Below are 72089 nucleotides of genomic sequence, written 5' to 3'. Positions count from 1 at the left end.
ATTTTAAATTTGAGTATAAAATTTGATTTAATATGAACTACTCCAATCTTTTTACAATATTTTCATCAAAATCTTTTTAAAAATTCTTCTATTATCCCAAATTTTATCTCTTCATCAAATTTGATAAAGGGGAAAAAAAATCACTAATACATCATCTTTTTAAATTTTTATCAAATTCTAATTGGATTAATTATACTAAAACCCCCTCAACTATTAACGAATACTACTTTATCTTCCTCATCGATGAACACGTATATATTGACCATCTTAATTATGAAAATCGTACAAATACACCCATTTTGAAGATGGTTTAGAGGGGATCTAAAGGGGGTGAAAGTTTTTATAGTTGGGGAGGTCAAAACATACATATTTATAGATAAAGGGGTAAATTGATAATTTTTAATAGTAGTTGAGAGGATCTTAGTGTAAATAACTCATTCTAATTTGATAAATTCTGAATTTGATAGAAAAAAAAGTCTCTCCCTTGATTAAATGAATGGATTGGAGATGATTTTTGAATACTTTTTAATCAAATTTAAATTTAATAAAAAATAGGTTAAAGATTGGAGACGCTTTAAGAGCATGTTCATCAAACTAGTTAAATTTATTATTTTTATTTTGACTATACATTTTTTAATAGTGTCTCCAATAAATTTTATATTTTTTTCACTATACTATTTAAATTTTACTTTTTTGGATAAATTATAGTCAACCTTCTAAAACTATGACTTATTTGCAGTTTACTCCCATGAACTTCAAAACGCAACTACAAGAAACTATTATTTTGTTATGCTTAACACTTTCTGTTGAGATTTTTTCTCAAGATTTAAATGGAATCAAGTCATGTGTGAAGCACATGGCATACTTTTTTCGGGTGGGTAAAGTACATGGCATACTAATAAACAATAACATCTGTTATTAATTTTTGTGAATAATAATATCCTTATCTAGTAGTCTCATTTGCACTTTGTCTCTATTATTTTAATAGCAAAGTGCAAATGAGATCACCAGATAAGGGTATTGTTACCCTACAAATTCAATAAATATGTCATATGAATTACATATGATCTGGTTTTGTATAAATCCCTAATAGAATCTTAATAGAATCGGTTAATTGTAACAAGATGTGGGTAATTGTTGAGTTTTAAAATTTAGAGGCAAAATACAAATAAGTCATAATTTCAAGGAATTTTTTGTAATTACCCTATATATATATATATATATATATATTTTTAAAAATTATCTTTTATAAACTTGACACAAGTAATTTCAAAATATTAAAAATAATATATTTTTAATGTTTGACTAGCTAAAATTATTAGTTACATTTGTTGAGCTAAAACTAGTAAAATTAAAATAGCTAACTTAATAATTAGTTTGATATGAAATTAAAATTTGATAATTTACTTACTATTTTAACTAAAAAATAAAAATAACTAATTTAATGGAAATGTTATAATTCAGGTTCTAAATCTATTGATGAAATCCAGAAAAGCTGTCTGTTTTCAGCTGTGATTCTGGATATACGAGATCTTAACTGATAGGCATGAAAGAAGATCATGCTTCTTGGCCTGCCATGTCCATGATTGAGCTTGAATGTCATGCCAATGTTTATCAAATGGGCAATTTGCACCTAAGCATGAAAATAAATAAATAAATAGAGTAAATTATCAATTGACTTTACTTTTGGGAGTTATTAAGCAGGAAAATAACAGGATACGGATAGTTTGAAGATGCGATAATTTTTTTTTTTAATTTTATTTTAAATAAAGTAAATTATCAATAGGTTTTACTTTTGGAAGTTATTATTTATTAAGTTTTATTGACAAATTTATCAGTCTCTCTTATTTTTATGAATAAATTTATAGTGATAAATTTATCAGTTAGGACCTATAGGTAAATAAGTCTAGTTAATAGGATTGATCGGTCAGTGTCCCAAAAAAATAAAAGTGGTACCACTAACACATACCTAATTTCTTTGAACCCCCCATTCTCACTTTTTTTTTTTTTTTTCTTCTAAAAAAAAAATATTTTTGCTACAATTATACTCTAAAGTAAAATTACATTAAAGAGCAACTTTTAATGGAACACTTATTCACCAAATGAAAACAATTACCTCTATCCTCATCTATATATGTTCCTTACCAACCCAAACCTTAATGGTATTGTTCTTCATCACCATCCTAAACTCACGTATTCATCTTCAATGATAAACATTTGAATCCACCTAATTGGTTGACGTTTTGTTTGGTGGTTTCAAATGTGTTCGGCGTTCCAAATCAGTTAACGTTGCAAACAATCCTATCACAAACTCTGAGTTTCTACATTTGTAATCGTTTTTACCATTCGTTAATAATGGAGGACGATGATGATAACTTTGATGATCAAGTTGGCGTGGCATTGGTAAATTTATCTATCTTGCATTTACAATTATGGGTCATTTTCGGTTCGGTACTAGTTTGCCGATTGTTATGGTTCTGATCAATAATACAGTATTGAACAGAAACATTTAGTTCAGTAATACAATGTTGAACATAAATATTTTGTTCTCACTGGAATGCTGAACGGTTCCATTTTGTAAGACTTTTTCCCATTTTGTTTTTCCCTTGAGGGTTTTTCCTCTATAAACCCCTGCATCGAGGGGTCTTACCTGGAAATAAACAAAAATAATAATAGTATGTGATAGGGAGGTAGATGTTACCTAAGAAAAGAAGAAAGAGCCGCCCAAGAGATTTTCGATTGAGATAATGACGTTCACGGTGACAAGGAGAAAGAGACCATCGTTTATGAGTGAAGGAGAAGAAAGAGGCAGTCGATTCGTCTCTCAATTGTTCGTTGTACTCAATTATCTCTCAATCGTTTATCATTTACTAAGAGAAGAAGAACAGAGGGTTTGCAAAATTAGGTGGGTGTGCACTTGGGTGTGATGATATTATGAATATGGGTAAAATTGGTATTAAGTAGAGTGTTCAAAAAAATCTTACTAAAATTTAAGATTTAGGGTGAGGGTTCAAAGAAATGGAGGGTCTAAAAAAGTTAAGTAGATGTTTATAGCATCCCTCAAAAATAAATTTCAAATATTTTTGTTTGGTATGTATATGAATATAAATTTAGATTATGTACGGGAAAGAAATATGCCTTCTCGTATAATCCTGTTGATCAAGACTGCGTTCCTCCGTACGACGTCGCTTTATCACCTGAAAACACAAACGTGAGCTAGCCGGCGGGTGTGTGCCGGAAACCTCTCCGATGCCTAAGTCAGTAAGCTTGACAAATAGACAAAAGCTCTGTATATTCAAAAAGCAAAGTTGTGTGTTACCTCTCCCAAAGTGATATTTGTGAGCTTTTATAGGTTTCGTGTGGCACAATCCTATAGGACTTCTACTCCTCGATGCAGAGTCCTTCTAGGATTCATACTCCTGAAGGATAATGCTTATCCCTTAACACCCCCCTCACTGCTTAAACCAAGTGAGATGGTTTTTCCATGGCCGAACTACCACACGACCGAAGTAAACACGACTCGGCTTAGCCGCAGAATGGGCCGAACTATTCTCAGTTCGGCTCCTCCCTATACTATTCTTACTTTGGCTTCTCATGTACAACTCATGGTATAGTTAGACCGTACTATCATGTCAAGACCGGTTCAACTCTAGGACCGGTCTAACTCCAAAGCATCTCCAGGCCAGCAAATTCAATCTTCTTTTGGACCGGACTAGCTCCAAAACATTCACAAGACCGGAGTAACTTTATACGGCCATTCTACTCGGCCCTTCATACTGCGGCCTATAACAGCCCATTTACCTAGCTCGGCCCAATTTTCATATAAATTACCCTCTCAATTGCCCCTTAATTCCATTTGCGTAGCTTGATAGGGATTACCTGTCTATAAACCGGGCTAAAGTTTTAGCCTTTCCAGCCGAGCTAATACTCTAAGCCTGTAGAGCCGAGCTAGCACTAAGCCGAACTATCCTTATCTGGTCAAAACGTCGCTTCAATCACAAAAACTGAATCGCTTCCTTTTCCAGTGACACGTGGCAGGCTCCAATTGGTTGGGGGCAGCTGTCACGCCGCCCTCGTACTCTGAAAAAATTTGAACAGTTCCCGCCCTTCCTCTCTCTTTGCACACAACAAATCCTCTGTCCTTGATTCATTCATCTATACTATTCTTCATCTTCTCTTTCTGTGCCTCTACTTCTTCAACTACCAAGCTCGTGCTCTTCATTGCTGCTACTGTTTCCATCTCCAGTTCCCTTTTCTTACCTTGGTAAGTTACTTAGTTCTCTTTTGTGTTTGTTTTCGCATTTTGCTTTCTATGTTTTTGCGAAACATATTTGTCCATTTTTGTTTTGCTTCTGTACTTTTATGGAAAAAACTTTAACAGTAGAACGCATGAGTATATGATATATCCTGTAGAAAACTAGCTTTTGATCCAGAATCTTATCCCAACCGGACTAGGAGACTGTTTGTGCTATATATGTAGATCAATTCAGACAATAATCGAACTAAAACTCATATAAATAACAGTAGTTTCAGCAAGTTACCAACTCCTGATTCACTTTAGCCGAGATAAGTTCACCGAACGAAGTTTGAACTCAGTAAACTAGGAACCTCGGCCTTCAACCGAGCTAAGCCTTTGGGGCTAAGCCAGCTTTCTTAGTTTCTAAACCAAACTCAGAAAGCTACCCCTAGAGGCTCAACCGAAATAACAAAACCCACAGTTCAAACCGAGATAACCAACCTCATACAAAAACCGATCTCGCGAACCCTATGCTCAATCCGAGCTACCAAGCATTTTGCTGAACCGAGATACAGCATCCCCGATAGACCGAAGTAGGACTTCTTATTTTTGCTTTGATTTTGTAGCACGGTCTGCGGTCTGTGCTTAACACCTTTGTTTTCCACTTTGCAGACTTAGGTCGCCCAAACACGCCTCTGCGTGCGTAACCGAGCTACTGAGCACAATTTTTGCACCGATCTAATTTATACATAATTTATACAATAAATGGGGAAGTATAGATATCTAGTAAATACTCCAGGCGGCCTAGCTGAATTCAGAAAAGACTACAATATACCCGATGGCGTCCACCTGATTTTAGCCGAAAAAGATGTCATTCCTTGGGACAATGAAGGCTTTGTCCCCTTCACGCTCTTATCCATTATTGAAACCAGACTACGATTTCCAGTCCAACCCTTGATGTGTGAGTTTCTTAGGCAAACCAGACTATGCCCAACCCAACTGTCCACCAATTCTTACCTCATCATAATGGGAATAGCCGAACTGAACCGCCAAGCCGGACTAAACCTTGGCCTAGCCGAAATCTTCCACCAATACTCCATTGGTTCAAAAGAAGATGGATGGGTCTATTATTTAAGAATACGACGTCACCGAGAGAAGATAATAAAACACACACCGGATAAAGACTTAAACGATGACGATTTTTTCTGGGTGTTTGGGAACTTTGAGGATCATCAAGCCCAGATTCCTGGCCGACGTATAAATTGGAAAAAAGGAGAACCCAGTATATTTACTTCGGTTTTCTTGCTTGCTTTATGATATTTCAGTTTTTCAATCTTTCAGCCGAACTAACAGTTGTCTTCTTTCGCAGATTCTGCCCACCTTCACTCTTTATACAGCTACACAAACCTAGCTACTTTGCGCGCCGCACTACGGTATCCAGAATGTAGTTGGGCCAAATTGCTAAAGTTCGAGCCGACCTATAGATACAGTGGTCGCCGAAAAGCCAGAGTGACTGATTTTCTTCTTGAAGACGCACCAGAGCCGGACCCAACCTTACCACAAATCAGACTAATTCCACTAACTGCCAAAGAAGAAATGACTAAAAGAAACAGAGTCAGGGCCCTCTTGACCGAGACCAACAGGGCCGAAGTACCACCATCAAGTCAAACCCAAGAAGCGATGGTAGCCCTTCCTACGCAACAACCGTCCACATCCCGCCGAACCAAGCGTGCCCGGACTACCGAAACTGAACAACGCTTGGTTGATGAAGACGAAACTGCTCTTCCACCGAGCCCGCCACCGAGCCCCCAACCGGAGCCTTCTGACCGAACTACCACTAGCTGGGCACCAAAACTTACCTTCAACAACCGAGATATCCAAGACTTTGACTCGGTTGTTGCTGATAAGGATCACCAGTTGGCCTTCAACCTGGCCAAGAGTGTGTGCCTCCCCAAAGATATGGAGCACCACCAAAAGCAACTAAACACCGAACTGAAGGCCATCCGATCTTCAACAAAATCCATGATCCTGGTAAGTAGCTCTGTCCGTTTTTCTGTCTAATTTTTCCAACTTTCACTTCAGCTCAAGGGAAGTCTTTGTTTTGTCAGGCCATTCAGAAAAACAACATCACTCACAGGAAAGTGTTAGAGCTCAGGAAAACAACAAGGCAAGCCGTGGCAGAAGCCGAAGCGAAGACGGCCGAGCTAGAGGAGGCCAGAAAGTAAATGGCCGAGCTACGAGCTGAGAACGGCCGACTGGCCGGACTGGTTAGTTCGGCCGAAGCAGAAAAGCAGAAAGCTGCCATTGCTCTAAAGGATAAGTATCTGCACAAGTTGGTGAAGCTCGAAAAGAAGAAAGATACCGAGATAATCTAGCTGAAGGAGAGCGCAAAAGGAGCCGAAAAATAAGGCTTCAAGAAGGCAGATGATGCTTATACCCAGCAGTGCGAAGCCGCCAAGGAACTCTTCTTTAAGTGCGGCTGGAGGGCAGCTATTGAGAAGCTCGGTCACGATCCACAGACCGAGGTTTTCAACCCTCTAGCCTACTTCATACCGAACTCCCTAGTGGAGTATGCTGATGCCATTCAGCAGCAATTTCTTGAAGGCTCAGACTCTGACGAAGACTCTGCCTCTGAGGATACTCCGGTTGTCAATGCGGACCAGTCAGTTAGGCTGGAGCCCACGGTGGAAGACCTGACTATTGAACTACCAGGTGAAACCGTGGTTCCAACCGAAACCACCCTTGTGACCGAGAGCGAGCTCCCGCCTAAAACCGGTCTTCGTGTTGATGTCGATGCTGCGTTTGATGCCGAAATTGATGATCTTTTCAACTGATTCTTTTTGCTTTTTCTTTTGTTTGCTTTGACTTGTAACCGGGCTACGGCCCCTCCTTTGTATTTGCTTTCTGATAAATAAAAATTTTCTTGAACTCTTACTTCGGTTCATGTGTATGTTTGTACGTGTAATGATTTTTCCATAATCTTTTCACTTCCAACTTTTATCTCGGTTTTTGCTGGTCAAACTAACTATGCTTACCAGCCAACCACTCCTCAGCCGACATAATTACTTCGGATGAGGAGTACACAGAGTTTGTTTAATCCAGCTAACCACTCTTCAGCCATACCCTTACTTCGGCTGAAGAGTACAAAGAGTTGGTTTAATCCAGCCAACCACTTTTCAGCCATACCCTTACTTCGGCTGAAGAGTACAAAGAGTTGGTTTAATCCAGCCAACCACTCTTCAGCCATGCCCTTACTTCGGCTGAAGAGTATAAAGAGTTGGTTATTCCGACCAAATGTCCTGCAGTCTGGATCCTTATCCTGGGCTTAGGAGGGGTGTTGGTTTATTCCAGCCAACTTCTAAGTTAGTTTTTCCAGCTAACTTAGAATAAAATGTTTGGTTATTCCGACCAAACGTCCTGCAGCCTAGATCCTTATCCTGGGTTTTAGAGGGATGTTGGTTTATTCCAGCCAACCTCTAAGTTAGTTTTTCCAGCTAACTTAGAATAAAATGTTTGGTTATTCCGACCAAACGTCCTGCAGCCTGGATCCTTATCCTCGGCTTAGGAGGGGTGTTGGTTTATTCCAGCCAACCCCTAAGTTAGTTTTTCCAGCCAACTTAGAATAATGTTTGGTTATTTCGACCAAACGTCCTGCAGCCTGGATCCTTATCCTGGGCTTAGGAGAGGTGTTGGTTTATTCCAGCCAACCTCTAAGTTAGTTTTTCCAGCCAACTTAGAATAATGTTTGGTTATTCCGACCAAACGTCCTGCAGCCTGGATCCTTATCCTGGGCTTAGGAGGGGTGTTGGTTTATTCCAGCCAACCTCTAAGTTAGTTTTTCTAGCTAATTTAGAATAAAATGTTTGGTTATTCCGACCAAACGTCCTGCAGCCTGGATCCTTATCCTGGGCTTAGGAGGGGTGTTGGTTTATTTCAGCCAACCTCTAAGTTAGTTTTTCCAGCCAACTTAGAATAATGTTTGTAATGTGCCTAAAACTTCACTAAAGCTAACTTTTACAGAGAACAACTCATGCTGAAAAGAATTGATTATTTTATTGAGGAAAAAAGAAATTACATATGTTTGAAAAGCTAAAAATAAAATAACTTGAGATTGGTCGTGTTCCATGGCCTAGGGATTGCTTTGCCGTCCTTGTCTTCTAGGTGGTATGCCCCTTTGCCTGCTAACCCAACCACTTTGTAAGGACCTTCCCAGTTTGGCCCTAACTTGCCATCTCCTGGGATCAAGGTGTTTCCCATCACTTTGCGCAGTATCCAATCTCCAATCTTGAATTGTTTTGGATGCACCGTTTTATTGTATTTTCTGGATAACTCTTGTTGGTATGAGGCAATGTGAACCAGTGCTCTTTCTCTTCTTTCTTCCGCAAGGTCGAGTTCCAATGCTATGGCTTCTCCATTCAAGTCTGGATCAAAATTCTCGCTTCGAATTGTGGGGAGGCCAGCTTCCAGTGGTATTACTGCTTCCATTCCGTAGGCTAAGGAGAATGGTGTCTCTCCTGTTGATCGCCGAGGTGTGGTGCGGTAAGCCCATAAAACATGAGGAAGTTCGTCCGCCCACTTGCCTTTTTCCTTCTCTAACCTTTTCTTCAGTCCATCCAAGACGACTTTATTTGATGCTTCTGCTTGGCCATTTGCTTGAGGATATGCCGGTGTAGAATTGTAGAACTCTATCTTGTACTTTTCACAAAAGCCTCTGAAGATTCTGCCATCGAACTGAGTGCCATTGTCTGAGATTAGGGCTTTTGGTATGCCAAACCAAGTGATGATATTCTGCCAAACGAACTTCTTCACATCTTTTTCTTTGATTGATGCCAATGCTTCTGCTTCCACCCACTTTGTGAAGTAGTCTGTTGCTGCGATAAAGAACTTCCTGTTGCCGGGTGCTGTTGGAAGTGGTCCTACTATGTCCAAGCCCCACATTGCGAAAGGCCATGGGCTAGTTAATGGTAGGAGTTCTCTAGTTGGTTGGTGTATTTGGTGTGCGAATTTCTGGCATTTCTTGCACTTCTTCACATATTTCTCCGAGTCTGCCTGCATATATGGCCACCAATATCCTTGTGAAATGGCCCTGTAAGCTAGCGATCTTCCACCTTGATGGCTTCCGCACACCCCTTCGTGTATTTCGAACAAGAATGCTTCCACTTTGCTAGGGTGAACACACTTTAGGTAAGGCCCTGAGAATGACTTCTTGTATAATGCCAAAGATGGGGAGAGCCAAAATCGCTGCGACTTCGCTCTTATTCTGTTGGCTTCTTTTTTTTCTTCTGGTAAGATGCCGTCTTTTAAGAACAGGATGATGGGATCCATCCAAGAGGGGCCTAGTTCTGCGCAACATACCTCTTCTGCTTCGGGGTCTTCTATGCTTGGTCTTGGTAAGTAGTCGATGAGCAATGGATAAGGGATGGATGCATCTGCCATTGAGGCAAAGCCTGCTAGTTCGTCTGCTCTGCTATTTTCCTCCCTGCCGATTTGTTCTATCCTTACTACATCAAACTTCTTGATCTCTGTTCTGACCAATTCTTGGTACTTGGCCATCCTATCATCCTTTGCTTCATAGTCACCAAAAATTTGGTTTACTACCAACTGTGAGTCGCTGTAGACCATTAGTTCGGTGGCCATCATGTAGTATGCTGATTTGAGTCCTGCGAGAAGCGCTTCATACTCCGATTCGTTGTTTGATGTTGGGAAGCCAAGTTTGATTACTTGCTCTACAACCAACCCGTCTGGTGAGATGAGGACTATGCCAAGTCCTGCACCATGCCGGTTGGATGCTCCATCCACAAAGAGCTTCCACATCTCTCCAACGAACAACTTCCAGCAAGTGGAGAGGTCAGCTGATGTTGTGGGGTCAAGAATGGTGTTTTCTTCAAGGTCCATGCTTGCTGTCTGCCCCTCGCCTTTTGATTGTACTTTTGGTGAGTCTTGGTCTGTTTCTTCCTTGCAGTCTTTAGTCTGGTCTGCCTTGGAGTCTGACCGAGTGCTTTCTGCTAGGGGTTGTGCTATTCCGGCGTCAACTTCTATCCCTAGTTCGGTTGTGTCAGTTAGGTTGACTGGGCAGATATGATGGCTTCCAGGAGTAAACTCTGCAACGAAGTCTGCCAAAGATTGGGCCTTTACTGCGGTTCTGGGTTGGAACTTAATGTCGAATTGTCCCAACTCTACTGCCCACTTCAAGATTCGCCCAGAAAAGTTCGCCCTCTCAAACAAAGCTTTTAGTGGAAAAGCTGTGAGGACGACTATAGTGTGGGCATGAAAGTAGGGTGCCAATTTCCTGGAGGCCATCATTAAGGCTAATGCTAATTTTTCCAAGGGCAAGTACCTTGTTTCGGCCCCTAGCAATGTCTTGCTGACATAAAAGATGGGCAGGTGTTGGATTCCTTCTGCACGAACCAACACTGTGCTAACTGCGTGCTGAGAGACTACCAGGTACAAGAAGAGTTCTTCACCAGGTACTGGGGTAACAAGCAGTGGTGGGGAAGACATATATTCCTTCAAGCTTTCCAGAGTTTGGTCGCATTCTTCATCCCACTCAAACTTGGCCTTTAAAGCTTGAACGAATGGTCGTAGTCTGTCTGATGACCGGCTTATGAACCGATTGAGTGCAGCCGCCATGCCGGTGAGATGCTGCACTTCTTTGACTGAGTTTGGTCTTTCCAAATCCTGGATTGCTTTGATCTGAGAGGGATCTGTTTCTATACCTCGGTTGGTCACAAGGAAGCCCAGGAATTTGCCAGATCCTACTCCGAATGCACACTTGGATGCATTAAGGCGCAACTTGTGCTTCTTCAGGATTTCAAACATCTCTCCTAAGTCCTTGAGATGGTCATTCTCATCCTTGCTCTTGACCACCATGTCGTCGATGTAAGCCTCCATTATTCTGCCTAACAATGGTTCAAACATCTTGGTGACCATCCATTGGAATGTTGCCCCTGCGTTCTTGAGGCCAAAGGGCATGACCTTGTAACAGTATAGTCCTCTTGGAGTTGTAAAGGATGTGACCTCCTGGTCTAGTTCATGCATGTCGATCTAGTGGTAGCCTCTGTATGCATCCAGAAAGCTAAGTCGATTGTGTCCCGCCGTTAGGTCTACCAGTTGATCTATTCTTGGTAGAGGAAAGCTGTCTTTTAGGCATGCCTTGTTGACTATTTTGTAGTCGACGCAGACACGCCATTTGCCATTCTTCTTTGGTACTACGACCGTGTTGGAGATCTATTTTGGGTAGTGCACTTCTCTAATTGCTCCTACTTCTAGCAGGTTACCTACTTCTTCTGCCACTATTTCGGCATGGTGAAGTGCCGATCTGCGAGTGCGCTGAATGACTGGTCTGGCTGATGGGTGGACATTGAGTTGGTGACAGATGAAGTTTGGATCAATGCCTGGCATGTCGTAGGGTGTCCAGATGAACACGTCGATGTTAGAGGTTAAGAATTCTAAGACCTCTAATCTCTCAGTGCTAGACAACGACGAACCGAGCAAAAAGAACTTATCCGGGTTCTTTTCATCTATTTTTACCTCTACCAAGTCCTCCACTGCTTTCTGATCCGCCGCTTTGCCGACATCTGTGAATAGCTCATTATTTTCAGGTTCTTCCACCGAATGAATGCATCCTTTGGCAGCGCGGCTGCCATTCACCGTGACGAAGCATTGCTTCGACATGATCTGATCTCCATAGACTTCTTCAATTATACCGGTGTCGTTGGGGAACCGCATTACTTGGCGGTAGGATGACGCCACCGATCGCATGGCATGCAGCCATGTTCTGCCCAAGATGATGTTGTAAGTGGAGGGGATCTTCAATACCCAGAACTCCACTTGTTTTGTCACGCTTCCTGCTCTAACTGGAAGAATTATTTTGCCGACGGGCCATTCTGGCATGGAGTTGAATCCAATTAGGGGAGATACAGCTGGCGCCAAGTCTTTGTCTTGTAGCTTCAGTTGTTTAAATGTTCCGTAGTACATGATTTCACATGAACTTCCCTGGTCAATCAGAATCCGCTTGACGTCAAAATCCTTGACTCGGAGGGTGACAAGCAGGGCATCATCGTGAGGGCAATATATCTGTTCTAAGTCTTTATCAGAAAAAGACATGACGTTTGTTGCCTCTGTCTTTCCCTTCTTGGTGGCAGGTTGGGCACTTAGCACCTCTCTTAAATGTTCAGCCTTTTTGATTGATCCTCTGAGCTCGCATACACGCTCAGGTTCAAAAACTCCATGTATCACATTGATAATGCCTTGAGGCGGGGCGTCAATTGGCATCTCGTTGGGGTTATTATGGTCCTGGGGGGCTGGCTGCGTCCCTCCTTCAATGTATTTATCCAAGTGTCCTGCCGCCACCAATTCTTCTAGGTGTTGTCTCAATGGTGTGCAATTCTCAATGCGGTGCCCCTTTTCTTTATGGAAGGTGCACCGCGATCTTTCGTTGTAGTCTTTCTGGGCTTCTCCTAGCTTGGCTGGCCACTTGATGAAAGGCTTGTCTCTTATTTTGCTTAGAATCCGATATATCGGTTTCTTGAACACCGTGGTTATGGAAGTGCGGATTCTTAACCATCTTTTATCTGGGTCTTCTCCATTATCTCGTCTGCCACGTCCGTTTCTATTCTGACGATCTACTGCATTGACTTTTGCCGTGGTTTTCTTTTTTGGTACTCCGGTCGCACTAGATTTTGCTTTGTCACGTGTGCCATCCACTTCTACCCTGATGTGTTGATGCACTCTTTCCATCAGGGCTTCCATGGTGAGGGGTGGAGTCATGGTGATCGAGTCCCTTAGTCTGTTCCCGACTAGAAGGCCTCTTTTATACTGTGCAATGGCGAGATTGGTGGGGCAGTCCCCAATCTGATTGAATGTCTCCCAATAGCGACTATTGTAGGATCTTAGGGTCTCTTTATCGCCCATGTCGATGGAGAGTAGCTGGTCGATCTCCACCGGGGTTTTAGTGTTTGTTCGGAACCTTGTTACGAACGCTTCTGCCAATTGTGCCCAGGAGGCTATGCTGCCCTCTGGAAGTTTCTCGAACCAAGTCAAGCCTAGGTCACCAAGGCTTGATGGGAAGAGTATACACATTAAGGCCTCGTTTCGCCTGTATATAGCCATGACCTGGCGAAAGTGGCTCAAGTGTGAGTAGGGATCCGTCTTGCCTTCATACGTAGTGAATTTGGGCTGAAGGAAGCCTGTTGGTAGGGGCGCATTTTCAATCGCCGGAACAAACGGTGAAGTCTGCAGTCTTGCTAATGCTTTGTCCGTTGGTTTGTAGGCAGGGCGCAGTATTGGCATTCCAACCTCGACGCTTCCATGCGTTCGAGGAGCCAACCGCTGTAAGGCAGAAACTCTGTGCGGATCTTGTGCCCTGGCATCCTCCTTGCATCGTGCTTTTTCTTCGAGCACGGTTCGTAAGTCAGATGATCTGGGCAACTCTGTCTGTCTAGATCTGGTTTGGTGTGAATGTGAAGGCCAATATGTGCTTCCTTCAGTGTATGACCTTCCAGATCTCGTCCTCTCAGACCTGGAGTGACGAGTTCTGGAAGACCAGGATTGAGTATCACCTGTCCTGAGGCTTCTGCTCTCTCCTTGCGAGGGTGTGGCATTCCTACCACGATTTTCTGAGTGGCGAGGGAGCGTCTTGTTTTTGCGCCCCTCTCCTGTCGCCACTTCTTTTCCCTTCATCTGGCGCTTCAAAGCTTCCATGTCCGCCGCCATCTTTTTTATTAATTCATCTTGTTCTTTCACGTGGTCTTCCAGAGCTTGAGGATCAATCCTCCGTCTTTGCCTGTCGGAACTTTGCGAACAAGAGCGATGGGGGCTGTTATTCCGCCTCCCCCTAGTATCCCTCCTGGTGTTGTGTCGTTGGGGCTCCAAGTCCGCCATGGGAGGGATAGAAGGTAGTCCTTCGCGCCTTGTGCCCCCATCTGGAGTTTGTCCGTCGATGGCGGACTGTGGCAATTCTTCAATGTGCGCCATTGTCTTTGAAGAGGAGGAGCTTAATCAAGAGGTTTTGTCCTGTCTATTTTTCCCACAAACGGCGCCAATTGTACGGGAAAGAAATAAACCTTCTCGTATAATCCTATTGATCAAGACTGCGTTCCTCCGTACGACGTCGCTTTATCACCTGAAAACACAAACGTGAGCTAGTCGGCGGGTGTGTGCCGGAAACCTCTCCGATGCCTAAGTCAGTAAGCTTGACAAATAGACAAAAACTCTGTGTATTCAAAAAGCAAAGTTGTGTGTTACCTCTCCCAAGGTGATATTTGTGAGCTTTTATAGGTTTCGTGTGGCACAATCCTAGTAGGACTTCTACTCCTCCATGCAGAGTCCTTCTAGGATTCATACTCCTGAAGGATAATGCTCATCCCTTAACACCCCCCTCATTGCTTAAACCAAGTAAGATGGTTTTTCCATGGCTGAACTGCCACACGACCGAACTAAACACGACTCGGCTTAGCCGCAGAACGGGCATAACTATTCTCAGTTCGGCTCCTCCCTATACTATTCTTACTTCGGCTTCTCATGTACAACTCATGGTATAGTTAGACCGTACTATCATGTCAAGACCGGTTCAACTCTAGGACCGGTCTAACTCCAAAGTATCTCCAGGCCAGTAACTTCAATCTTCTTTCGGACCGGACTAGCTCCAAAACATTCACAAGACCGGAGTAACTTTATACGGCCATTCTACTCGGCCCTTTATACTGCGGCCCATAACAGCCCATTTACCTAGCTCGGCCCAATTTTCATATAAATTACCCTCTCAGATTACATAAATATAAGGTGCATCAATGTGTATATAGATAAATTTTTATTTATTTTCACTTTTTCTCTCTCTCTCTCTTTTCATATATTTTACTTTAACTCAAATTAATTTTCTAAAATTATAAAAAAGAAGCTTTAAAGTATTTAGAGATGTGTCTATGCACAGTACACCTATATTTGTGAAGTGTCCTAATATGTCTTACATTTGTAATAAAAAAAAAATTGCAGGCCACGTGGTATGTCCAACATCTGGACAGGCATTTTCTTGGCATATCAGTGTCTCACACGTACCTAACATTGACATAATATCCATTTTGAAGTATCAGTCTTTCATATTTGTGCACAAAAAACTTGCTTAACCTTCAACAAGAGATAAATTGAAATCTTAATTGGAGATTATTTTATGTTTAAGTAATATATATTAATTTAGGGCGCTACGGCCATCAATTCAATTTTGAAAATTTTAAATTCATTAATTTAGGCGCTAATCTATAATCAGTTCAAGCTTATAAGAGCACACCTTTGCACTTTGACAAAGTAGCATCAGTCCCCAAGTGTACCTCTCACGATCGTCCTAATCATCTCGTCGTAACAATAAACTTTCTAAAAAATTTCTATTTATATTATTATATTAAGTGACTCCTTATTTTGGTTTCTTAAAATTTTTGTCATGTGACATTTATATTATTAAAAAAAAAAAAAATACTCTATAATAACTACTTTACAATAACTTCCTACTCAATTACATTCTACAATAACTTCTTGTGTTCTCTAATAACTTACTTTTATCTTTATTTTTATTTATTTTTAACTTTTTGCTTTCTTTCTATATTTTTACAATGTTTTTCTCTTTTAAAGAAAGTACAAAGATATTTGATTCAATTATGACAAAGGAAGTACAAACCAATAGAAGACTATTTTTTGTTTTTCTTTGGCAGTAAGTGATTTAAGAGTTTTCAATTTTTATTTTCTCAATGACTAAAACTTTTGTTTATTTATTTTGGTTTTTTTTTCTTCTTCCCCTTTTACAATAATTCTATTACATAAATATATATATATATATATATATTTCAACTTTTTGATTTTTTAGAGAATGCGATTGAATCTATTGCAGATGCCCAAATAAATCAAAGAAAAACGAGAAATTGAGGAAGAGAGAAATGTAGTAGAAGAAGAACAATTATTAGGTTTAGAGATTGAGAGAGAAGTTTTTTGAGGCCAAAATTCGGAGGTTTTGATTGAATTTGCGGAAGAAGTAAAAAAGCAAAGCGAGGAGGCGTGAAGGGTGTGAGGGGAGGTTGGATACCAGTTCTTCAACGGAGGCCATGAAGGAATGGTAAAGCTCAAGGAATTCTCAGAGTGTTTGTGGACAATATACCGGATTCTATGGACTCAAAAGGTTTGTTTGTCTTGTTCTCCAAATTTGGGGTGGTAAAAGATGTTTTTATTCTAATGAAGAGAAGAAAAACAACTCGATCTAGGTTTAGTTTTGTGCGGTATGATTGCTCGATGGTGGCTGATATGGCGATCCAAAAAGCAAATGGGTTATGGGCTGATAATAGGGAACTAAAAGTGAAAATGACAGAGTTTGGTAGGTTGGATCAACTAAGAGTGAAAAATGGCAGAGTTTGGCAAGTTGGATCATCGAAGAGGGGGTCAACCTGCACTTCAAGGGAGGGGTGATAGGGCTGTGCCTAAGGTCAGGTTCACTAGCATGGTAAGAATGGAATCACGCTCTTATGCAGACATTGTTAAAGGGAATGAAGATTGGAGAGGTAAGGATCTCATTGCAAGAACAGATGAGGCTGGCAATGGTTGGTTATCTGAGAGTCTAATCGTTAAGTTGAAATCATATTGCATATTGTCAGAGTTCAAACATGAATGCGAGAAAAGAGGAGTGAAAGGTCCTATATTCTGTGAAGGTGGAGGGAAATTGGTGGTAATTACGTTTAATTCAAAAGAGGAGATGAAGTATGAAGAGCGTAGGATGAAGGCGTGGATTTATGTATGGTGTGAATTTGTTTCGAAGTGGAAGAAGGATATTGTTATTGAATAGGAAAGAGCAGTGTGGTTAAGTTGCTACGATGTACCGCTCAATTTGTGGAGTTCAAATACATTCATAAACATTGGAAAATTATGGGGTCAGGTGATCGGAATTGACAATGATACTATGCAAATGACATCGTTATAGTGTGGTAAAGTAAGAATAGCCATAAAGGTGATGGAGTCCATTAACAGAGTGATCATGTTGGCATGTAAGGATAAGTTTTATTTTATTAGAATCTGTGAGGGACAAGTAATCACAGTTAATTCTAATAGTCGAATGGATCCACAAATAGGAGAAGGGTCATCATATTGCAATGGAGTGAGAACTTCTTGTGACGAAAATGGTGGTGAGTGCTGCAGAAACTATGAGGATGGCAAGGAGAATGATGCGAAGGTGGAGGTTGAGCTGGCAGGTGAGGTGGGAAATGAAGCTGAACCAGTTGACAGGAGGAGTAACAGTAATGAGGTGAAGGGGAAGGCAAGTGGTATTAAAGATACAACTGTTTCCAAAGTTATTGAAACAGATAGTGGCCTGGGGATAGAAGGTATGGGTGGTGCATGCTTGGAGATGGAAAGGTTTCTGTCTGATATTCACATTCAAGTTGATAATGAAGGAAGTCAAAACGTTGGTGGTCATGTTGCCAACATGGGCTGCTTGAGAAGTCTGAGTGGGTCTGAGTTGTAGCAGCCCAATATTAATCTTGAAGTTGTAATTGGGCCAACCCATGGCAATGGGTTATTGACTAAAGTATGTGGTGATCAAGTTAACCATCTAGAATCCAATGGGCTGGGCTTGGAGGAGGACGATATTATCTCAAAGGATAATCAAGTAGGCCAGTTGAGGCTTCAATAGGGAAAATCTCAGGTGGACGGGCCAAATATGTAGGTTGAATCTTCAGGGAGGAATGGAGTTCAGAGCATAGGTAAAGGTAAAGTAGTGGTGGTTCAGCACACAACTAAGTGTAAAGCTAAGATCTCACAGAAAGAGTTAGAAAAAGTATAGCATCTGGAAGCAAGATTGATAAAGATGTGATATTTGCTGCTGCCTCTTACTCTAAATCGCAAGCGGGCAGTTCAAGTAGGGATGGGTATCTCCTGGATGAAGCTTAAGAAACCATGCAAATTGGGAAATTATTGGGGATTGATTTCAAAGAAAAGGATAATGAGGTTCTTGACAAATTATTGGAACTTGAGGCGAAGGATATGGAGAGAGCAGAGGCTACGAAGGGTCTGCGAAGAAGCTCTAAGTTGTGTGAATAGGTGTTTTGGTGCCGTGTACTAGTTTTGTAATGAAGATCTTATCTTGGAATGTTAGGGGGTTGGGTAGGTCTTGCAAGAGGAAGAAGATAAAGAAGTTAGTTAGAGAAAGGGGTGTGGATATGGTAATGCTACAAGAAAATAAGAGATCTGAGATGTCAGATCAATTTGTTAAATCACTGTGGCCATGGGATTATTTTAATTTTTTGTCGGTGGATGCAGGAGGGACTGCTGGGGGTCTTCTTTGCATTTGGAAACCTGAAGTGTTTGCCATGGTTGATTGTTGCTGCAACAGAATCTTTATTCTATTATCAGGCATTTACGGTACTTTCTTTCATTGTGTGGTTGTTAATGTCTATGGGCCGAATGATGTTGCTAAGAGGAGGCTTCTGTGGGAGGTGCTGGGTAACCGTAGGGACTCTTTCCATTATCCATGGTGCTTGGGGGGGGGGAATTTTAATGAAATCAGATCTATTGGTGAGAGAAAAGGGTGTTTGAGGAGAGATAGGGGAATGAAAGATTTTGGGAAGTTTATTGAAACAATGGAAGTTACAGATATTCCGATGTTGGGTAGAAAGTATACGTGGAGTAATTCCATGGAAGGAGATAGGTGGAGTACGATTGATCGATTCCTCCTCAATCTTGAATGGCTTGAGCTATTTGATTTTAAGATGTGGGGTTTGCCTAGAACCTTATCTGATCACTGTCCTTTATTACTTATGGAGGACCAAAGAGATTGGGGGCCTAAGCCATTCAAAATTTTCAACTCTTGGACCTTGCATCTGGGTTTTCTACCTTTGGTTAAAAGACTTGGGTGGAGGCACAGGTATTTGGATGGGCAGGGTTTGTTGTTAAGAGCAAACTTTAAATACTCAAATCAAAGCTGAATGAGTGGAATTTTGAGGTTTTTGGTAATGTTGATTCCAAAATAAAAGTTGCTGAAACAGAGTTGCATGCTCTAGACTTGGAGGCTGAGGCTAGAGGTCTGAATGTTCAGGAAGTTAGTAAAAGAAGGAATCTTCATGTTATGACTAAGGGTGTCAAGAACACTAGATTTTTTCATGTTATGACTAAAAGCAGGTAAAGTAAGAACATGTTGGATTGTGTTCAGGTTAATGGAAGAAATATTATGCAACCTAATGAGGTGAAATGGGAGGTAGTTCGGCATTTTAAGTGTTTGTTTTCTGAGAATTGGGAGTATAGGCCCAAGATTGGTGGTACTCTAAAATCTCTCAACACTGACACAACAATTGATTTGGAGGTGGAATTTTCTGAAGTTGAAGTGTGGGCTGCTATTAAAAGTTGTGATGGTAACAAGGCCCCAGGTCCGGATGGATTTAATTTATCTTGCATATAGGAATGTTAGAGTATATTGAAACATGATTTTTTGAATTTCATGAAGGAGTTTTATGAGAATGGTAGGTTGGTCAGATGCTTAAAGTACTCCTTCTTTACTCTTGTCCCCAAGAAGCTCAATCCATCAAGTCTTTCGGATTATTGACCTATTTGCCTTATTGGTGTAGTTTACAAAATTTTGTCTAAGGTGTTATCTCTAAGAATGAAGAAGGTGTTACCTGAGGTGATTAGTGACAATCAATCTGCATTTTTAGGGAGAAGAAATATAATGGATAAGGTGCTCATTGCCAATGAGATTGTGGATTGGTGGAAGAAGACAAAAACTAAAGGTGTAATTCTCAAGTTGGACTTTGAGAAAGCCTATGATACTGTGAACTGGGAGTATTTGCTCGATATGCTTCATAAGTTTGGTTTTGGAGCTAGATGGATAGGGTGGATTAAAGCTTGTGTGACTTCCCATAGTATCTCCATTTTGGTAAATGGATCTCCTACTGGTGAGTTCAATCCCCAGAAAGGGTTAAGGCAAGGAGATCCACTTTCACCTCTTCTCTTTAATGTTGTAGCAAAGGGTTTGAATGTTTTGTTGTCTAGAGCTAAGGAGCTTGGCCTAATTAGAGGTGCTACCATAGGTCCTAATGGCTTGGTTGTTTCCCATCTGCAATTTGCAAATGATACAATATTGTTTGGTGAAGCTGATTAGAGTGAACTTCAAATTATTAAGAGAATTCTTAGATGCTTTGAAATCATTTCAGGGCTGAAGATTAATTTTCACAAAAGTGTTGTATGTGGTGTGGGAACTTCAACCCAGTTAGTTAAGGATTTTGCTGATAGACTGCATTGTTCTTATCAGAGACTTCCCCTGGTTTATCTTGGTTTACCATTGGGTGCAAATCCTCGAAGGAAATCCACTTGGAAGCATATTTTGGATAAGATCAAAGCAAGACTTGTAGGCTGGAAGAGGAGATTGATGTCCTATGATAGTAGAGTTACCATGATCAAGTCAGTCTTGTCAAGTCTCCCAGTCTATTACTTATCTCTGTTTAAGATGCCTGAGTGTGTTGCAAAGATTGTGGATAGATTGCAAGCTTCTTTCCCATGGGGTGGGTTGGATAGTCACAGGAAGGTTCATTTGGTACAATGGGGGGAGGTGACAAAAGCTTTATATCATGGTGGGTTAGGGATCAGAAATATTAGGAAGGTGAATCTCTGTTTGTTAGTTAAGTGGTGGTGAGATTTGGGGCTGAGAAGGAGGCTTTATGGAGACAATTGATTACCAGTAATTATAGTCATATGAATGGATCCTTTTTACCTGTTCTCGGTACTCTAACTAATGAGTCGAGGATTTGGAGAGATGTATTGTCTGTGGCTGCTTTACAGCCAAGTGTAGCTACTTATTTTTTGGATAATGTTAATATTGTTATTGGGGATGGTAGTAGGATTCTTTTCTAGTGTGATAAGTGGTTTGGTCAATTGAGCTTGGAGAACCAATTTCTCAGACTTTTTGGCTTATCAACTGAGTCTTATGGATCTCTAAAGTGGTATGTTGAAGAAAAGGTTACAAATGGTAGGTACATGTTGAATTTTCGAAGATCACTGCGTGCATGGGAGGAGGAGGAATTGCTTAGACTGAAACAGATTCTGGGGGAGGGTCCTGAACTAATGGCAAACAGTGAGGATCATATCCGATGGTTGGCCTCTCCTTCTGGGATCTTTCAGGTCAGATCGTTGTATGGGTGGTTTCAAGCTGATGAGGGTCCTGTGGTGGGGTTATCAAAATTTATTTGGAACAATGTAGCTCCTCCAAAAGCTAAATTTCTGTTTTGGCTGGTGTGGAGGGGTAGGCTTAAGACTGCTGACTTCCTTCCAAGGATTGGTGTGTTAAGGGGTAATTCTGTTTCTTTGTGTGTGTTTTGTAATTTTGAGCTTGAAAACCTTAATCATATTATGTTGTTATGCCCATTTGTTTGGAAGATATGGTCGGCTGTAATTGATTGGTGGGGATCTCAATGGGTTTCACCGAGCTCTGTCAATGAGTTGCTTTATTGGTGGTTTGGTTTCAAGTTCAGGAAGCAAGAACTTAGGATCTGGAATGCCTTTCCTATTGCAGTGTTGTGGTCATTATGGAGGCACATAAATGAATGTCTATTTGGGGGAGCTCAACCAAATATGGAGGCTTTAGCTGAATTAATTAAAGTCAGAGTGACTTACTGGGTTAAGAACCATCACATTAGCAGCATGTATTCATTTCATGATTTTATCTCCAATTTGGGTCTGATCCATAGTTACCTTTGAGGTGGTGGTGCTGGTGAGTTCTGTTTGGTTTGTGTCCTGTTACTGGCACATGTTCTGTTTTGGTGAGCTGGTGTGTACCAGGTTGTAGTGGTTCGATGGTGTGTGCTAAGATTATGAGGTGTTTGTAGAGAGGTGTTGGTGTTGCTGCTGTCTTGTTGGTTTTGGTTGGGTGTTTCTATGTGTATTGATACTGCTGTAGTTGGCTTACTGGGTTCAGTACCATCATATTGGCAGCATGTTGGGATGATCTTCGTTTGTTGCTACGGCTGGAGTTGTTTCAATGGGCTTAGAACCATCTCATTGGTAGTAGGCATTCATTTCTGGTTTTCATCTCCAATTTGGGTCTGATCCGGAGTTGACCCTGAGGTCGTGGAGCTGGGTAGTTTTGTTGGGCATGTATCAAGCTGCTGGCAGTTGTTCTGTTTTTGGTTAGCTGATGTGTATAAGGTTAAGGTGGTTTTGTTGGTGTGTACCAAGGTTATGAGGTGTTTTGTTGAGTTTTTATTGGTACTATGATATTGCTGAGTCGCTGTTGTGAGGCTGTTGTGACGTTACTGTTGTGATGTTGAGATGCTGCTGTGTTGTTGCTTGATGTTCACTGGTGTTGTTGCTGTTTGTAAGGGTGCAAGACTTTTTGTCCAACCTAAAACAGATCAGTTATTCATTAATGGGTTTTGTCACTGACGGTATTTTTGGACAGCTGCTGGTGTTTTGGCTGGAAGGGCATGGAGGGGGTATTTTTTGTGTTGCTCATTTGATAAAGGGCATAGGGCAGCAGAGGGCTGTTCATCTGGTTTGTTTCTGCAGGAGTTTGCTGGTGTATTGGCTATAAGTTGCTGGGGCAGTTTGTTGGGAGTGGAGTTGGCAGATTTGGAAAGGAAATTAAGCAATGAGGCTTTGCTCAAGACTTTCGGAAGATCAATGGAATTCACCAAATCAGCTGCTAAGATATTATCAGGCATGAAGACAAGTAGTATTAGTCTTAACAATATTTCAAGTTGTATTGAGGTAGCCTACCAAGTTGCAGGTTGTGGCTATGAATTTGGTACCAACTGGGGTAAAGAGATCAACAACCAATCAAACAATTGCTTAGCTACGTTGGAGGTGCTGCTGACTTTGCTGCATTGCAGCTGTTTTTGCTGATTTATGCTGATTTTGCTCTGTCCTACTGGGGTTTTGCTGGGTGGAATTTCATTGTTGGCAGGGTGTGTTTTGTCATTGGTTAATCCTAAAGGATGGCAGATTGGGGTTTGATTCTTTGGGGGGTATTTGGTGGGTTGGTTTCTTTCCAACCCTTTGTGGTTGAGCCTGCAGATGATTGTGCTTTCTGTTCGATGCCAACCTAGGTGGGATTGGGTTAGTTTGCTATGATGCTTTGTGCTCTTCCTTTCCTTTATTGATGTAATCTCATATGTAATGTATGTATTTGTCATCAATAAAGTTTCTCTTTTTGCTGATCAAAAAATAAAAAAATAAATAAAATAAAATAAAATAAAAAAAGAGTTGGCCATTTGATGAGTCATTATGTAGAATTTACATTTATAGAATTCGTATTCCTATTTTTTTTTTCCAAGTTGGTTTACACAAATTTATACAATTTTTTTTTTTCAAAGGCTGTCTTACAACTTATATACATAATTTTTTTATTGTCTTAAGCTTCTATATATTTATCTTTTCTAGATTGTTTTACAACTTTGTGTTGTTCAAAGGCAATAACTTTTCAAGTAATTACTTATCAATATTTATCTTTTGTTTCTCTTTAATTGTAAGTGATTTAAGAGTGTTAGATTTTTATTTTTATTTTTAAAAGAATTCTAAACTGAAACACTCCCAAAATAATACAATAAAGATAACTCATGTGCGGAATAAATATGAGAAACAACATATTTTCATACATCAGAGTTTACTGTTTAACAAACAATTAAATGCCATGTAGGTTTACATCTTTCCAAGTCATTGCTTGGTTACACAAATTGAGTCTTGCTCATTACATCTTAAGCCCTTGGCTTTACAAATACCAACAAACACACAACAATACATAATTAAGAAGCTCTTGCTTCTCGAAAGTCCATCTACGCTATTGCCTTGGAGGAAACATCTCATCTGCACCTGAAAAATGGTATTCCCATATAGGGTGAGCCAACAACCCAGTAGAAATAATCTAATACAATTTATGAAGTTTAGCAAAGGTATAAATATCACAGATATAAACAATACCGATATGGAAGCATCCACAAGGCCTACATACCCATATGCCACTGAGGCCAATCTTATTCCATGTTCCATCAATTCATTTCCAGTTCATATATATATGACACTCAATTCATGAGTTAAATTCATTATCTTTCAACAACCAAAATGAGACTACAACTCAATGGTTTTTCAATTATGCAAACATACACATAAACACTTCAAACTTGCCATTTTATAGATATTTCGTCCGAATGAACCGACACCCAGTTATATAAGAGATTTCGGGTCTTTCACCTAGGACACTCAGGCCAGCTTGCTTCAAATGGAGTCCATCCCCTTTCTCCTCCCCAAACAAATATACATATGCAACACATTTATAAACATAATCATATATGGAGTACATCCTCTTTCTCCTCCCAACAAATATACATATACAATGTATTTATATCATCATCAATTATTGAGTACATCTCCTTTCTCCTCCCAATAAACATACATATACAATGTATTTATAACATGGTCATATTCAATGACAATAAACAATAGATTAGCATTATATCGCCTAATCCTCATACAATTTCTAAAACAATCATAACTATTCTCCACTGATAGCCCAATGCAATTATTTCCAAGATATATTAAATATCGGATTTAATAGTTTATTCAAAACTTCTATAGGTGAGATAATACATATCCAATATCATCATTTATATCAATAATCATCCACTTTAACATATTCAATGTTAATTCCAATCATTTATACAAAATAATCATTTTATCAAATTAGGGCAAAATCTCCCTTTTTCCAATATTGACCCAAATACCCCAAAATCAACTATTTTGGTACACCAAGATCTTATTTTCAAGCCTCATACTCATTTACCTCATATTCATCAAAAACCCCTCCTTTCATTTTATATCCAAATCTTAGATTTGTCCAAACCACAACCAAATCTCATCATCTATACACAATAGCAAATAACTAAGCTAAAAACCATACTAGAGTGTAGAAAATCCCTACCTCAAGTGTAGAAGACGAACAAGCAAGATCGAAAGTCCAAAGGTGACGAAATCAACTCTTACTTGGATCAACACGAAGCTCTTGAAGCCCTCTACCTTATTCTCCAAGACACTAGGGTCAAGAACACAATGAATGTAGATGAAACCTTAGAGAGAAGGTGACTTTTAGAGAGAAAGACTGTAGATTTAGGGTTTGTGGGAAAAAAGGAGATAAAAAATGGAGCCAAAATAGCTTTGCTGTCAACTGATGTATGCCTGGCTGGCTCGAGTGAAGGAATGCTCGCTCGAGCGACCATACACAAAAAGGTCGCCTCGCTCGAGTGAAAGAATGCTCGCTCGAGCGAACAATGCAAAGCTTCAGGTCTGCAACGCAGAAGCACGCTCGAGCGAAGGAAAGCTCATTCGAGCAAAGAACACCAACCTTCAGGTCTTACAGAGACACAGACGCACACTCGAGCACAAGAGTGCTCACTCGAGCGAAGAAACATTTTCACAGAGCTCGCTCGAGCGAAGAGGCAAATTTCTGGGCAACAAAGTTTTGGAAAAACAAGCAACCAACCTGTTTCAAACACACAACTACAACCCAATGACCAACAATAAGGGAAAGACAAGGGAAGCAAGACATAAACCACCCTCCAAACCATACAAACCTGAGTCCAAAACACCACAAGAGATGGGTCAGAACCAGGGTCGCTATATAAACGACTAGGCTTTTGTTTGTGTGTATGTATGTGTTTTTTTTTATTTATATTTATATTTATTTATTTATACAAATTATGTAATTCTTTAATAGTTTTTATTTTTTCATTACGCTCATTGCGAAAATTAAAATAAAAAATCAATTTTCATTTTCGTCATTATGTTGATTGAAAGAATACAAAAAATAAAAATAACTATACACATTTTGTGTATATATTATCTTTGTGAGTATATTTTTATTTTATTTGTTTATAGATTTTGTATACATATATATTTGATGCTTTATATAGAGTATAGATAGATGTGGATTTTACAATACAAGCTCATTAAATTATATAGATTATCATTCTAAGCATAATTTTTTTTTTTTTTTGCACATTAATTTAACAGGTTAATAGAGAAGTCAGAAAAAGAAAACAAATAAAAGAATGATTTTTTTTTATTATTATTATTCATTGTGTTTTCAATTTTTTTTTTCTTTAAAACATGGGCAAACTATTTTTTAATTCCCAAACTGTTTCCAAAGTAGTATTGCAAACTATTCAAAAAAAAAAAAAAAAAAAATTTGCACACAAAAAAAGAATAGGGATGTTCTTAAACATTTTTTGAAACATAATAATAATAATAATAATAATAATAATAATAATAATAATAATAATAATAATAATAATAATAATAATAACAAAAAATTCATTTAATTCTTGGATAACTGAGAATAGTAAGTTGAAAATATATTCTGAAAGTTTACTTATTTTAGAAAAAGAATGAGGAAGAAATAGATATTCAGAACTTTTTTTTCTATTTTTTTAAATTTCAATGTTTGATAGATATATACACACACTCATATATATTTTTTGAAAGTTACTTATTTTAGAAATACAAGAAGAAGAAGAAGAAGAAGAAGAAGAAGAAGAAGAAGAAGAAAAAATAGGAAAAAGAAATAGATATTCAGAAACTTTTTTGTCAAGGTCTGATATGATATATATATATATATATATACATACACTCTTATATACTTTTGCATTATCTTCGAGTTTTATAGGATATATGTTGTAATGCCCCTAAAATGTTATCATAAGAACAATTCAAATTTACTCCAACAATATTATCTTGTTCCCAACTTAATAACTTCTAAGTCATAAATGTATACGAGATATAATGCCTCATCATTAATATCATCATCAAATCTCTAACATTTGTATTTACTATACCCTAGAGATTAACAAAAGTATTCCACATGCAATTATCACTATAGGAAATAGGAAATGGCACTTTTGGCGGCTAAAATATTGGTCACCAAAAGTCCCATGTTTGGTCGCTGAAACAATTTAGCGACTAAAAATTTCTGTCGTCAACATCATCGCCTATACCTTGTCAGCGATGGTATTCGCGACTAAACATTTTTTGGTCGCCGAAAGTGAAACATTTGGCTACTAAATTTTGATTAGTCGGTAAATGTAATCTTTTTGTGACTAAAGCATTAGTCGCCGAAAGTGAATTTTTGGCTACTAAAGTTCAGTTAGTCGGGGAAGGTAGGCCTTTTGGCGACTAAATTATTGGTCGCCGAAAGTGAACATTTGGCTACTAAACCTTAGTTAGTCGGCAAAGGTGACATTTCGACGACTAATATTTTAGTCACCAAAAGTTCTAGCGTAAAATATTTTCAACTATTACAGACTAAAGTTTTAGTCGGCAATAGAGTACATACATTTAGCGACCATGAAATTTAGTCGTCATTACTTTTTCCGACTACATATGTTAGTCGCCAAAAACCTCTCGAGTTTCACTTCTTCATTTTTTGCCACCAAACATTTTAGTCACCAAAAGATGCCGTGTTTTTCATGACTAAAATATTTAGTCAGCAATAGTTTCTTCTCCTTATTCTGAATTGTTTTAGCTACTAACTGTTTGGTTGCAAAACCCATTTGGTTCTATTTTTTGCTACTAAATTATTAGTCGCCAAAACATTTGATTACGTATTTGGCTACCAAAATATTTAGTCACCAAATATTATATTAATTTTTTTTTAAAATTTCTGAACCACCTGTATCCATTATTAGCACAACCTGAACCCTGTGTAAACAATATAATCGCTCAATACAGAACATATTATCAACCATTCGACAATGTGCACACATTTCATTTCCAACCATCCAAAAAATTCATATTGAACGTCCAATTGTAAATATGATACAAATTCCATATGAACCAAGTATAATCCAACCTCAATAATTTAATTCCATACATAAGAGAGGATTAGCGAAATTTAATATTCAAAAGGAAATCTGTACTGTACCACACCAAAAATTTAATCTGTACCATCCCAAAAACTAATTTGTACCACGTCCAATGCTAATTTTTACAATGCCAAATTTTAGATATTTACCACACCAAAAAAGCAATTTGTACGAACCACTATATATACGGACAGAGGTATAAAAACAATGCCCTTCCATACTTGTAAAAAAAAGTCATATCCACATTTGTACATCCAAAACCATCTGCAAAAAAATAAAATAAAATAAATAATCATTAGTATTGACTACATATTGGGCTGGTAAAAAAAAAAAAAAAATCATTACTACTCCCTCCATCCCAAAATAATGGTCCCTTTTGGGGAATTCAACTTTTTTTGGTAGTACAATTATTGTACTTTAAAAAAAGTTGATTTTCTAAAATTACCCTTTGATAGTACATTTTTTGGGGAATATCAATGTCGTAATTGTACTTTTTATATTGTTTATGAATTTAAAAGAAGGGCAAAATAGAAGATTTATATTACTTTTGTACTTGATTTTTGAAGAGGGACTAATATTTTGGGACAATGAAAAATGGAATAAGGAGCTAATATTTTGGGACGGATGGAGTATTGTACATGCATGTAGGGCTGCAACCACTAAACAATCTAGTAAGGTTAACAATGTCATTGTCAGAGAAGATTACTATAGCAACATAGAGGTGGAACTGGAATGAACTCATCAATCCTCAAAATGCATGCCTTATTAACACAACATATTTAAGGTTTTAAATCTTTAAACTGTGAATCTCACAGTGACTGCAACATTAAGTTCACAATATACATAATCAATAGATTCTCATCAATGCAATTGATAATTAACATTCATGTTCCCATATATTTATATTTATACAAGAAAATAAATGGCTAAAGTGCATCCTGACACCCCTCCACTAATCCTAATCAACAAAATAATAATGCATATGCTTGTTGTCTTTCCCTTTAATTTAGGCCTATTGGAAATGCTTAAGTTCCACAGTAACTATTTTTTAAAGCACAAAATGCTCCATTAATTCCAGATAAAGAGATTGCTAGGAAACTAAAAGCATAAAGGCAAGCAAACTTAAAACAAGAATCATAAACGTAGCGTCAAGATTCAGTCACTAACTGCAGCTAATAATACCAAATCTAGATTCCAAAAGGAATCATGAATGAAACTAAAGTAGTCATGGGGTTATTAATGCTTTAAAAGCTTTAGGCATAGCATTTTTGTCACCGTTTAAAAACTTTCAATGATATATAACTACAAGATATGATATTTAAAGAGAACTATACAATATCATGATTACAAATAAAGATCATCATCAGAGACATTATAATTTTTTCAACCTTGCACCCTACTAAAAAATGTCACAAAATATTTTTCTTAAAAAGATTAGTAGTTTTCTTCATTTGGTCTTTTAATATCTATGATGTACTTTTATGTCACCACCAGCCACAACACAAGCTTTTTAAAGTTAAATTTAATAAGTACTAACAACAAATACATTCATAGTTTAGTAAGAATAATCATATAAAAACAAAGGAAAATAACCAACAATTATTATCAATTGCATCTGTCTTCAAACAACTATGTTTTTCCACAAGCACAAATTTAGTCAATTAACATCAATCATACTGATATTACAGAGTGAAGCTCATACAACAATATCTCTGAGAGGACATATGCCACCTATGAAAGTGTTCAAACATTAAAAGACAAGGAGAGTAATAAAGTGTGTGTTACAAAGACACCCAAACTCTCTGAAATTAAATAATACAAATATAGCCATAGATGGACTGGTAGACGACCATCCATTCTTTGAATTAATGCCAAAAGTTATGTTAATGGCAATTAAAAGGGCCGCAGTCAACAAAAGCACTAAACTAAAACCTACAGGAATTTATGGCAATTAAAAGTATAAAACAATTTGCCAAAAGTATTGTTCTACATAAACTAATAAGGAAGAGTTAGACAAACTAAAGTTTAAGATGGTAAAACCAATCCAGGACATGGGCACCGAGAAGCGTCCCGTTGTTGGACAATCTTCATTGTATTTGAAATTAAATTATGTTATGTACTTAACAACAGCCAGAATACAAAAGAAATAAAAGAAAGGAGAGAATTCGTTTGATTACAAAAATCAAACTAGACAAATAAAATAAAATAAATAAAAAATAGATTTTTATTTTGTTACAAAAACAAAATCAAAATCTGATTTAAATAAAAATAATAAAATAGAAAATCAATAAACAACTTACTTGATTAATTCTTGAATAATGTTTTGATCAAGTCCAGTGTTCGACACTGTGTCCTTAAGAAAGATTCGTCCTCTCCACGGTGCTTCCAGAATGTGGACGTCTATCTCCCAGGATGAAATGATCAACAACAAATAAATGTAGCACTACAATTTATTTGTACAACGAATACACTAAGTGTATATACTCTTCCTTGCAGAAAACTAATGCAGCAATATGAAGAGAATAATCTTAGAATTATTTGGGACGAAAAAAGAGTGAATGAATTCATCAAATGAGGGCTAGCCTATTTATAGATGTAGTGGCACCTTTTAATTTTGAATTGAACAGGTAGCATACCTATTTGAACAGGTATTGAATGTGTTGGTTTGAAATTGGTACTGTTTGAGTTCAAATTCAAACTGATAAAACCGAATTGCACATATTTAAATCTGTCCGAGTTTTCTAAAATTTAAACAGATTCAAATTTGTTCGGGTGGGAGAAAAACGGACCCAATTTTGAATTTTAATTTCCAAAAACAAATTAAAAAAATTTGAATTTAATTTTAGAAAAATAAAATTCAAATGTTTTTGGCCCAAAAAGATAGGTATTGGGCCGGACAAGCCCAACCCAACCTCACACCCGCGTCCAAGCCCAGGCCCAGTCCAGCCCGTCAGACCGGACAGACAGCAGCGGCGGCGCACACGCATGTGGTGATTTTTGGGTCCAATGGGTCTAGCTCATTTTGCCCATAACCTCCCTCTCTACGAAACTTGGGTACCCCTTGGGGCACACCCCAAGTTCCAATCCCATGCCTTATAAACCCATTCAAAACTTCCCACCAAATCAATGTGGGACAAGACATTTTTCAAACCTTTAAGAATTTTCCACGAAAACTTCATTTCCACGGAGCACGCTTCGGCTTCAATTTCCCATTCACTCGATAATGGTTTTGAGCAACCAAATATACCATGTGAATCACAACACGACATAGAATGCGTTACCACTTCGACCCGCCAACTTTGGCGTACGGGTCCCACCTAAATAATGGACCAAAGTTAGGAAATTTTTTTGTTTTACCCATAATTTTTCCAACCATTTCTAACAATCCCCCACATGAATGGAATTTGATGACAACGGAAATGCAACAATATGCGGACTTTGTCGGAAGAGTATAAGTTGAAAATATCTTGCATCAGGATAGGTAGCTTTCAGCCTTGAACCTTCCCTAATGATAACCTATCGGACTTACTAGCTATAACCAATGGACGCGATGCCTTGAATTGTTTAGCCATTTGTGCAAGCCAAGACAATAGATTTCACACAAAATATCTTCTAACACATCGTGGTTCTCACTGTTGTGTTCATTTTGGCCTTGAACGCTCATAGTTTTCATGAGTGCTTCTAGAGAATGTAGCCCCTTCATTCTCATAGAGCCGGCCCCAGTTCGACACTCATATAGGTGATTCTTATTGTGAGTATCTTCTTATAATCGTCTTGATTTTTATGCCTAAATCAAGATATAAGTAATCATTAAAAGCAAAGCTTATCCTTATACCCCTGCAGACAACACATGTTGCAGATATCACTTGTGATACCCCTGTTCCGTATTATGCTAATTGATCCTCCTTATGCATATGATTATGTGTTTGACATGATTTTGAGTGCCATTTATATGAATATATGTGGTTTTGAATTTCTATCTGTTCACCGTAGGAATATCTGTTTGATTATCTGCTTTGGAATTTAAATTGAAGGCCTTATCGGCCACAGAACCTGAAATTGATTGCGCCATCGTGATTGGCATAATTTTTAGAGCCTACGGTGAAATTTGATTGAAAATTGATTCGGATCAAGATAATTAGATTCAGAACGATCAATTAAGTGCCCAACCACCTAATATTAAAATAATTGACTTATTGGGGCTATATAAAGGGCCATATGCACTCAATCTCTCTCCTTTGGATTCATTTTGGCTGATTTTGGGCTCTTGAGTGTGAGAGGGACGAATTAGAGGGAGATAGTGTAGGGAATTGAAGGTTTGGCTCAAGTTTGTGAAGAATTGGAGGATTAAACTCAAGAATTTGCTATAGATTGGAAGAATTAAGCCTCTAGGTGAGTAATTCATGAATTTTGAGTTATCATCTTGTGAATTCAAGTTTGAATAATGGTCAAGAACATGGATTGGTTTGATTGTGAGGAAATTGAGTTGATTTTGTTGTATTGAAAGCCAATATGTGCATGTATGTATGTAATTGCTTGAATTTGCATGTTTAAGTTTAAAATACATGATCCATGAAGAATTTTGGTTGAAGCTCATGTTTGTAATCACCAATTGCACCATGTAAGTTGAAATGGGAGTGATATCCCATATATATGTACAATTTATGAGGAATGAGTTTGAAATACATGGAATTGTTGTCATGGTAGCAAGTTTGGGGTAAATTGGAACATGCATGTAAATGGTTTATGAAATTGAGCTTCATAATGTATTGAATTTGATATTAGTACATGTTTATGTGAAGATTGAGCCAAAAGCATGCATTTAGAACCATTGAATACCTAGTTGAAGCTCAAAAATGTGTTCTGGAAAACCTAGAATTTTTGATGTCCGCTCGAGCGGGGGAAGTGCCACTCGAGCGGGGAATTCGTGCTCCCAGTATTTTTGCATACATGGATGTCCGCTCAAGCGGGGAAGTTCACGCTTGAGCGGGGAGCCATGTAGAGAGGCATTCCGCTTGAGCACCAGAGTCCACGATCGAGCAGGGAAGTCCACGCTCGAGCGGGGACCCTGTTTTCTGAAATTTTGAAAAGACATTCTGAGTTTCGTTTTTCGTTCTCTTTCACTTCTAAGTACTCTTAGGCATGTGTTGAGCATTGTAATTGAAGGATAAGAATAAAGCATAGAGAGTAATATGTGAATTAAAGAATGGATTGAATCGGTTGTGACCCATATGTGTTATGTGATGTGTAGGGTCAAGCTCCAGGCCAAATCAACCAGTCGATCACTGTGAGTAATATCTTAACAAAGATATCTGAAATATGTTATTGTCCAATTGCTTACATTCATGTAAGTTTTATAAGATTCGTTGATTCGATTGGTGGACAATGTTTGCTATACTGAATGAATGGGCCAAAGGCCGTTTTGACATGAATGGGCCAGAGGTCATTCTGACAAGAACGAATGGATGAGCCAGAGGCCGTTCTGACAAGAACGAATGGATGGGCCAGAGGCCGTTCTGACAAGAATAAATGAATGGGCCAGAGGCCATTTTGACATGAATGAATGGGCCAGAGGCTGTTCTGACAAGAATGAATGGATGGGCCAAAGGCCGTTTTGACATGAATGAATGGGCCAGAGGCTGTTTCGATATAAATAAATGAATGGGCCAGAGGCCGTTTCGATATAAATAAATGAATGCGCCAGAGGCCGTTTCGACATAAATAAATTAATGGGCCAGAGGCCGTTTCGACATAAATAAATTAATGGGCCAGAGGCCGTTTCGACATAAATAAATGAATGGGCCAGAGGCCGTTTCGACATGAATAAATGAATGGGCCAAAGGCCAGTTTGACATGAAAGTATGAATGGGCCAAAGGCCAGTTTGACCTGAATGATACTAATGAATTGGACCTGAGGCCGTATGATGTGTTTGGAACCGCAGTTACTTAACTTACATATGTCTATGTATGTATGTATTAGTTAGAAATATAAATTGGGCCCAAGGCTGTTTGATGTATATTGTTCCAATGTATATTCTTTATTTGATATTATTCACTGGGCTTTCGCTCACGCTCATTCATGTGTTTGTAGGTAAACCAAGAGAGGTCCAGACCCAACCTCAGCGAAGTCTGTGTGGAACAACTAAGGTTTTGAAGAGTCAGCCCTTGCGTCTCACGCACGAGACACGTCTTCGCCCTTTTGCCATTCTATACTATTTTGCATGTTGGCGAGGACTTTGGTTTACGTCTGTGCATAGTTTTGTTTGGCTGACTTAGATTTGAATGATCCTGTCTATACATAACTTTATGTTACTATACTTTCTGCTGTGAGTTATTAACATATGTATGTATGGAATGTAATGATGTGCATATAAGCACGGCTCTATGGACAAAGTTTTAAATTTGCTTCCGTTTGGCCCCTTTACTCTGATGAGATTTGTCTTATTTGGTTTGAGGCCATAGATAATCTCGTGATTACTGGTCGGTTTTGGACTTAACCCATAGGGGCAGGTTCGTGTCGTGACATCACTCTTACCATAGGAATGGGTAAGGAATTTTAAACCCTTGGTGATTTCTGGCGAGCCACACATAACTTAGTTGTCCCTTTGAACTTAGTTCTTGGGATGTCCAGTCATATACGTAGGGTTACCATTATGACGACTGTTATGTAATGGGCTTTAATCCCATTCCCTTCGATGAACTATACACTTGCTCTTTTGTCAAACCTTTTGTTAATGGATCCATAATATTCTCTTTAGATTTTATATAATCTATTGAGATTATTCCATTTGAGAGCAATTGCCTTACGGTATTATGTCGACGAGGAATGTGTCGTGACTTACCATTATACATATGATTCTGTGCCCTGCCTATTGCAGATTGACTATCACAATGAATGCAAATAGCTGGCACAGGTTTAGGCCACATTGGAAGGTCTTCTAAAAAGTGATAATGCCATTCTGTTTCTTCTCCTGCTTTGTCTAAAGCAATGAACTCAGATTCCATTGTGGATCGTGCGATGCATGTCTGTTTCATGGATTTCCAAGAAACAGCAGCGCCTTCCAGAGTAAAGACATATCCACTAGCGGATTTTGAATCTTTAGTATCCGATATCCAATTTGCATCACAATAACCTTCGAGTACTGGTGGATATCGAGTAAAGTTCAAACTATGATCACGAGTAAATCTTAGATATCTAAGAACCCGAATGATCGCCTTCCAATGGTCTTCTCCGGGGTTACTAGTGTACCTACTCAATTTAGTGACTGCATAAGCTATGTCAGGATGAGTACAATTCATTAGGTACATTAGGCTTCCAATGATTTGGGAGTATTTTAACTGAGACACCGCATCACCTTTATTTTTCGATAAATAATGACTGATGTCTACAGGTGTTCTAGCCAAATTCATATCATCCTTGATAAATTTACCAAGAATTTTCTCAATATAATGTGATTGAGATAATGCATATCCGTCAGATGTTTTAGTAATTTTCATTCCTAATACAACATCTGTGACCCCCATATCTTTCATATCAAATCTTTTGTTAAGCATTTGCTTAGTTGATTTGACCATATTTTGATTGCTTCCAATGATAAGCATATCATCCACATAAAGACAAACTATGACATATCCTTGGTCAGTGTTTTTAACATAGACGCACTTGTCACATTCGTTTATCTTAAACCCATTAGTAAGCATAGCATGATCAAATTTTTCATGCCATTGCTTAGGTGCTTGTTTTAATCCATAAAGAGATTTTACAAGCCGACAAACTTTCTTTTCTTGCCCCGGCCCTACAAACCCGTCAGGTTGCTCCATATAGATCTCTTCATTTAGATCACCGTTTAAGAAAGCTGTCTTAACATCCATTTGATGTATTTCTAAATTAAACAACGCTGCTATAGCAATAAGCATGCGAATGGATGTTATTCTTGTCACAGGAGAATATGTGTCAAAATAGTCCAGACCTTCCTTTGTCTGTAACCTTTTACTACAAGTCTTGCTTTATATTTGTCTATTGAACCATCTGTTTTCATTTTTCTCTTGAATATCCACTTATATCTAAGAGGTTTAGAACCAGGTGGAAGATCCACTAATTCCGAAGTATGATTTTGCATAATGGATTCAATTTCATTATTAACAGCCTCTTTCCACAAAGGTGCTTCAAGACCTGTCATCGCTTCCTTAAAGCTTTGAGGTTCATTTTCTAACAGATATGTCAAAAAATTTGGACCAAAGGATTTTGATGTTCTCGCTCTCTTACTTCGTCTTGGTTCATCATCAATTAAATCTTGTTGGTCGAGACCATTACTAGTCTCTTGTGTTTGATTGTCATTAGTCTCTTGACTTTGAGTACAATCATCAGTTCTTTTCTGTGAACTTAATTCCTGTCCTTTCTTGTAAGGAAAGACATGTTCAAAAAACACAGCATTCATTGACTCTATAAATAGTGTTCACATTTATATCAGGTATTTCTGACTTATAAGTCAGAAACCGATATGCACTACTATTCTGAGCATAACCAATAAACACACAATCTACTGTTTTTGGTCCAATCTTATTCTTTTTAGGAACAGGAACTTCAACTTTTGCCAAATACCCCCACACTTTTAAGTATTTGTAGGAATGTGGTCGACCTTTCCACAATTCATAAGGAGTGCTGTTGGTTTTCTTGTGGGGTATTCTGTTAAGAACATAATTAGCAGACAATATTGCTTCCCCCCACAAGTTCTGTGGTAAACCTAAACTTAGTAACATGGCATTCATCATTTCTTTTAGGGTTCTATTCTTCCTTTCAACAATTCCATTTTGCTGAGGAGAATAGGGTGCTGTAGTTTGGTGAATAATGCCATGTTGTGCACAAAATTCATTTAATGATGCATCATATTCATCACCCTTATCACTTCTAACCATTTTAATGGTTTTACCAAGTTGATTTTCAACTTCTGTTTTGTAGAGTTTAAACATTTCTAAGGCTTCATCTTTACTTCTAAGTAAATAAACATAACAATATCTTGTACAATCATCGATAAATGTTATGAAATACTTTTTGCCTCCTCTAGTTTGAACAAATTTAAGATCACATACATCTGTATGAATTAATTCTAGAGGTTCGGTTTTCCTTTCAATCGATTTAAATGGAGCCTTAGTTAGTTTTGCTTCTACACAAATTTCGCATTTATGATTAGGATCAATTTCAAACTTTGATATATAATCCAAACCAATTAATCTACACAAAGCATCAAAATTCACATGTCCTAATCTACCATGCCATAAATTCAACTCAAGAATATAAGCAAAAGATGTGTTATTCTTATTCATAGCAACTTTTGGTACAACTGTCATTACATTTAATTTGAAGAGACCATCACTCATGTATCCCTTACCAACATACATACCACTCTTTTATAGTACAAATTTATCAGACTCAAATACAAGCCTAAAACCATTTTTACTTAACAAAGAGCCAGAAACCAAATTCTTCCGGATGTCAGGTACATGCAGTACGTTGTTGAGGGTCAGTTCTTTCCTTGATGTCATCTTCAAGATCACCTTTCCTTGTCTAGCCACAGTAGAACTAGAAGAATTTCCCATGAAAAGTTGTTGACCATTTGCAGCCTCATTGTAGGTTGTGAGCATCTTCTTGTCCGCATATATGTGACGAGTTGCTCCAGTGTCAACCCACCACTCCTTGGGATTTCCATCCAAATTAGCCTCAGACACCACAGCAGAGAGGTTGATGTTATTCATCCCGTCAGAGATGTAATCTAGTTCAGTTACATTGGCCTGATTGGTAGTCTTCTTGCTTATACTTGCGCGATCCTTCTTAGGGCGGTGGCAGCCAGAAGCTCGATGTCTAGTCTTGCCACAGTTATAGTATTTTCCTTTGAACTTCTTATTGCCATTGTTGTCACCTTGTTTAGGACCATCTCCAGTAAACTTCCTCTTTTTGTTATGTGGTTTGTGAACTTGTTCAACCACATTAGCCTTAGACTCAATGGGATTTTTCCCATTTTTCCTTTCAGCCTTTCGATTATCTTCCTCAATTCTCAATCTTACAATCAATTCATCCATGGTCATCTCCTTGCGTTTTTGTTTTAAATAATTTTTGAAATCTTTCCAAGCCGGTGGTAACTTTTCCACTAGAGCAGCGATTTGGAAAGACTCGCTAAGAGACATACCTTCTGAATGAATATCATGCAAAATTATTTGAAAATTTTGAACTTGAGAAATTACCGTTTGGGAGTCTAACATAACAAAGTCCAGAAATTTACCGACAACAAATTTCTTTGTGCCGGCATCCTCTGTCTTGTATTTCTTCTCCAAAGAATCCCACAATTCTTTTGCTGACTTCAGAGGGCTGTAAACATTATACAGCATGTTGTCAAGGCCATTGAGGATGTAGTTTCTGCACAGGAAATCTGAATGTTTCCAAGCATCTACAGTGGCAACAACTTGCCGATCACTTTCACCCTCTTTAAGTGCTGGAGGCTCTTCATGGAGAAACCGGGCCAAATTTAGAGTTGTAAAATAGAACAACATCTTCTGCTACCATCTCTTAAACTTAGTATTGTTAAATTTTTTCAATTTTTCTCCATGATTTATTGGTACTTGAACATGGTTCTGGATAGGGACCGGTGTTGGTGTAACAATTGGAGTACCACTTCCAGTTGCAGTTTCAGTTGCAGTAGCCATAATATCTGATTACAAAAATCAGAAAAACAAACCACAAATTAATTTTCTAGTTACTAAAACCAGAAAATAAATTATAACACAAAATAATTTTATTTTCCTTGCTACTAAAACCAGAAAAATAAAATACCACAATAATTTTCTATAAAACCAAATAATATTCTACAATTGTTAATGACACCAGTATATTATTACTAGTTGTCAAAGAAAATAAAAAATATATTACTACTATCTGTCAATAGTTTATAAATACTATATGTATTTTCCAACCAGAATATCACTTTGTGAAAACATAGAAAATTAAATACAATAAAGGTACAAAAAATATTCTGTCTTAAGATTGTTGGACAATCTTCACTGTATTTGAAATTAAATTCTGTTGTGTACTTAACAACAACCAGAATACAAAAGAAATAAAAGAAATGAGAGAATTCGTTTGATTACAAAAATCAAACTAGACAAATAAAATAAAATAAATAAAAAATGGATTTTTATTTTGTTACAAAAACAAAATCAAAATCTGATTTAAATAAAAATAATAAAATAGAAAATCAATAAACAACTTACTTGATTAATTCTTGAATAATATTTTGATCAAGTCCAGTGTTCGACACTGTGTCCTTAAGACAGATTCGTCCTCTCCACGGTGCTTTCAGAATGTGGACATCTATCTCCCAGGATGAAATGATCAACAACAAATAAATGCAGCACTACAATTTATTTGTACGACGAACACACTAAGCGTATATACTCTTCCTCACAGAAAACTATTGCAGCAATATGAAGAGAATAATCTCAGAATTATTTGGGACAAAAAAATAGTGAATAAATTCATCAAATGAGGGCTAGTCTATTTACAGATGCAGTGGCACCTTTTAATTTTGAATTGAACAGGTAGCATACCTGTTTGAACAGGTACTGGGTGTGTTGGTTTGAAATTGGTACTGTTTGAGTTCAAATTCAAACAGATAAAATCGAATTGCACAGATTTAAATCTATTCGGGTAGGAGAAAAACGAACCTAATTTTGAATTTTAATTTCCGAAAAACAAATTGAAAAAATTTGAATTTAATTTTAGAAAAATAAAATTCAAATGTTTTTGGCCCAAAAAGATAGGTATTGGGTCGGACAAGCCCAACCCAACCTCACACCCGCGCCCAAGCCCAGGTCTAGCCCAACCCGTTGGATCGGACGGACGGCGGCCATGGCGCGCGCGCGTGTGGTGATTTTTGGGTCCAATGGGTCTAGCCCATTTTTCCCATAACCTCCCTCTCTACAAAACTTGGGTACCCCTTGGGGCACACCCCAAGTTCCAATCCCATGCCTTATAAACCCATTCAAAACTTTCCACCAAATCAATGTGGGACAGAAAGGGTGCGCTCGAGCACAGAGTCTGCCGCTCGAGCTACCGTGCAATTCTGTACAAAACTTCTAGGAGCTTGATTTTTACGCTCAAGCGACATTTTCTTCGCTTGAGTGGGCAGGTCAAATTCTAGAATCTCCAGAATTGTGTTTGAAGTTCAAATTTGATATTCAAAGGTCCAAAACTCGTGTTTTTTGTTCAAAAACATGGAAAAACATTGTATAACTTGAAAACACTTTCAATTTCAAAGCAATTACTCAAAATCATGCCAAATTCTCAACCCGAAACTTAAAACTTCATGCTATGAGCCATGCATGTATGAAATTGATCTTATATCCTTTGAAAACATGATTAAGTGGCATAAGAAGTATAAATACATGAAGAATTTACCAAGTTAGTTTGTGAAAGTGCCACACATGTAAGAATCTCATGAATTCCAACTCAAAATATGCAATTCAACTCTATTTTTCCAATTCATGGCATTTCTAGCTTCTTTTCTTCAATGACATGCAAATGAGTTAAAAAATGAGAGGAATTCAACTTCCACATGCCATCTCTACATGAATTAGAGATGAATGTTTTACCTAGTGTTGAATTTAAGTGTTGTCTTAGCTTAATTCTCCAAATCTCTAGCAATTCCCTTCAAATTTCTCTTCATCTCACTAGAATTGTTGAGTTCTCTCTCTCTCTCTCTCTCTTTCTCTCTCTTTAATCTCAACCAAGTGTGCATATTATGACCTCAAGACTTAATTAGGGCCTTACATATGGTGTAATTAGCTTAGGATGATTAAGGTTGCTTATGAATAATTAATCCTACTCAATGCTGATTGAGTCTAATTATTTTGGTACGAATCAAATTTTGACAAAAGTTGCCATAAAATTATAAATATTCTAATTAGCCTAGTGGGCTAATCAATTTTGGTTTCTGAAGCCGTTTGGGCTTTCAATTTCTGATTCTAAGTCAATAAGTGAATAGATATTCCATGTAATAACAGATAACTACAAAATTCAGCATGCAATCACATATTTAAACACAATCATGCAATTAAGCTTATTGAAATGATATAATATAATAGTACGGAGGTCGGGGTCATTACAAACAGCTTTCAGAAACCCTCTGTCTTGTTCTGTTTCAGTTATGCTATAGTGAGGTATTCCTTAGAAATAGAGGTCAACCGACCATTACTCTCTATGGCCAACCATCTTATTAGGCAGGCCGGTGTAGCACGTGCTCGCGAAGGGGGCCCTCGCTACAGTTCGGACTCTCGATTTTGTGTCACGGTTCTTAATCTTGAACCAAAGAGTCCAAATCTGGCAAATCGTTTTGAGAAACAGATTTTTGAAAAAGTAGTGCCAAACATGGACTGCTTTGCCAGATACAGAGTCGCCACCTAAATATTTTTTAATGGGGGAATTTAGGAAACCCTGACTCGGTGCCGAAGGCCACATGTCCGTCATCACCGGAGTTGTCTCGGCTCGGGAGCTTGGGTACGATCGGGGAAGGTCAGCTATGAGCACCCCCTTTCACCCTGTCCGAAGACCGACCTCTACTAACCGTGATATCCGTTTTTGAAAACTTTATGTGTTCTTATTCCGGTTATTAGCCTAGAATTACTATGTTATGCGCACAGCAAATAAGTATAGACTAGATTGCCTAATTTGGAAACAAGCATTGCATATCCGTTTGCTTTGAAAAGTGCTTTGGAATTTGCTACCCGCAAGTAGACTAAAACACGGATTTCAATGAGTTTTTCCAACTCAAACAATCCAACCTTCACCCACGGGCATTCAAACAGTTTATCATATAAGCATTTAGCCGCATGGCAAGCATACTGCCATGGCAACACTCACACGCATGTGGGATGCTAAAACATAAATACTTACATTGTACTCCGTGCCAAAACAGTAAACTAGTTAGCAAACATGCATGTCCTAGTCTATGTCAAGTTGACTAATGCAACACATGCAGGATGCAATTTAGAGTAGGCTCGGCTAACCTAAATATGGCATGTGAAATGTAACCAATTGATTCACGTATTCAATTTGTGAATTGAAGTACAAATGCAGTTAGCGTGATGTACCGACCTAATGCATGCAATACAAATGCATGAATGTACGCATGCATAGCATAAGGTATGCTGAATTAAACGTGCCCTAATCTACCATCGTAAGCAGGTAAATAAAAGGGAAGAAAGACGCGAGGTTGGAAGACATACACACACTCACGCATACTTATTACATAATTGCCCTCACTCGGAGGATACAAATAAATATTACAGTCCCAAATAATAAGCAAATAAAATTATTACAGAATTTCTAATTAATTAAAAGAAAGAATGCAAAAGAAAGAAGAGGGTGGCCGCAGCCTCTGCCTCGGGATGCGCGAATGATGCGTGCTCGGAAACCGGCTCGCCTGGAAAACCCGTACCATATCTCTGCCACCTCTGTTTACACTACCCTGTCTTTCTGAAAATTGCCAAAACCCTAGGACAGGTTCCTTGAATATTGCAGAGCACCACCGGCTTAACAGAATTCCCACCGGCAGTCCAGGATTTCCATCGGCACTGTTTTGATTTACCGGCCATTCAAAGATTGCCGGCCGGCACTGAATTCTGCCGGTCGGCAGAAACTTCCTGCAGAAGACAGTTTTGACAGCAAACAGAGAACAGACAGTGCATGGCATGGGGTTTCAGGCATATGTGAGCATGAGCATGCTTCCTATCATGCTTTGAACTCAAGGAAGCATGACCCTCGATCCTCGAGCCATCAATGGTGCATGATAGCCCAAGGGATCAAGTTTGCCACTTGATATAAATATGCATGCGACACACAAATGAGAGCCAAGGCCTTATCATGTCGAAGTCAAAGGCCCCGGTGACCGGGAATCAAGGCACATTACATCACTTGTAGTATGAATGTTCCTTGATTCTCACACTTGGTTTGACACCCCAAACCAAGTAATGCAATGCATGTTATGCAAACATTACTCAAAATGCAACATGATGACAAGATGCAAGGCATGCCAAGTGTCATGCAACTAATATGGCAAGCATACAATGCTAAGCATGCAAGGTGCAAATGTGATGCAAACATGGACCAATTTGCCATAAAGTTAGCATGGAACAACACATTAATGAAACAATCATGCAACAAACATGAAACAATCATGCAAGAGAGCCTTATACCACAAAGGGGCAGGCCTTGATCCACCCCAAAACAGTGGCAAAAAGTGTCCAAAAGGTGGACCAATGCTCATGCCAACAAGCAAACCAAAGGTCCTAAGGTTAAAGCACAAAAAGAAGGCATTTTACTCCCACCAACATGACCACTCATGGCATGACTAAGACAAGTAAAGACAGGATTTTATATGCAAAGAGGGACTCCAAAAACCTCCTAATATGGCAACTAAAGTGGCTCCAAAAAGGCATATGCACCAAGGCTCATGTGTAGGCACAAAAGGGCACACCCCCAAGGCATGAAAGAGATCATACATGCACACATACAAACATGATTCTTGGGCTGAAATAAGGTCCTAAATGATGCCAAAATCATGAAGATGGTTCAAGCTATGCATGCTATAGGTCAAAATGCTCAAAGCTTACAAGCCAAGACACAAAGGGATGACATCAAACAAGGAAAGCATGACTGAAATGCATAGCCAACAGACCTCAAACATGATAAAATAAAGCCAAGACCTTCATGGAACTAAGCCAACACATGCAAGGATCATGGCCTGAACATGAGATACATTTCTAGGCCAAATAGAAAGATACAAAGCAAGTATATTAAGCATGCAAAGGGCCATAGATCCGGCCAAAAACAGAGATCCCACATGACCTAAAAACACCTAAAAACTTCTGAAATGAAGCCAAAAATGATCAAGCATGCATGTTACCCTTTTAGGCCAAAATGCAAGGAAACAAGACAATGAAGGTAGAGGGGTGTCCCTCCCCTATGCTAGACTTCAAACCACCTTCCTTACCACTAAAAATCAACTGGTTTGATTTTTAGTGGTGAAAAGACCAACACACTCAAGCAAACAAGGCCTCACAAGGGAAGCACAAAAAGGGTCAAATAAAGCCTAATAAGGTGAGTTTGCACTCAAACCACAAAACAACCTTAATGAAAGTTCTAAAGCATGAAAATGTAAGCCTTTTTTATGTTATGCACAAAAGCTAAATCAGCAAGCAAGGTAGGTAGAAAACTATTGCAAGTTTGGGAAATCTAAAGTAAAGAGCTCACCCTTGAAGATCCCTTGAAGAACAAATGGTCCAGCCCTCTCTTTTTGATCAAAATCAGTCCAAAAACTCAAGAATCAACCCCCCCAAGTCCTCAATCTCGAAGCAAGGTGTAATAGTGTGTGTAATGGTGCAAAAGTAAGGTAAAATCACACTTTTAGGCCAAGAAACACACACAAAGAAGGAGAGAGGGGGAGATATAGAGATAGGGTGTATCTATCTATGGAAGCTCTGGTTTTTGCCTCTAAATTTTCTAACCTAGAGCCAAGAGGAGAGCCTTCCTCTTATAGAGATCCCTCTTGCAAAGCTTATACAACAAGCTTGCTTAGAGGGACATCCCTCCATACACGTGTATGGAGGGAGGCAGAGTTGGTGCCAGCTATCACAGCTGGCACAAAATATCTTCAAAAAGTGGATGAACAGTGGTCAGCTACCCAAAAATGTCATTTTGACAAAATTTAGTGCCGACCAGCAACTAACAATGCCGACCGGCAACAAACAGTGCCGACCGGCAATAAAAAGTGCCGATGGAAGCAAAAACCAGCCGGTGGCCTCAAGCCACTGCCGGTGGTGTGTGCGAATGCCTTACAAGGCATTCCCTCCCCCTCCAAGGCAAAACACAAGTGTTTGGTGCAAAACCAGACACTAAACGGTCGAGTTCGGAGATCCTGAGGCAAGGCGCGTAGCCAAGACCTCCGGGAACTCCAAACGAACACAAACATGGATGATCACCGAGTGTTCAAACGGTGACGTCCAAGTCTTGAGGACGGTCAAAAATGGGGTGTCTACAGTCGGCTAAGCATCCTGTACGGCTGTGATGATTTTATAGCTTAACAGAGCAAATCCTTAGGCCAAAACAGAACAATTTTCTGGCTGTAAACAGAGTAGCTTTTGTCAGCAAACTGAGAGGTTTCCGAAGGACGTTCTTGGTTACGAACGTGCAATTCCCCGCCTTTCGTTCAAGTCCATTAGATTAGCTTCGAGATTCATATTATGTAATTAATTAGTTGCTTTCATTTGGACTTGCAATAATTAATTAGTTCATTCATTTGTGTTTGCAATAATTAGTTAATTAGGACATTTCGGACCCTCTAGTGCGAGGGAAAATTTGTAGTATTTGTATGTCTTCTAACCCCATTTTTTTCTCCCTTTTATTTACAGGCTTACCATGGTTGGATGTAGTATCATGTTTTCGTTTCATATCATTGCCTTGCTTTGCATCTATTTTTGCATGCATTAAGGTTCTGTTCATCATTCTTGAATATCATTTTCATTTCCAACTTACTTGAATACGTGCGTTACCATATGCTTTAAGTTGATCCATATGACATGTTAATAAAGCCAAAACCTAATAGTTGCACTCTTGCATGTGTTGCACTAGTCACGTGCATTGATAAGGTCATGCATGTTTTTAATTTATTTTCTTTTTCTGTGGCTTACCTTAGAGTAGTAGGTGAGCATTTTTTTGCTTTAGCACATTCATGTGTGTGATTGTTGCCATGCTTAGCATCTTACCATGAGGCTACATGCTTACTTGAAATGAATTATTTGAATGCTTATGGATGAAGGTTATTTTACTTGTATTGGGGATGATTTTGATCAAATGTTTGTACGAGCTTATTTATTTCCGTTTGAGTTGTGTACACTCAATTCTATTTTAAAAAAAATCACATAAAATCAAGTCATTTCCAAAGCAAGCGAAACAGTCTATACTTGTGTGCCTCACATAGTAAGATAGCATAATAAAATCAGAACAAGTGCATATAATGTTGATAAAATTCACATCATGGTTAGTAAAGGCCGATCTTTGATCGGGTGAGGGGGGTGCTCAATTCATGACCTTCCCCTCTCATACCTAAGTTCCTGAACGAAGACAACTTTGGTTATGACGAACAAGTGGCTTTTGGCACGAGTCACGGTTTCCTAAATTTTCCAAAAACATTTAGGTGGCAACTCTAAAATCTGGTAATGTAGTCAATTTTTGGCATCTCTGATGATTAATGAATTTTCTAAGATTTGCCAGATTTTGACTCTCATTTGTTTTTTGTTTCACATTGCACTTGTGAAACCAGATTTAGAACCACAGGAGTTTGAAGGAGACTAAGCCCCTCCGAGGAGCATGAAAAGCCAGCTACAGTTTCTGGCAACTCTGCTAGGGCGGTAGACAACTTGACTCGAACTTCATGATGAGAAATTTATCTACATATATATGTTCTTTGCATTGCATTTTCATGGTACTCTTAAGTCACTATGTTTACCATCTGATATCCTGGACGATTTGTCAGAGGCTTTCCAAAAATCTTGCCAAAAGGCTGGTCGAACGTAGGCAATGTCACGTTGGGAACACAACTCTTGGATCTGGGTTATCGCTGCACCGCTTGATCCTCTTTTCACTTTTCGGTGTTAGGTGTGAAAGGTGTGTTAGATAACCTTGCTGAGGTATCCTTTTCAAGTGCATATAGTAAAGCTTTAGTGACTGTTCCAAACTAGAACAGGATGCTCACCCGTGTTCAGAATTTTTGTGAAACCACTTGCTTGAAGTAGTGAAACTCTAGATCATGCCAAAGCTAGGACAAGGTAACCCTACCCCCTTATAAGGGTGTTTTGGCTCTGTTTACCTGCTATGGGCTATACTCTAGATCTATAAAGGGTTCTTGAATTCAGATTACTGGTTCGGTATCAGTTTGTGTGGGGTAGAATTCAGTTTTACCAGTGGGGAATACGATCATACAACTTTGATCATATCTGTTGCAAATTTGGGCCGAGATGCTATCTAATTTTTTATTATTGCTTTTCTTTTTATTTCTTTTGCTAGGTAGTCTTGAAATTACAGCTTCAGAAAGACCCTATATCCTTTAAGTTTTGTGGACTCGCGCTGGTAGGCTTTGCAAAATCCGAGATCTGATTGACGGTCAGCTAGTGTTAGTCTATCTCCTGCTAATTGTTCAAAGCAGAAGAACCAGGAAATCATCACCAGTACAAAGCATTTATCAGTCACCTATTCATTTCTACCCTCTCAGTTCACCAATATCTGGCTCGCGTTGATCTATAATGGCGCAAAGTGAGGAAGAAGTTATGGCTATGATGACAGCATTCCAACAGGCCATGGATACACTGAACTAGAGGATAGTTGTGCAAGATCAGACCATTGCTGAAATGCGACGCCCCATCTAGGGCATCATCATCTACCACACATCTAGTCCTGGCTGCCCAGCCAAATCTTGATTCATCTCCGCTAGCTGAAAACCTTCAAGTTCCGAATCCCTAAGAGGTATTAGCACAAGTTCACGCTTTCAAGCCTCCAACACAGCCTCACGAAGAGCTTCTTCCTTTCGATATCAACGGCATTGATCCTACCATGATAAAAATCGCTAGGCTAGAGAAAATGCTTAAGAAATCTCAAGGCTTCAATTCCATCTTGGATATTGAAGATGGTTATACTAAAGCTTCTGTGAGATTGCTAGAGAAGTTCAAAATGCCTCACATTGATAGATTTGATGGAAACAGAGATCCTATCGTTCACATCCGTTTCTTCTCGGATACCTTGAAACCAATGGGCTTGACGCAAGCTCAGAAATTGTCATTTTTTGGAAAGACCTTATCAGAAGTGACAACCACATCGTATGCCAAACTGGAAGATTTGACCAAGCGGAACTAGGAAGAACTACCTGAGAAATTTGTTAATTAGTATTCCTACAATACTTAGCTGGAGGTAACGATCAGCGAACTGGAGGTAACCTCTCAAAATCCCAAGGAACCTTTTATTGACTTCGTTGCTAGATGGAGGGCAAAGGCAGCCCGAATGACAAACATGCCTTTAGAGAGGGAATGAGTTCGATTGGTAGTTCAGAACCTTGAACCAGACATGTTACAGAGGATGATAGTCGCACCACTATCTACCTTCGCTGCTTTACATGAATTGGGGGTTGTAGACGGCGCCCGCGGAGGCCTCATGCTACAGTTCGGACTCGATTTGTGTCACGGTTCTTGATCTGAACCAAAGAGTCCAAATCTGGCAAATCGTTTTGAGAAACAGATTTTTGAAAAAGTAGTGCCAAACATGGACTGCTTTGCCAGATACAGAGTCGCCACCTAAATATTTTTTATGGGAGAATTTAGGAAACCCTGACTCGGTGCCGAAGGCCACATGTCCGTCATCACCGGAGTTGTCTCGGCTCGGGAGCTTGGGTACGATCGGGGGGAAGGTCAGCTATGAGCACCCCCTTTCGCCCGGTCCGAAGACCGGCCTCTACTAACCGTGATATCCGTTTTTGAAAACTTTATGTGTTCTTAAACCAATTATTAGCCTAGAATTACTATGTTATGCGCGCAGCAAACAAGTACAGACTAGATTGTCTAATTTGGAAGTAAGCATTGCATATCCGTTTGCTTTGGAAAATGTTTTGGATTTGCTATTCGCAAGTAGGCTAAAACACGAATTTCAATGAGTTCTTCCAACTCAAACAATCCAACCTTCACCCACAGGTATCCAAGCAGTTTATAACACATAAGCAACTAGCCACATGTTAAGCATGCTGTCATGGCAACATTCACACTCATGCGATATGCTAAAGCGGAAATACTTACATCGTACTCCGTGCCAAAACAAAGAACTCGTTAGCAAACATGCATGATCCAAGTCCATGTTAAGTGCCTAATGCATCGCATACAAAGTGTTGCTAGAATAGGCTCGGCTATCCTAAACATGGCATGTGAGAATGCACAACTATCACATATTCAGTTTAGAATTTGAAGTACAAATGCAGTTAGCGTGATGTACCGAGCCTAATGTATGTAATACAAATGGATGCACACATGCATAGCATAAGGTATGCTAATTTAAACGTGCCCTAATACTAACCATCAAAGCGGGTAAGTAAAAGGGAAGAAAGAAGTGGGGATTGGAAGACATACATACCACCCACGCACATTTATTACATGTTTACCCTCACTCGGAGGGACCGAATAAATATTACAAATTAATTAACTACGCAAGCTAATTAATAATTACAAATTAATTAATTTAATTAACAAATTAAATTAACTAAGAAAACAGATAAATCGCCTCGGGAAACGCGCCGCCATGCGCAAGCTGCCTCTGTTTTCCTTCCTTCACTCCTCTGGAGACTGTCAAAACCTCAGGACTGCATCCCTAGACACTGGGGAGTGCCACCGGCTGAGTGGAATCACCACCGGCACTGGTGTGTAGCCATCGGCACAAAATGAAGCTGTCGGCAGAGAAATTGTTGCCGGCCGGCACCTTACACTGCCGGTCGGCAGAATGTTCCTGCAGAATCTGCAAATGACAGCAACAGAGGGCAAGGCAAAGCATGGCAGCACAATTCAAGGCATATATGCACCAACCATGTCCCTTATCACGATAATGACTCAAAGGGGCATGTGCCTCGATTCTCGGACCATCAATCACGCCCCAAAGAACCAAGTATGCAACATTGATTTCAAATGCATGCAAGCCAAATCAAACCAAAGTCCTAATCCCTATCACCAAATCAAGGGGCAAGGAATGCATGCAAAATGCAATGCAACCTAAACATACAAGCTAAGGATGCAACATGGCATGACAACTAACTTATGCAAGCATACAAGCATACATATAGCAATGCAAACTAATACTAAGGTGGTGTTATGCATGAATTAGGCAGCTCTAATAAGGCCCAAAACGGCGGCCATAATGCCCAAAAATGGAGACCAAACACACATGCACACATACACATGTTAAGACCCAACACTTAAGCACAAAGCAAGCAACATTCAAGCATACTTGAAAGAGGCATTCATGGGCTAAAAGCATGCAACATAAGCTCTGAAAATCATGCTAATACATGGTGTCAAACCAAGCAACAAACCAAGCCAAGCATGCACCAAATGGCCCAAGTGTTCAAAGCAAATCAATGGGGCATTGAACTACACTTAGTAAGACCGAACATGGCATGAGCTTATCAACCAAAAACAGAGTTTTGGGGCATCAATACAAGGCCTAAGGACCACTTGAATGGCATCTAAATGACCCAAAAACAAAGGCATGCATAAACACCAAAACATGGAGCATCGATACACAAGCTTTCAAAGCATCAAAGAGGCATGCAAGGCAATCAAGCAAGCATGAAAATGGGACTGAAATAGCATGTAGGGTGGTCCCAAATCACCAAAACAATGCAAAGGTGCCATGCTACACATGCACATACCTAAGGCCAACAAGCCTAAATACAAAGGAGCTATATGATGCATGCCAAATTCGACCCAAGAAACCTAGGACAGACCTAGAACATGGCAAAACATGCACAATATCTTCACAAGACTAAGCCTAAAACATGCTCCAACAAAGGCTAACAACCTAAGACATGTTAAGGCATAAACAAGGCATTACAAGGCAACTATGCTAAGCATGCATGGAGTACCAAAATCAATTTAAAATCATGTTATATTATGGATATATAAGCATGAAAAATAGCCCAAACATGCTCAACACACACTCAAGCCTAATGCTCTCTCAAGAGGCCAAAATATGCCCTTTTCAAGGACAACAAGGAGAGGGGGTGGCCCTCTCCTTCTTGGGACTTCAAGGCATCATCTTGACCACTGAAATCCCTCAAGATTTCAGTGGTGAAGAGACCCCAACACCAAAATCCCGGAGCTAGCACAAAATGGCCCAAAATGAGGCCTTTCAAGGCCTAAGAGGGGTCAACAACCCTCAAACCAAGAAACACTCTTAATAAACAATAAAGAGGGCCTAAAAACAGAACTTTTTTATGTTATACAATAAGCACAAAAACAGCTCTAAGATAGGTAGAAAATCAATGCAAAATTGGGAAAAAAAAGGTGTAAGTTTCTTACCCTTGATGATCCCTTCACAAATGGTGCTCCAATGGCCTTCTTTAGCTTGGATCCAACACCAAAACTTCAAAACCAATCCCTTAGGACCTCAAGAGCCAAAGGAAGGTGAAACACTAGGTGTTTGTGTGCAATAGTATGAACTAAACACTATTTTGCACACACAAGAGGGAAAAAAAGAGAGAGATAGGATGTGTATCTAATCCTAACCCTAAAACCAGAGCTTGGTCTGTATTTTTCTCTCCCTCCAATGTCCAAAATCTTCAACCCTTGCAACAAGAGAGAGAGCTCCTCTATATAGAAGCTTCTTGTCTTGTAAAGCTTACAAGACAAGCTTCATAAGAGGGTGATCCCTCCATACACGTGTATGGAGGGATGCAAAAGTAAGAAAGCTGTCTAAAAATATCTGCAAAAGCAGATGAATAGCAATCGGCCGGCCAAAAATGCCATCTTGGCCAAAAAGAGTGCCGGCCGGCACTAAAAAGTGCTGACCGGCAACAAATAGTGCCGGCCGGCAATCTACATTGCCGATGGCAGCAAAAACCAGCCGGTGGCCTCTAGCCACTGCCGGTGATGGGTGGGGATGGTCCACAAGCCCTACCCTGCCCTTCCAAGGCAAAACACAAGTGTTTGGTGCAAAACCAGACACTAAACGGTCGAGTTCGGAGATCCTGAGGCAAGGCACGCGAGCCGAGGCCTCCTGGAACTCCAAACGAACACAAACATGGATGATCACCGAGTGTTCAAACGGTGACGTCCAAGTCTTGAGGACGGTCAAAAATGGGGTGTCTACAGTTGCCCCTCTTTGACAGAACTCGAAAGTCATAACAATGACGGGAGTGAATGTCAAAGCCCAGAGACGACCCATTTTTGACGAGGCCAAAGACTTAGACAAACATGCAAGACACTTAAGATATGCGCCCGAAGGCAGGGGCAAAATGCAAGACAATGCACGAAGCCGAGAATAACTTATGATCATGCAAAGAAAGCTGTAACGAAGCATACATGCGACAGTTTTAAGCTAGCATACGCCAAACTACACTACAATGCAAAAAGGATGTAAGAGAATTATGCAATTCTCAATACGTCTCACTCGGGAGATACAATACCTATGCGGCTCGTCTGGTTGCACCAACCTCAAATGAACCGTACATACAATATCGTGCCTGCAAAGAAAACAAACTTAACAGGTACAGTATTGTTAGCAACATGCATGACAATGCAAATGTGGATGCAAAACGATATGCAATATATACAAAACAATGTATAAACAATGCAAGATGAAGATGCAATGTAATTGAAACAATGCAAGCTACATACAAAGCATTTGAATCATGATCCAATCATGAGCGGTTCGAAACCACACCTATGTCAAATAGATTGATGGAGGTAACAAGTCTGTCTACCACAGAACGGTCAACTGAACTGTGAGCATTGTAGACAGACACAAGAACAAGTATTGGGTGGAATGACATAAGTGGGGAAACGACCGACTGGAGAAAGGACTACGATCCTAATGCCGGATGCAAAAATTACAGTACAATGTAATATGTATGGATATGCTAGGAAGATGGCAATGGATATGGCACGTAGGCCAAACCAAATCTTGCCTAGGTAAGGTATGTACGCATACAAGCCATGTGTAACATAGAAAAGGTGCCGCAACCCTCAACCAACATATCAGCATGGAATCGGCGCGATACACATACAGAATTGTGTTTTAACATGAAAAGTAGGGGCACATACCAGACCAAGCTCAACCTGGAAAGGCGCAAGCCATAGGCGGAAGGTGATGCAATGAATGCATGCAATCTACAATGCAATATCTACAAATATTCAATGAAATGGATATGGATACAAAAATGCATAACAATGCAGTGTGATGCGATCTACTGGAGGAGAATGTAATGAATGTATGCAGGCTATAATGCAAATGCATGACAATGCACTATGATGCAACAACTATGATTGCAACTTTCCCTATCTTACCAAGAGGGCGATATACTAGGTTGGTTCAGTATCCAGAACTGAGGCGCCGACATGCCGCCTCAATCTATGGGGCTTCCATACAGATTCAAGCCGAGGGTAAACCCCTGGGTATTTAAACCAGACTTTAGTCTCGGAACTCCCGAACCTTTGCGTTCTAGGCATAAGCCGTTCGAACTCTAGTTTCCACCGTCCTAGTTGGTCTTCTAGGAACTCACCGCAAACATAGGCAGGTGGCCTTACCAGACCACCGAAAAGTCGTTCGGGCACGACAAACACCAAAGGATTTGCACCTTCAGAGGATTTAGGGTCTCCTGGACCGTGCGTGTTTAAGGTCTCGCCAGACCGTGGCAACATGCGGAACAATGCAAGAACGAGGCACGAATGCCGATGCTAATGAAGCATGATACAAGATGATACAAATGAGACTCGCGGGCCTCATAAAATGCAAAATGGTATAAGTGTGACACGTATGCCACACGAAATGCGAAATTTTGAAAATTGGACTTATATGCTACGCGAAGCCGGTTTTGAAAGTTGGACTTATACGCTACGCGAAGCCGGTTTTGAAAGTTGGACTTATACGCTACGCGAAGCCGGTTTTGAAAGTTGGACTTATACGCTATGCGAAGCCGGTTTGTGTTCAAAACAATGCAATGTACTAACAAGTACAAGTGAGATGCGCAAGATAGCGCGATAGGATGTATGTAAAATGCAAGTAAGGTGCACAAAACAGTGCGATGCGCAAAACAGCGCGATTGAAATACAATGCACAAAACAGTGCGATTGATATGCGATACACATGGGGCAACTTTTGGACCTTGTAAAAGTCAAAAGGATACGAAAAGGATACACCTTGCATGGGTTGAAGTGCTACGCACGGCAGATGCAGTCCGACGTCAGAACGGAGGCCGGTTGACCATCGGAGGTACACTTTCTTGCACTTTCTTGAGCTATGAAGACCAAAAACTTCTCATATGGCCTAAACAAGGTTGTGGGAACATCACCGGCTGGAAGGGGAGGCCACCGGCTGGCCACCGGCTGAAAAACAACTTCATCGGCACAAAAAAGTGCCGGCCAGCACAAAATATTGCCGACCGGCAAACAGTTGCTGATGCGGGGCAGTTTTGACTTTTCACATTGGGTGTTTTAAAATAGGGCTCCAAGCCCTATTTCCTCACTTCCCCACCGCCGAAATCTCTTGCTCTCTCTCTCTAGAGTGTTTCTCTCTCCTCATTTCTCCGTTTCTTCGCGTTCTACGCCCGTTTCGTTGTCGGATTCGCGATTTCCTTCGCGTTTCGGACATTTTCAACCGATCACATTCTTGTTTCGGTGCCTCGTTTGGCGTTCTCGCCTTTTCGGGGTTTGTTCCCCTTGTTTTCCTCTTCATTTCCGTGCCTTTTCACATTCCGGCCTTCCCGGCCATTTCCGACCCTCTCGGGAGTTGACTTTTCAGTTGACTCTTCGCATTCCGGCCCGGTTTCCCCTTTTCCGGCCATTTTCCATCATTCTCTACATGGCGGACGACATTCCACGTGGTGGGACTCCCCCGGACCACGAGATGGATCCCGGGGTCGAGCTCCTACCGTTGAGCCAGTGCCCGTTCGACCCGGCGACCTACCAGCCGGCGATCCATGTTTTGCCCCCCGACGGCCTGCGTCAGTTCCGGAGCTTCGAGAGGCATGTGGCGCCTGAGCTACTACTGCGTGAGCCTACCTCCCACATTTCATTCGGCACTTCCGAGGTAACTCTCTTTCTTCTGCTTTACTTTCCTCAATGTAGGATAGAAAACTGCCATAGTTAGTTGTATTCTTTAACTGCTTGAATCTGATATGCTGTAGACTGTAGTTGACTGTAAACATACATACAACTGATATCTGTTTGAGACTGACACATGCACACACACTGCACTAGCCCTGAATGACTCAAACACACTGACACATCACACATATTTCACTGTAAGCACACCGGCACCCGGTATTCGTCTGAATCTATCAAACTTGCACACAATGCTATATCTGCTTTTTCAGAACTGTATTTTGAATGTTGTCTTGCAATTGTCATTTTCTGTTTGCAGGAGGGTTCCCATACCATTCGTGGGTATGGGAATACTGGCGCTCGGGAGTGGTATGATGAGCTCCCTGATGCGGTCCGACGCATCGTGGATCGAGCGGGTTTCGGCGCCTTCTGCTGAGGACTCTCTAGGCTCTCCACTTGTAGGCCTCTCCTTGCCACTCTGGCGGAGAGATGGTGGGACACCACCGATTCTTTTCATTTTTCTGCTGCAGGGGATATGACGATGACCCCTTATGACTTCTCGATGCTCACAGGCATCGGGGTAGGGGGTGATCCGATCCCCTTCGACGTCGATATGGATGAGTGGACCGCTGTTCAGGTCCATCTACTGGGGGAGGCGCCACCCCTAGCTCGCCCAGGTTTCGTTCGATATTCCTGGTTTGAGGTCCAGTTTCGGGTCCAGCCCGCGTTGGAGGAGGAGGAGCAGATGACCCAGGAGGACGTGGAGAGGTATGCTCGCGGCTTCCTCATGTTCTTGTTTGGGACTACCATCTTCGCCGATCGGGCGAACACCGTGCCTCTCTGTCTTCTCAGCGCACTGGTGGATGTCCGGGACATTCTGCACTATGACTGGGGCGGCGCTGCTCTGGCCACCCTTTATGGATATATGAGCTCAGCTTCTCGCGGCAGCGGCCAGCTACTCGGAGGCTATTGGCGGACTTGGGAGGTACATTTCTTCTCCGCTTTTTTTATTTCTGTCTCGTACTTTCTGTACTCTGTACACTGCACACACTGTAGTCTGCTTTACACTTGTTGTATACTGTACACATGGCACACACATACATTCTGCTTTACACTGACTGCACACTGCTCACACTGTATACTGCACACAATACACTGCACAACACACGGCTCTGCCATTTCTGCTTTATTCTGCATTCTGCTTTATCTGATGGTCATACTGACATCTGTTTTGCAGTTGTGGGTCTATGCCTACTTTCCTAGGCTTGCACCCGTACCAGTTGCAGAGCCTCCTCCGACCGTCCCCTTTTCACAGCGTTTCGACGGGAGATGCACCCGGCAACCACGGGAGACATTCGGCTTCTTCCGCTGATACTTCGACACCATCACCCCCGCGGAGGTATGTTTTACTTTCAGTTCATTTAAGCTTCGCTTTCCAACTGTATATTTCAATAACAGTAGATAACAAACTGTCTGTCACTTTCAGATCACTTGGCGGCCATGGGCTTCCTTGCCGGCGGCGATGCGGGGTCGGTTCCCTGGTACGGAGGAGACCTCGCGTTTCCGGATCTTGCTTGAGGGCCCGGTCTGTCGGGCTTGGTACCTGGGGGAGCATTTTCTACGCCAGACCCTGGGGTTACCTGAGCAGATAGTCCCGGTTCACCCTCCTGCAGATATGAGGGAGACCGAGAGGCTCACACGCGAGCAGGTGGACGACTACACCATTGGCTGGGAGGAGGTCGGCTTCCGAGGCACCGGTGACTATCAGGAGTACGTGCGGACGTACCTGATGCGACCCCTGAGCGGCCGTCGAGCGGAGGGGGCCAGGCCTATGGCATCAGCGGCTGGAGCCGGAGCGGGAGTTGGAGTAGGGGCTGCGAGGAGGGCCCGGGTCCGTGGCAGGGTTGGAGTGCAGGGAGGACGGGGAGTTGGCTGGCCTGCCCTGCCCGCTGTACTGACTTTCCAGGGGCAGGGTGGGGCGACCTATCAGATCCCCTTCGCCCCTCCACCGACTGGTCACGAGTTCATCGACGTCCCCGACTTACCACCGGCATGTATTACTGCATTTCGTACAGTCATTTCATTTCAGTTTACTTGATATTCCACAGAATATTGATGCATCTGATATTTTGCAGGCCTCTTCTGAGTACACCCGTCAGTCGTTGGCGATGAATGCCTCGATGATGGGTATGCTCCAGCGGACATATGACCTCCTAGCCCTCTACAGCATACCGGTATGTTCTTCTGATACTGGCCTCAAACCATTCATACACTGATTCACGTAATCTGATGCACGACACAACACCTGATACGCTGACCTCACAGTATCTGACACACTACATGCACTGCATTCTATACTGTTAAACTGGCCACGACATTCATACACTGTACTCGGCATTGCATTCTGCACTGATAGACTGCTCACGGCATTCTCACACTGTACTCATACACTGCACTCTGCACTGATAAACTGTCTACAGTATATTGATGCATTTCCCTTTTGCGTACTTTTTCAGCCTCCTTTCCAGATTCCTATGGCAGGAGGTGCTCCAGCTGGGCCTTCTGTCCCTACCCGGGGGAGAGATGAGGAGGGCCGGATATTTCCCCGTACCAGGGGAGGGCGTACTCATGTCGGGAGTAGCTCGCGAGCTCCAGTCCCAGATGATGATGATGACGAGGAGTCAGAGGCGGAGGCGGAGGCGGGGTCCGAGTCATCAGAGGAGGAGACCGGAGGCGGTTCTAGCTCGGGCTCTGACGACGATGCTGATGATGCTCCTGGACCCTCGTCCAGGAAGAGGACTAGGACGGACTGACGGCCCCCCGGAGTGCTCGACATGGATGTAGATTTTGCTATCTTTTCTTCTTTGTACTTTTGCTTTTTTGTCGGTAGATAGATTACCTTGTACTGCCGCAGGCAGATTTTGATTTCCAAAACTTTGTACTCGAAAAGATTATGAAATGAACAGATTTTTGCTTAAAAAGTGTTACATTTACATATCTCATGTATTGCATCGCATTCCATCATGTTACACCTCAATGTAAATGAAATTGATTGGTTATCTGAAAATCGAACACTTGCACTGTAATAACCAGATAACTTAAACAGCCAACAGCAAAACAACCCAAGCAGCCCATTGCCTGATTCTGGACACACAGCCCTTGCTATACTAGGGATTAATCTGTATACAGCCCTTAGCACAGCATTCGGTTCATCCTGCACACAGCAAATTCTGAACAAACGGCCCAATCTGACAAGACGGGCTTCAAAGGTGAAACCAGCTATGGTTGAAACATGCTCAAATGTAGAGAATGGCACAGCATTCTGAGCATAAATGATTTTTGAAATTGAATGAGGGTTTTTCAAACCGGGATATCGAGCCTACAACTGAACACAGCGGGGAGGACTCAAATATAAAGGTACACGACCTAACACAACGAGACACGCTCGGAAAAGACCTAAAACAAAGGTTGAGGTAAACAAAACCAAAGACACGACATACAGACGCATTGACGAAGACGGGGGACCTCAGATCACGAGGAGCCAGTTTCCCTAGGCATTGTTTCGCACCCTTTCTAATTTGTGATTCTCACATCACTCGGCTCTCGAGCTCGGATTTTCTCTCAAAACCCTTTTCCTCACTTTTCTCTCAACTTACACCTCTCTATTCTTTATTCTCTCATTTTTCATCCCTCCCCGGGGTGATTGATGGATAAATAGAAAGGTGTGGGTTCATGCTCCACACCGTTAGCTCACGGCCATTTCTTCTGGCGGGCAGAGTGCTCTTCTGGCAAGTACGTCGATGACGGGGGAGAGACAGAACGCTTGGCTCAACTGTGCCCCTAGTTCATCATTTTAACCATTCTTTTCGTTTTGGTTTTCTACTAAAACGGTTTTGATCAAAATGAGAGTCGGATTAACGTACTTGTTCGATTTTTGATTTGAAAACCATGTAAGTCAGGCATGTAAGCACTGAAAATTTTCCTTTTTGGGTCCAAGACAATGGTCCAGTTTTGGAAAATGGAATAGTTTTCGAGAAAATAGTCAACTTCAGTAAAAATTTTCAAAAACTATTTTTCAAACAGCTGATGCTCAACAAGCATGGAACTTACACTTCGAGATGCGCAACCTCGGATCGGAGGCAATGGAAAATTGCCCCTGGTTTGAAGGGGGGCGGGAGGCAACGAAAAGTTGCCCCTAGTTTGAATGGCGGCTCACGGCGGTTCGCGGCAACGGAAAGTTGCCCCTTGTTTGGATGGTGCCGCAGCAGCCCGCGAACAGTCCTCATTGGTGGTGGTCGAGCTCTTGGACACAGAGACGGCGAAGACGGTCACAACAAATATATGGACACAGTCACCTTGGAAGGTGTTGGCAACTGGACTTTCGGATGAAATCGAAACCATTGCATGGACTGAGACGCTATGAAAGCGTTGGGGGCTGGACTTCATGATGAAGTTGCCTACGTATCCCAAACATGGGAATCAAGCCTTACGTAGTTCCGGTTAAGGTACACTCGGGTATTTTAACCTTCACTTTTTTTTAGGCTCTCACTTTTGCCAAGGCGCCCAATGCGGGTTTTCGACCTTGCGAGCTTCTTTTCATTTTCTTTTATTCATTTCTTTTTTCTTTTTTGCATTTTTTCTTTTCTTTTCATTGTTGTATTTTTTCTCTTTTTTTTTGTATTCTTTTCTTGCTCTAACTTTTGCTTGGGCCGCCCTTTCGGGTTTTCGACCCAGCGAGCCTCTCAAAGGGTAAAAGTGTAGCAAGTCCATGCCAAATGATTTTTTTGAAATTGAAGCCTCTCTGTGTCTAGGAGAACGGCTGCTGCAATGATTTGCGGAAGTATCCATCCCAGTTACTCCACGAGCTTCTTCCGGCGAGATCTACTCCTTCCGATTCGGCTTTGGTGCCTCTTGCTCGAGGGCTGCTTCAAAACTGGCCACACGGGCCTCCTCTGACGGTTGTCTGTTGAATGTTCCGGATGAGTTCGAGGTTCAAGACAACAGGTCGAATCTTGAGGCTGAGAGCGATCCTAGGCTGCGCAATCTTAAGAGCAATTCCACACAGGTCTTCGCAGGGCCGCGTAAAACCTTTGTTTTTGAAAGTTTTTAAGAAAGCGACAAATCGCTCGCGCCGAAGATAGTGTGGAACCAATCTGGATCAAGCCAGGGTCCTTCTCAGTACTCATGCCGACAAGCATGATTTCATTCATTAAAAGGGCTTAGCACGCCTCTCTTTCTCTCAAAATGATCAAAATTTTACAAAACCTGAGGAATTCCTTCCTCTTCGTTTTCATCACTGCAGTGTTCAAAAGGGTTTGTTTTTGAAAAACTTAGGTTAATGCAATGAGTTTGGTGCGCAGGAGAGCAGGCGAGATGTACTGTCAGCCCAATCAAATTCTCTGACACTTATGCTGAAAGCAAGCATAAAGTTGAGATAACAACAGCTGTTTCATCCGGATCTGTTGGTGCAACTGGCCCGTCGGCAGAAACAGACTCAAAACAAAAACAGATAATTATAAGACAAAACGGTGTTTGGGACAACAACCCCAGAATCACCTGGTATTATATACAACGGGGACTGACTCGATACAACAAAACAGACCCTTAAGCAAAAAAAGACTGACTCAAGGCAAAGAGACAGACTCAAAACAAAAGACTGACTCGACATCCCAAGCCGGGATTTACAAAAACTCGGTTTCACCGATGCTCAAAAATGCGTGCCAGACGCTACATCCAAAACATACCAAATGTCGCCCGCAGGCGGTTCACTTTACATACTCGCAGTATCTGAGCCCTCGAAATCCAACAACTGGGTGGTAACGGACTTGGCTGAGGTGGGTGGTAGGATAACCTTGTTATCAATCGAATCCTGCACTTCATGACGAAGGCGGGAACATCCATCGGTACTGTGACCGGACTGTTGATGGTACGCGCAGTACAAGGTAGCATCATGCGTGGGAGGGAGATTCTTCGGGAGTGGCCGGGGCTCCAAAGGCTTAAGATGCCCATTCTTCGCCAATATTAGCAATGCCCTAGACAAAGGCATGTGGAGGTCGTGAAAGACCCTACGCCCTCGGGGCAGGTACTTTGAAGTTTGAGGATTCTTGCCAGATGCGCTGGCGAAAGGGTCGGCTGGCACTGCCTTGGCTTTTTGAACCTTTCCCGGTATAGGGTTGGGAACTATAGGAATTGTCTGGGCATGACGGGACCCATCCCGGTTTTCTGCCTGGCTTGAACTGCCTTTGATTGGAGCGGGGAAAACGTCATCTACAGCTTTGGTCACTATTGCAGATGTTTGTTGCTTGTTCATCCCTCTGACTTTCAAAGCCTCAACTGCCCACATCAGTTGTTCAATAGGATCGGCATCTACCTTTGCCTTATCTTTTCCTCTAGCCTCAGCCTGATCAAGGGTCTGGGTTGGTGCTGGTATGTCGCGGCTGTAGCTGGAAGCCACCTCTGGCTGGCTGAGCTCTATCACAATCCGCCCCAGTAGCGGGGGCTCCTGTGGTATGAAATTCCCGGCATATGGCGCCGCTGGCGGTGAAGCCGACATTCCATAGGCCAGATCGGCCATGGTCCTCTGGAGGTCCCCTATCATTCCCATCAATTCAAAGGTGGTGGGCTCGCGAGCCTGGTATAACTGGGGAGCCCAGACCGGGTGCACAATGGGCGACCTGGGTGGGTGTGACATACTGATGCTGGCCTCACTCTGCGGAGCGGTCCCTTGCTCCAATGCAGCCGTCATAACCACAACTTCTTCTGTATTTTGTGCTGCCATAAATCCTGCCTCAGCAAAGGGGAGACACTGGCTATTCTGTATCAGCTCTGCAACTCTCTGAACCTTGAAAGGAGAAACAGGCAGCATTTCAGCCCAAACTGATCAAACACGGGTGTAGCCAAACGATTGTACTCTACTGATTACTGTTCCCCAGATTTCTATTCCCAAAATACTGAATCTGATACCCGTGGATAACTGATTCTTGACAACTAATTCTCAACAATACTGATTCTGGTGCCCTCAGGCCCGATACTCAAACTTGCAAACTGGTATATGCGTTCCTGTAGAGATACACTCTAAAAGTACATAGCAAGTAAGTGAGAGCCAAAGCACCCCTATGTTGGGGTAGGGTTTCCCTGTCCTATTTTGTCAGGAGCTAGGGTTTCACTACGCACACAGCGGTTCTCAAACAACCTAACATCGGGTAAGCAACCTGTCCTAATTTGGAATGGTCACTATGGATCCGAACATGTACTAGGTCGAATGGTCAGAAAGGGTGCCCCGGTAAACCGGGGTTTGTGTTCCCATGCTGTCAGAGCCCATAGTCGGTCAGCCTTATGGACATGTCTTGACAAGACAAGCCTCCGGCAAACCGTTCAGGAATGGCAGATGGCAAACACTGTGTTCCTAGGCGCACCAATGCACATGCAATGCAAAGAAACACATAAGTGTAATCAAAACAGGATATCACAAGTTCAAGTCAAGCTCTCTAAAACTCCCCAGCAGAGTCGCCAGAAACTGTAGACGGCGCCCGCGGAGGCCTCATGCTACAGTTCGGACTCGATTTGTGTCACGGTTCTTGATCTGAACCAAAGAGTCCAAATCTGGCAAATCGTTTTGAGAAACAGATTTTTGAAAAAGTAGTGCCAAACATGGACTGCTTTGCCAGATACAGAGTCGCCACCTAAATATTTAAAATGGGAGAATTTAGGAAACCCTGACTCGGTGCCGAAGGCCATATGTCCGTCATCACCGGAGTTGTCTCGGCTCGGGAGCTTGGGTACGATCGGGGAAGGTCAGCTATGAGCACCCCCTTTCGCCCGGTCCGAAGACCGGCCTCTACTAACCGTGATATCCGTTTTTGAAAACTTTATGTGTTCTTAAACCAATTATTAGCCTAGAATTACTATGTTATGCGCGCAGCAAACAAGTACAGACTAGATTGTCTAATTTGGAAGTAAGCATTGCATATCCGTTTGCTTTGGAAAATGTTTTGGATTTGCTACTCGCAAGTAGGCTAAAACACGGATTTCAATGAGTTCTTCCAACTCAAACAATCCAACCTTCACCCACAGGTATCCAAGCAGTTTATAGCACATAAGCAACTAGCCACATGTTAAGCATGTTGTCATGGCAACATTCACACTCATGCGATATGCTAAAGCGGAAATACTTACATCGTACTCCGTGCCAAAACAAAGAACTCGTTAGCAAACATGCATGATCCAAGTCCATGTTAAGTGCCTAATGCATCGCATACAAAGTGTTGCTAGAATAGGCTCGGCTATCCTAAACATGGCATGTGAGAATGCACAACTATCACATATTCAGTTTAGAATTTGAAGTACAAATGCAGTTAGCGTGATGTACCGAGCCTAATGTATGTAATACAAATGGATGCACACATGCATAACATAAGGTATGCTAATTTAAACGTGCCCTAATACTAACCATCAAAGCGGGTAAGTAAAAGGGAAAAAAGAAGTGGGGATTGGAAGACATACACACCACCCACGCACACTTATTACATGTTTACCCTCACTCGGAGGGACCGAATAAATATTACAAATTAATTAACTACGCATGCTAATTAATAATTACAAATTAATTAATTTAATTAACAAATTAAATTAACTAAGAAAAGCAGATAAACCGCCTCGGGAAACGCGCCGCCATGCGCAAGCTGCCTCTGTTTTCCTTCCTTCACTCCTCTGGAGACTGTCAAAACCTCAGGCTGAGTGGAATCACCACCGGCACTGGTGTGTAGCCATCTGCACAAAATGAAGCTGTCGGCAGAGAAATTTTTGCTGGCCGGGACGTTACACTGCCGGTCGGCAGAATGTTCTTGCAGAATCTGCAAATGACAGCAACAGAGGGCAAGGCAAAGCATGGTAGCACAATTCAAGGCATATATGCACCAACCATGTCCCTTATCACGATAATGACTCAAAGGGGCATGTGCCTCGATTCTCGGACCATCAATCACGCATTTCCATGCATGATAGCCCAAAGAACCAAGTATGCAACTTTGATTTCAAATGCATGCAAGCCAAATCAAACCAAAGTCCTAATCCCTATCACCAAATCAAGGGGCAAGGAATGCATGCAAAATGCAATGCAACCTAAACATACAAGCTAAGGATGCAACATGGAATGACAACTAACTTATGCAAGCATACAAGCATACATATAGAAATGCAAACTAATGCTAAGGTGGTGTTATGCATGAATTAGGCAGCTTTAATAAGGCCCAAAACGGCGGCCATAATGCCCAAAAATGGAGACCAAACACACATGCACACATACACATGTTAAGACCCAACACTTAAGCACAAAGCAAGCAACATTCAAGCACACTTGAAAGAGGCATTCATGGGCTAAAGGCATGCAACATAAGCTCTGAAAATCATGCTAATACATGGTGTCAAACCAAGCAACAAACCAAGCCAAGCATGCACCAAATGGCCCAAGTGTTCAAAGCAAATCAATGGGGCATTGAACTACACTTAGTAAGACCGAACATAGCATGAGCTTATCAACCAAAAACAGAGTTTTGGGGCATCAATACAAGGCCTAAGGACCACTTGAATGGCATCTAAATGACCCAAAAACAAAGGCATGCATAAACACCAAAACATGGAGCATTGCTACACAAGCTTTCAAAGCATCAAAGAGGCATGCAAGGCAATCAAGCAAGCATGAATATGGGACTGAAATAGCATGTAAGGTGGTCCCAAATCACCAAGACAATGCAAAGGTGCCATGCTACACATGCACATACCTAAGGCCAACAAGCCTAAATACAAAGGAGCTATATGATGCATGCCAAATTCGACCCAAGAAACCTAGGACAGACCTAGAACATGGCAAAACATGCACAAAATCTTCACAAGACTAAGCCTAAAACATGCTCCAACAAAGGCTAACAACCTAAGACATGTTAAGGCATAAACAAGGCATTACAAGGCAACTATGCTAAACATGCATGGAGTACCAAAATCAATTTAAAATCATGTTATATTATGGATATATAAGCATGAAAAATAGCCCAAACATGCTCAACACACACTCAAGCCTAATGCTCTCTCAAGAGGCCAAAATATGCCCTTTTCAAGGACAACAAGGAGAGGGGGTAGCCCTCTCCTTCTTGGGACTTCAAGGCATCATCTTCACCACTGAAATCCCTCAAGATTTCAGTGGTGAAGAGACCCCAACACCAAAATCCCGGAGCTAGCACAAAATGGCCCAAAATGAGGCCTTTCAAGGCCTAAGAGGGGTCAACAACCCTCAAACCAAGAAACACTCTTAATAAACAATAAAGAGGGCCTAAAAACAGAACTTTTTTATGTTATACAATAAGCACAAAAACAGCTCTAAGATAGGTAGAAAATCAATGCAAAATTGGGGGAAAAAAGGTGTAAGTTTCTTACCCTTGATGATCCCTTCACAAATGGTGCTCCAATGGCCTTCTTTAGCTTGGATCCAACACCAAAACTTCAAAACCAGTCCCTTAGGACCTCAAGAGCCAAAGGAAGGTGAAACACTAGGTGTTTGTGTGCAATAGTATGAACTAAACACTATTTTGCACACACAAGAGGGAAAAAGAGAGAGAGATAGGATGTGTATCTAATCCTAACCCTAAAACCAGAGCTTGGTCTGTATTTTTCTCTCCCTCCAATGTCCAAAATCTCCAACCCTTGCAACAAGAGAGAGAGCTCCTCTATATAGAAGCTTCTTGTCTTGTAAAGCTTACAAGACAAGCTTCATAAGAGGGAGATCCCTCCATACACGTGTATGGAGGGATGCAAAAGTAAGACAGCTGTCTAAAAATATCTGCAAAAGCGGATGAACAGCAATCGGCCGGCCAAAAATGCCATCTTGGCCAAAAAGAGTGCCGGCCGGCACTAAAAAGTGCTGACCGGCAACAAATAGTGCCGGCCGGCAATCTACATTGCCGGTGGCAGCAAAAACCAGCCGGTGGCCTCTAGCCACTGCCGGTGATGGGTGGGGATGGTCCACAAGCCCTACCCTGCCCTTCCAAGGCAAAACACAAGTGTTTGGTGCAAAACCAGACACTAAACGGTCGAGTTCGGAGATCCTGAGGCAAGGCACGCGAGCCGAGGCCTCCGGGAACTCCAAACGAACACAAACATGGATGATCACCGAGTGTTCAAACGGTGACGTCCAAGTCTTGAGGACGGTCAAAAATGGGGTGTCTACAGGGGTTCAGATTGAGAGTGCTTTCAAGATGGGAATTATCCAAAGAACAAGTGAACCAGCAAAGACGCCATTTACTAGGGGTACCAATGTGTAGACACCCCATTTTGACTGGCCGTAAGACTTAGACGCTTTCTGTTGATTACCTGATGATGACAATCAGAAAGAGAGATAGAATTTGAACTTTAATCCCAACCTTTACACATTTTTTTGGCCAAACTATTTTAGACCTTAAAATCCTCTTTTCAAAATATTTTTTTTTCAAATGTTTTTATGATGTTCCGAGGCTCCCATTTCGTTTAAAATATTTCACTTTTTAGTAAACTGAGTAAGGACAAAGTGGAAATAAATGGAAGAGAGGTGAACTCTTTTAAAAAATATTTAAAAACATCTTGTTTAAAGGTTTGTATTTGAAGGAAATATGAGGAGATGAAAGAAAAGTAGCGAATAAATTAGGAAGGAAATGAATAGCCTTTAATAAATTTGGCATATCTCTTTGTATGCTTGGAATTTAAATGTCAGAGCAGCACGATTGGAAAGTAGATTTCTGGGGCTTCAATTTAGACCCAAGAATCACCTAAAACGGAATCCAGATAAGGGAGATATGCCCGTTTGAAGTTGGGCTTATGAGTAGATTTTGTTGACCTAGAAATGAATAGGCTTCACTCAATTAGGCATATCTCTTTGTACACTTGGAATTGAAATGTTACACCACCATCATTGGAAAGTAGACTTATGGGGTTTCAATTTAGACCCAAGAATCACCTAAAACCGAATTCGGATAAGGGAGATATGCCCTTTTGAAGTTGGGCTTAAGAGTATATTTTATTGAACCGGCCCGAAATAGCATCAAACCCTTTTTTTTTTTTGGCTCGGTTGGGACACCTCATTAACCCATTATCTAAGGCTTGATCCATTAGAGAAAATGCTCCACTTTTATCTCCCGTTAGCTCCATTAGTACTCCATTAGCTTCATTACCTTCCTTTTGTCTTCCACCTTGTCTTCCACCATTTCTCTACTTGCTTAGCCTAGATATGTACATCAGATTGTTGAGAGAAGCAAGAGGATCGATGAAGAAGAAAACATTTGAGCTAGAGAAAAGAGGAAGAAAATAGAGAAAAGTTGAGTTTTTGAGCTAAACACACTCCTATCTTCCATATACACCCTATGCCTTCCATACAAACTGAAATTCCATCTTTTCTACACCCAAAACTCCTCCACAAATTTTGAAATACTTGAATTTTAGTACCTCCAAGCCATCATTCTAGCAAGAATTTCAAGCTTTCAAATTGAGCATTAAGAACATAATTCATACACTTGAGGGTGATCAAAATGAAGTTTGGAAATCATGAAATTCATCATTTCTTGAAGAAGTGAATTTTTAATTTATTTCATTTTCATGCATTTCTTACTTATTTTGCTTTTTTGCTCTTTTGCTTTGATTTCTTATTATATTGTATATTGTTGTAGTCTAATTGAAAGTGGTGAATTGAGAGTCCCATATATGTTGTTTTTAGTTTTGTTTTAAGCATGAGAAAGAGACCTTCCAAGCTAAATGGTTTAATCTCTTCGGAGATTCATTACCAGGGCATTACATCTCTCTTTCATGCCAAGAACAAACTTCTTGTTTGACGCTTCTCATCATTAGTGGATGTAATTATCACTTTTGGACAAAATGATTAAAGAATGGAAAGGTAATAAAAAGGGCTAATAAAATTGTACTAAAAGAGGCACAAGAGAATAAAACTGAGTTGGGTTCAATCAGACGTCATATTGAACCCATTGTCTTTTTTTTTTTTATACTTATTTTGCTCTTTTGCTTTGATTTCTTGTTATATTGTATATTATTGTAATCTAACTGAAAGTGGTGAGTTGAGACTCCCATAGATATTTTTTTTAGATATGTTTTTAGTGTTGAAATCTAAGAAAATAGAGTTTGGCCGAGCTTACCGGGCTACCCGGCCCGTTAGTTGGTCGGGTAGCCATCTAAAAGTACACCACCACGCCCGCAACCTTCATGACCGTGCCTGCAACCTCTGGGCAAAACTGGGCAGCTTTCTGACATTAAGAAGATCAACCACCGCCATTTTCTTATGTTTATTTTATTTTGAGTGTTTGTGAGGATATTTATATTGTGTTGTAATATTTATTCATCTCCTTCGGATTTGTAATGTTTAAAATGTTGTAATAATTCCCCGCCCCGCTTCTTTCTATCCTGTTCTTTTACTTTCTTTCTTTATTTGTGAATATGCATCATATTTTATTTTTCACTATATCCATGTTTTGCATCCATGTTTCATGCATCTTGATTCAGTTAAGTTTGCATTTGTGGATTTAATCAATTCCTATGTGATTATGTGCGTTACCTCATGTTTTTGAGATGATTCACATGTCATATCTTAGAAGCCGAATCTTTGGTTACATCTCATGAGTGAATTGCATTAAGATTTTGTATATAAGATCATGCATATTTTATTAACTTTGTTTTGTAACTGTTCGCGGGAATATGTGAGTTTTTATGCTTTTGCATCCCGCTTGTGTGTGTGTTTTTTTTCTTATTATGTTTAAGCATCCTACCATGTGGCTACTTGCTTACTTGATATAACTGTATGAATGCCAGTGGATGGAGGTTGTGTCGCTTAATTTGGAAAGATGTTGATTTTTCATGTTTGTAAACTCAATTTATTTGGGTTGTATATCTTCAAAACTCTTTCAAAATACATGATATCAAATTGTTTCAAAATGAATGGCATAGTCTATACTTGTATGCTTCACATAGTAAATTTTAGGATTTATTAAATAATCAAAACATGAACACTTTAATGAAATAAAATTCATGTCATGGTTTAATAAAGGCCAATCTTTTGATCGAGTGAGCGGGGGTGCTCAATTAATGACCTTCCCTCTTTATACCTAAGGTTCTGAGCCAAGCATCCTTGGTTATGACGAACAGCGGCCTTGGCATGAGTCACGGGTTTCCTAATTTTTCCAAAATAAATATTGGGTGGCGACTCTGAGATCTGATGATGCAGTCCATTTGTGGCAATAATTTTATAATAAAATGGATTTTCAAAAAGTTGCCGAATGTTGACTCTCATCTATGTTTCACATTGCACTCGTGAGACTAAATGAAAGAAATCGAGGGTCCGAACTGTTTGACGCGCACAGGTACCCCCTGGGCATGTTACACAATGCTAGCAATAGCACTATTCCTAGGCCTGCCAAAATCATTACTATCACCATAACAACCAAGAAAGTTGATCCATTCGCTGGCATAACCAATTTAGAACCTTCACCCCTCTTCATATGAGTTTAACTCGATCTCTCAAGGTTCTGATGGACAAAGGGCATCTTAAGCTCCTTAATGCTCAACCTCTCCCTGACCTACTTCCAGCCAAACATGACCCCGCTCAATACTGTATCTTCCACCAGCAGCATGGTCACCCCACTGACCGTTGCTTTCGCCTTCGTCATGAGATCCAGGATCTCATCGACAATAAGATCATGGCTCCACCAACCCACTCCTCGTCCACAACCAAGTCCCCCTACCTAAAAATATCAACCTCATCCAAACACTATCACCCACCTTCAACCCTAGCATATATATCACCCCATCTCATTTGCCTAAACCTGAGGTGGTTATTCATCAAGGCACGAAGTTTTATATGATGGATGACTGGCCTGAACAAAATCTTGATGACTTAGCATAGATAGAGGAAGACTTAGAAAACCTCTATTTCTTTGAGGAAGATGATGTGGGAAGTGTTCAGATCAGAAGGTGGAATTTGAATCTGCCTGAATCTCACCATGGGTGGTTAAGCAGTGAAGAGAAATCTGACACATAGGAACAAACAAGAAAGAAGACCATCACGATCGAAGGAAAGGGTCCGAAAGAAAGAAGATTTGACAAGAACATCAAGTTTTAGGACATGACTATTGCCGAAATGGAGCGAGTGTTGGAAAAATTTCAAAAGAAGAGAATGAAAGAGATACAGAGATCAAAACTAGCCCGGGAGCAGGTGAAAGGAAAAGGAAAAGAGGATGTTGAGTCAGGGGAGGGTGACATCAAAATTGAAAAAAAGCCTAAGTGGGAAATATGTAACAGAGAGAAGATGCCAAGGAAATTGAAACATTATCGAGAGGTAGAAGTTGAGTCAGCCTCAGAGGAGAAATAGTGTGCCGACAGAGCATGTACTCAAACAAGGAAGAAGGAGATCCTTTCAGGAATCTACCTAAACTTGCCATATCTACCTAATAGCAGAAGACGCGATGTGAACATGATTCAAGTAGAGCCAAACGGTGCCTAACAATAACCACGAAAGAATGGTAGGAGGATAAGGATCTAAGCCTTGTGTGCAGCGATGATGGGTGGGGAACTAGCACCCCTGACAATATATGGTACGCGGAAGAGATCAACCACATGACAAGAAGTGGTCGCTATTTCAAACCCCCATCCCTAGATCAAGGAGAATCCTTCGGGAAAGAGGACGAGAAGTTGAAAGAGAAAGAAATAAAAGAAGACCTGGTGTTAAGGCAACTTAAAAAAATCCAGGCAGATATTTTAATTTGGGGGCTGTTGATGGTTGTCCAGGAACGCAGACAAGCATTGCTGGAGGCACTAAATAAGACCAAGCTGCCTATAGGCGTCATGCCCGACCAACTGATGTCTTTAGTCACATCTGGGATGTTACTCCATTGTTATCTTTCACAGACAAAGAGCTGCCACCCCGAGGGGGCTAACCACAACAAACCTCTGTATGTCACATTGGAAAACCGAAAGAAGTGATCCCGGTAGTGTTGGTGGACACCAGCTTGGCAATCAATGTATGTCTGGCGAGGACTGCTTATGCTATAGGCTTAAAGCCAGTTGACTTCACGCCTACAACGCAAACCGTCCTAGCGTACGACAATACCAGCCGCAATGTCATGGGAACCTTTAAGAGTCAGATACTGATTAGTCCATCCGAACATGAGGTTGAATTCCATGTGATGGATATGCCAGCAATCTTCAATCTACTCTTGGGTAGACCTTGGTTGCACCAAATGAAGGTAGTTTCTTCAACGGTGCACCAACTAGTGAAGTATCTGTTCAAGGGGGATTATGACTGTTTATGGCAATTATTCAACCCGCCATCCCTTGGGAACCACCACACCTTTGTTGGAAATACTGCATGGAGAAAAGGATGTGTTCCTCTCCAGGTTGACCTTGGCAAAGGCGTGGTTAGTGTAGACTATCATGGCAGAGGATAGGGAGAGACTACGTAAGCACCCAATCTATATATATATATATATATGATGAACAAGCAAGGACACCTTCTCGGATTAGGATTGGGTAGAAGTGGGAAGAGGAAAATACTATTGCCAAAAAGTACGCCATAACCCCTATGCTTTTGGGTTGGGATATGAGCCGACTGCAGAGGATTGGAAGAGGAAGGGAGATGAATTGAATGAGAGAATTAAAGCAAAGAAGGCCGGGAGGCAATTTGAGTTGGTCCACAAGCCGATCAGGGGGACCCTAAACGAATGCTTGTCCGTCAAGGAGAAGACTTCCCTTTCTTTGGATTCTAGGAACCATAGGTCAAATGGGAAACAAAGATGAGATACCCTAGGTTTGAGATCTTTTTCAATCACCAGTTGTCAGACAGCGAGGTGGAGTGGATTAACCTAAGCATCGGTATAGGGCAAGACAGAAGTACTAGCTCGAATAGTGATGAAGAGGAACTGTTGGGTATAGCACTGGCTGACCTCCTGGCAAATTACAACGCCGAGAATAAACCTGTTAACTTGGAGGATAGTGTTACTATCTCTGTGATCGGGGATAAACCAGCGGCGGACTACACCAATCTCATTATGGACGCAGCCAAGGCTCCACGTTTAGTT

The 72089-nt window shown here is 40.7% G+C and overlaps 1 protein-coding gene across 1 annotated transcript; it reads left to right on the top strand.

Moving 5' to 3' along the window:
• The first annotated feature begins 18163 nt into the window (after positions 1-18163).
• Positions 18164-48055, top strand: LOC145805687 (uncharacterized). The gene is made up of 11 exons (XM_082900864.1): positions 18164-18297; positions 18363-19147; positions 19252-19304; positions 19416-19614; positions 19828-20346; positions 20413-20858; positions 21110-21897; positions 22152-22204; positions 22653-23056; positions 47213-47275; positions 47708-48055. Exons 1-11 carry the CDS (start codon positions 18164-18166, stop codon positions 48053-48055), a joined length of 3792 nt encoding a protein of 1263 aa, XP_082756990.1.
• The last annotated feature ends 24034 nt before the right edge of the window (positions 48056-72089 follow it).

Source organism: Camellia sinensis, chromosome 13, assembly GCF_055761805.1.
Source record: "Camellia sinensis isolate YWXY chromosome 13, ASM5576180v1, whole genome shotgun sequence".
Lineage (NCBI taxonomy): Eukaryota > Viridiplantae > Streptophyta > Magnoliopsida > Ericales > Theaceae > Camellia > Camellia sinensis.
The sequence above is the reverse complement of the archived record's forward strand: the minus strand, read 5'-3'. Positions and strand labels throughout refer to the sequence as shown.

What these genes read in the sequence shown, in the direction of transcription:
- LOC145805687 (XM_082900864.1), top strand. Translation starts at nt 18,164, where the DNA reads ATGCAAATTGGGAAATTATTGGGGATTGATTTCAAAGAAAAGGATAAT. An exon ending in CAGGTATTTGGATGGGCAGG is followed by an intron (nt 19,148 to 19,251) that starts GTTTGTTGTTAA and finishes TTGCTGAAACAG; the next exon opens with AGTTGCATGCTCTAGACTTG. An exon ending in TGCTATTAAAAGTTGTGATG is followed by an intron (nt 19,615 to 19,827) that starts GTAACAAGGCCC and finishes TTATTGGTGTAG; the next exon opens with TTTACAAAATTTTGTCTAAG.